This window comes from Spermophilus citellus (genome assembly GCF_964194105.1).
Source record: "Spermophilus citellus genome assembly, chromosome: 1".
NCBI classification, from domain to species: Eukaryota; Metazoa; Chordata; class Mammalia; order Rodentia; family Sciuridae; genus Spermophilus; species Spermophilus citellus.
Genome location: NC_138182.1, coordinates 84,038,360 through 84,110,448, shown reverse-complemented (window position 1 = coordinate 84,110,448; position 72,089 = coordinate 84,038,360). Strand labels below are relative to the sequence as shown.

The 72,089-nt window shown below is 37.6% G+C and overlaps 1 protein-coding gene across 2 annotated transcripts; it reads right to left on the bottom strand.

Annotated features, from left to right (window-relative positions):
- Nucleotides 1-22,358: 22,358 nt before the first annotated feature.
- On the bottom strand, nt 22,359-52,257 carry EDNRB (endothelin receptor type B). Of its 2 annotated transcripts, XM_081283805.1 has the most exons (8): nt 51,989-52,257; nt 50,658-51,190; nt 28,588-28,700; nt 28,254-28,458; nt 26,546-26,695; nt 26,039-26,172; nt 25,391-25,499; nt 22,359-23,585 (listed from the first exon to the last, which is right to left on the bottom strand). In XM_081283805.1, the coding sequence occupies exons 2-8, from the start codon at nt 51,141-51,143 to the stop codon at nt 23,451-23,453; spliced, it is 1,332 nt and encodes a 443-aa protein (XP_081139931.1). In that variant the 5' UTR covers nt 51,144-51,190; nt 51,989-52,257; the 3' UTR covers nt 22,359-23,450. The 2 variants fall into 2 exon arrangements, with proteins under 2 accessions (XP_081139931.1, XP_081139930.1); XM_081283804.1 differs by lacking the exon at nt 51,989-52,257 and having other exon boundaries at nt 50,658-51,922.
- Nucleotides 52,258-72,089: the final 19,832 nt, after the last annotated feature.

Genomic DNA, 72,089 nt, shown 5'->3' with positions numbered 1-72,089 from the left:
TGTCTGGGCATAAAGAAATACCTGAGAAGCAGCAAGGAATTTAACAGACAAATTTATCTAGGCATTATTTAGTTTCTCATGTTCTGTGCCTAAGTAGCTCTGTTGGGAACACTCTGTCAGCCTAGTTACTCTTGGATTTGTATTCGTTTGTGCAAGATATTCCCGAGTTTCTGGGTGCCTAGTCTCATTGAGATTCATGGTAGGAAACTGTTAGACCCTTTTCTAAGGATGAAAAAGAAAAAGAATAAATTCCACCACTGTTAGGGTTCATATTGTGAACCCTCAACTTTCTAGATGAAAGTTTGTAAGTGGCAAGTTACCTAACCCTTTGTGTCTCATTTAGCTCATCTATAAAATGAGGGTAACACTTTTCCTAACTGGAAGATAAGTTTGCTTTAAGAATTCAGTGAGATAATGCTTGCCAAGGTTGCTTTGCATAACTCCTGATATGCAGTAATTTCTCAATAAAAACTAGCTATTGTGGTCTGAATAGTTGCTTTCTTTCCCTTTTTTTTTTTTTTTGTACTGATGGTTAAACTCAAGTGTGCTTTACTACTGGGTCTTGAGACAGGGTCTTGCTAAGTTGCTTAAGGCCTTGCCAAGTTGCCCAAGCATTCAGCTTGCAATCCTCCTGCCTTCCTCCTAAATCACTGGGATTATAGGTTTCCACCACTGTGTCTAGCTAACATAGTCATTTTCTTTATCTTCACCATCACCATCACTCCTTGAGTTGAAATACCATGGTCTCTCAGGTAGGCAAGGGAAGTGAGAGGTGGAATACCTATACAGGGAATGTTAATATTACTAAGATATTGAAGGGTTGGGATATAGAGAAAGAGACATTAAGAAAAACTTAATTGTGTTATGAAATAAATTTCAAAAATCACATGAAGTTTTAGGCTGAAATGCCACATCAAAGCAGTGTGTGCCTGTAGAGTTGCCCATATCTGTGCAACTTTATGCTATAAAGCCTCAAAACTCTGGATGTTACATATCCTTTTTCTTCTGTTATCAGTGGGATTTTTCTGGAAAATTTGGAAAGTTCCATAGTATAGAAAAACTTTAGGGTCAATTGCATCATAGATAAATCCTTTCTCTGGAAGAGTTGTATACTCTTGTAATAATGAACTAAGTAATAATAAACTAAGGCTGTGATGGTGGTGTTGACATGGTAGTTGAGGGATCAACTCAAGAAATAGCTGAAGCACTGGGAAACACATGCAAAACCCTGCATGTTGACAAGAACTGCTGTAGGGAGATGGCTACTGATTCTCTGTCTTCCTAAGAACAGCTGGGAGAAACCACTGAGCCCTGGGGCTCACCTCCAGGACAGCAGCTGCTACCCTGCTGGACCAAGTTGCCATGGGAAGCAGCAGATAGGGATTCTCCACATGTCTCTATTACTTCAGAATGAATCACTTGAAGGAGGAAGTGAGTGTGTATGTGTGTGTGTGTGTGGTATATGTGCAAAGGAGGGGACGGAGGGAAAGTTAAAATTAGATTGGGATTTGTGGGAAGTGATGTTTTCCCTTCATCATTATTGAGGAGAGGGATTAATCCAGTGGGACTGGATGCCTAGGAATTTAGGATGGACCCTTGATCCAAATTAAAGAGACCTAATAGTAACAGGCAACTAAAGTGCTGGTGTCTCAGGGAGGAGGACTCGTTAAAAGCTAGAGTTGCTAAGTGATGCCAGGATTAGTCTCTCTCAACTCTCAGCTATTTGGAACTTCATCAGATGCTGGATAAAATTGCATCCTCTTTCTGGGTTTGGTAGAGCAGATATTTTATGTTGATTTAAAGGTCAGCCATACTGAGAGGATGTCAAATTAATCCCTTATTTGTGACCCAAAGAAGGATTGCTCATTTCTGCTGTGTTTAAGTAGAAGTGGATCTAGAATTTTTATCAGAGGTTTGTACTTCTGAACTACTTGTGCTCATATAGGTATGATATAGTCTTTTAAAACACCAAAGTAGCAGCAGCCTTTCCACAGGGCTTGTGTCCCTCCTGAAGTCCTGTGATTCTGACTCATTTACATTATACTTACTAGGGTCATCATTATATGAATTATATGAGTATCTGTTAAATGAACTTGTATAAATATTCAAGTTGCACTTTTCGACTTATATTTCCAATAAAGACTAGTAACTGAATGGAAAGGAAATTTAAGTCCATAAAATGCCATGGAAAGAAATTCTGATTTGCAGAGAGCTCTTTTGTTTTAGATCAAAAGAATCTGAGTAATATCCTGTTATTTTAACCAAGGATTGCAACGAATGTCTAAAATGAAATAGGTAAATGATTTTTGGCTCAAGTGTGCTTAAGATGACTAGACAAAATATGAATTTCTATACCCTAAGGCTTAACATGTGGGTCTCTCTAGTATGAAATACACAACTCTAATAATTTTATCCCAAATGAAAATTTACTAGACATGACAGGACAAAAGTCATTTTACAGTGACATGGATATTGTAAGAAAACTTCTCCTTACTTCAGTCTCAGCCATGCTACTTACTGGCCCTTCCTCCATGATGTTCTACCCCAGAACATCTTGTGACCCAGAGCAATGGAGTCAGTAGTGAGTAGGCAGGGGACTGAAACCTCTGAAGCTGTATGTGCAAAATAAACTTTTCCAGGACTGCGTGCTTCTTGGCAGGTATTTCAGTCAGCAAAGAAAAGCTGACTAACATAGCAGGCGAGTGAGGACCTAGTGACTTTGTTCCTAACTGTGACGAGTCCAGGTGGGTCCCTGCAGGGCCATAAGAGACCTGAGCTGATTCACTCCCTGTGCCAACCCCACTTTTACTTCTTAGGGTAATTAATGAATTAATTTGATTAGATAAACAAGAAAATACGTATTTCACAGATTTCCTCTAATTGTTTAAAACTGTTAGAAAAGAAAGACGAATGTTCTTGACCTTCCTAGAAAAGACTCTCCACTTTCTTGAATCCTCAGACTGCTTTTTCTCAAAATTAGAACTTTTTATTTGGTAACTATTTCCCTTTTATCATTGTTAGTTCTGGAAAGTGTTGAGAATATAACCATTTTCTTAATCATTTAGCATTTTTAGAGGGTGCATATTAATTATGCAGAATGGTGGATTTCCTTGTGGTATATTATACATGTATAAAAACAATCTGGTCAGGTTCACTCTCCATACCTCCCCCACCCCATCCTTTCCTGTACCCTGACGATTTCTCCTCTACTTTCGTGGAACCCTTTGATTCCTTCTGGCTTCCGCATGTAAGAGAAAACATATGATGCTTTTCTCTCTGAGTTTGACTTACTTTGCCCAACGTTATGATCTCTAGTTCCATGCATTTTCCATATATACCATGTTTTCTTTATCCATTTACCCACCTATTGACTGTCATCTATGCTGAATCACAACTTGGCTATTGTGAATTTGCTGGATCTCTGAGTCTCTCCAAGTCTTTCCACTGACAGCATAATACTGTACTTCAGTGCATTTCCTCTGTCACCCATCTCCCTGAGTAGCTATTGTCTCCCTGTTTGAATTCCAGAAGAGCTGGGATCTGCAATCTGCTTCTACTCAGCATCTTCTCTTCCTTTTACCAAGTTTTTGACAATAGCTGGTTCAGTCGCGGGTAAAGTGCTAATGTTTATGTGAACAAGTGAATACATACAAGAATAAAATCTTTTAATGTTTGCAGCTCTTAAAGAAGTTTTTATCCCCTTTAAAAGTTTTAGAAGCTATGCTGAGCCATATTCTTTCAGGACTTACTGTCTGTCACAAGGAAATTTAATAAACTCCTCTGTGCTACTATGTTATATTCTTCCTGTTGGACAGTGGTGCCCTTTATTAAGGAAATTTTAAACTCTATCCAATAATTATATCTAAAACCTACCCCCACTGCAAAAAAAATCACTTAATACTGCAAGACTAGTGAAGGGGGTATATCAGGACTAGGGTGTTTTACATCATCTCCATAGGCTGTTTTCTCCCAATACATAATTCGATGACTTAATTATATGAACATTCAAAAGTCCATAGAAATACAAATGAATTTTGTCTGGTGGAAAAAATAAATCTCTATAAATCTCATTCTCACGTGAACAGATTTTCCATATTTAACCTCTTTGCTCTTTGAGAGGTCTTACATCTAGTCTCAACCCATATCTTCTGGAGTCACCATGAATGTTGGGAAGCTAGCTCCAGAGTAGTTTAAAAACAATTCCAAATCAATGGTAGAGATTGCAAGGAATAAGATGTGGTGGGTAAGACGCACTTGTGATAGGTATACATCCTGCAAGAGTGAGCAGTCTGAATAGTTGGCCTCTGAGCAGGGAGAATGATACTGTCTTCCAGACAAACTGGAAAGGAGAATAAACAGAGCATTCCTCTTCAGTAAAGTACGTCACTGTGTTGATTTTTTTTTGTGTGTGTAAGAGTTTACCAAAGACAATCTGGAACCACTAAATGCTGCTTGCTCAACCAGTACCCTGTGACTATAACATCTAGCTCTTTGGAAGAAAGAAGGATGAAGAGTATTTTTAATTAACCAAAGTCCCTGTAAATAGCAGGCACACCAGTCAGTCTTGAAGGGAATCAATGAGGTTTAGCAAGTTTTAAGACTATAATTCAATTTTAAATTTTATGAGCATGCACATACTTTGTTTCCAGTTGTATCACAAAAGAGGTTTACTGAACTGTCACAATATTAGTGACTTCTCATTTTGTCAAAAGTCTCATAGGACATAAGTAACATCCTGGGAAAGTAGTAACTGCTTTTTCCTTTTTCTTTTTAAACACATTATTTGGCTCTTTGTCAAAATCAGTTCTGTGACTACTCGCTCTTTTTTTTTTTTTTAATGAGAGTAAACAAATGTTGGATACATAGACCTTGGAGGGAAAATCAAGGACAGATACTTCCAGGCCAATGGAACTGATTTTACAAAGATCTTAACACATGAGAAATTTCTGTAAATTTATTCCAGTGTCCCAGTGTGGGATTTCTCCTTCCTTAGCCATCAAACATCTTTTCTATTGTTAATACTCTTTAAAGATGCTTAATACATTGACCCTTGGCTAAACGAAAGAAGGCACTTTCTTATATATAGCTGTAAAGGAGCCACCAACCAGGGCCTGGATTTCTCTAGGGGCAGGATAACAGGTGGAGCTATGAATACAGCTCTAGATTCTGGGCTCCCTAAGGGTTGGCTAATTTGAATAATTTCAAGCTCCAGGGCATAGGATTTTTCCTAATTGTCTGGTACCTGGCCCTAGGGCAATTAGGGCTATTACATGAGGTGGGGGATGAGAATAAGAGAAGTGGTTGGGAAGTGGATTTAATATGGCCTGAAAACTAGGTCAATACAGATTAAAAAACAAATACCTATGTCCAGCATTGTGCTTGGGCCTGGCAAGGTGTATGTTATAGAGATGTGTGGGAAGACATACTGCTGTGAAAGAAGCTCCAGTATAAATCTGGTTCCTGGCAGGACCAAATTCCCATTTACACACAGATGTTTTGCAAATTGCACAATAAGAGTAACCTTGGACTCTGGTTCAAAAATTCTGCTCAAGTAATCTTTTTCTAATATAACATTTGCTTTTTCCCAGCTTTACTTACCTTAAAGCTTATTTGAGCCTGCTCTAGATTACTGGTGCCATTCTAAAGTTTCTAGAGGCTGTATGTCTCTCTGAAAACTTTACTAATTTCTTGTGAATGTTTATTTCTTTTTTTCTTTAAAAAAACAATTTTACTGTGATACAATGTAAATGTTATAAAATTTATATGATTTAAGTATATAACTTAACAATCTTTTAGTAAATTAAAAGAATTTTGTGTCTATTGCTGTAATCTATTTTTAGAGCATTCCCATCATCTCAAGAAGATACATGTATCCATTGCCATACCTCCCTTTTCCAAGTCCCAACCCTAGGCAACCACCAGTATACTTCTTTATTTTTTTTATTATTCTTTATTTTATTTATTTAGTTTTATGTGGTGCTGCAGATTGCACCCAGTGCCTCATGCATGGTAGGCAAGCGCTCAGCCACTGAGTTACAACCCCAGCCCTAGAGGCATCTTATTCTTTTTTTTTTAAATTTATTTCTTACATACATGGCAATAGTGGAGTGCATTACATTCATAATTATCCATTCACAGCACAATTTTTCATAACTCTGTATAGAAAGTATGTTCACACCAAATTATGCCATTATACATGAGCTCTCTTATTTTTTTTTGCATTACAATTCTTAATATACCTTTACACCACAATTTATCATATCTCTGTTTGTATATAAGGTATGTTGACACCAAATTCACATCTTCATACATGTATTTTGTATAATGATGACGGTCTCCTTCCACCATCCTTGTTATTCCCCTTGTCCCTTCCTTTCCCTCCCACCCCTATTCCCTATCTAGAGGTAATCTTCCTCCCACACTCTCCCTTCCTACCCCACTTTGAGTCACCCCGTTATATCAGAGAAAACATTTGGCATTTTTGGGGGGGCATTGGCTAACTTCACTTATCATAATCTTCTCTAATGCTATCCATTTCCCTGAAAATACCATGATCTTATTATTTTTTAGTGCCTAAGTAATATTCCATTGTGTATAAATGCCACATTTTTTTTTATCCATTCATCCACTGAAGGACATCTAGGTTGGCTCTACAGTTTAGCTATTGTGAATTCTTTTTTTTCTACATATATTTGCCTTTTCTGGACATTTCATATAAATGGAATTTTATAATAAGTGGTCTTCGTATCTGTATTTTGTTTCAGGTTTGATTAAATCTAATGTTGAGATTCATCCATGTTGAAACAATCAGTACTTTGTTCCTTTCCATTGATGAACATGTTTTCACTGCCTGGATATATCACATATTTTTTAATCTTTTGAGCAGTTGATAGACAGTTGGGTTGTTTCCAGTTTGGGGATTTTATGATTGAAGCTGCTATGAATGTTTATGTACAAGTCTGCTTCTGTGTGAGCACTTGAGTAGGTACATAGAAGTAGAATTACTTAGACATATTTTACATGCATGTGCAACTTTTTAAGAAAGTGCTGGACTATTTTTTTTGGAGTAGCTGTGTTATTGGCATCTTAGGCCAGAGGCTTGACTCTGGGAATCACCAGCTATTCAGGTCCAGTGACTTATCTCAAAAAAACATGCAGAAAAGGGCATGGTGAGGAGCAGGAAAGAAAATTATAATCAATATGGCTGTATTGGGATGGCAAAGTGAGATATATCATCTCAGCCCTGTCTCTGTAGAGGCAATAGAGAGATCTACAGTGTTACCTGTGGCACTAGTGCTGGCCAGGAAGAGGGTAGGACACATAGCTCAATGCTCCAGAAATATTTGGAGTCAAATGGATAGGAAAATGGGTTTTATCCAAAGCCACCTCTGAAGGAAAATAGAAGAAACTTATTTTTTTAAAAAAATTCCATCTTTTCCCCAAAAATTCCACCAGAGAACTTCTAGAATAAATGAATTTAGCAAAATAGCAGGATATAAAAACAACACCCATAAATCGAAGACATTTCCATATATTAGTGACAAATCCTCAGAAAGGGAAATAAGGAAAACTACCCCATTTACAATAGCCTCAAAAAAAAAAAAGAAAGAAAGAAAGAAAAAGAAAAAAAAATGACAACTACAGAATACTAAAGAAAGAAATACCTTGCTCCTGGATAGGCAGAATTAACATTGTCAAAATACCATACTACCAAAAGCACTATACAGATTTAATGCAATCCCAATCAAAACCCCAATGGCATTCCTCATAGAAATAGAAAAAACAGTCATGAAATTCATCTTGAAAAATAAGAGACCCAGAATAGCTAAAGCAATCTAGAAGAGTGAAGCAGGAGACATCACAATACCATTCCTTAAACTGTACCACAGAGCAATAGTAACAAAAAAGGCATGGTATTGGCACCCAAATGCACTGTAGACCAGTGGTACAGAATAGAGGACACAGAGACAAACCCACATAATGACAGTTATTTTAGCCAAAGGCACTAAGAACATACATTGGAGAAAAGATAGCCTCTTCAACAAATGGTGCTGGGAAAACTGGAAATCCATATGCAATGAAATGAAAGTAAACCCCTATCTCCCACCATGCACAAAACTCAAAGTGGATCAAAGACCTAGGAATTAAACCAGAGACCCTGCACCTAATAGAAGAAAAAGTAGACCCAAATCTCCATCATGTCAAATTAGGCCCCGACTTCTTTAATAAGACTATAATAGTGCAATAATTAAAATCAAGAATCAATAAATGGGATGGATTCAAACTAAAAAGCTTCTTCTCAGCAAAAGAAACAATCAGTGAGGTGAATAGAGAGCCTACATCTTGGGAGCAAATTTCTACCACATGCTTATCAGAGCACTAATCTCTAGGATATATAAAGAACTAAAAAATCTTAACACTGAAAAAAAAAAACACAAACAACAACAACAACAACAACAACAACAAAAACAAATAACCTAATCAATAAATGGGCAAAGGACTTGAACAGGCACTTCTCAGATGATATACAATCAGTCAACAAATATATGAAAAAATGTTCAACATCTCTAGCAATTAGAGAAATGCAAATCAAAACTACTGTAAGATATTATCTCACTCCAGTCAGAATAGCAGTTATTAAGAATACAGACAACAATAAGTGTTGGTGAGGATGTGGGGAAAAAGACACACTCATATACTGCTGGTGGGACTGCAAATTGGTGCAGCCAATATGGAAAGTAGTATGGAGATTCCTTGGAAAACTTGGAAGGGAACCACCATTTAATCCAGCTATTCCACTCCTTGGTCTATACACAAAAGACTTAAAAACAGCATACTACAGGGACACAGCTACATTAATGTTCATAGCAGCACAGTTTACAATAGCTAAACCTGTGGAACCAACCTAAGTGCCCTTTAGTAGATGAATGCATGAAAAAAATGTGGTGTATATACACAATAGGATATTATTCAGCATTAAAATAGAATAAAATCATGGCATTTGCAGGTAAATGGATGCAGTTGGAGAATATAATGCTAAGTGAAGTAAGCCAATCCCCCCCCCCCAAAAAAAAAACAAATGCCAAATGTTTTCTCTGATATAAGGATGCTGATTCATAAGGATATTGGGTTGGGGAACATGGGAGGAATAGAACTTTAGATAGGGCAAAGGGGACAGAGGGCAAGTATGGGGGCATGGGGGTAGGAAGGAAGAGGAATGAGAGGGACATCATTAAGTACATTTATGAAAACACAAATGGTGTGGCTCAATGTTGTGTACAACCAGAGATATGAAAAATTGTGTTCTATATGTGTAATATGAATTGAAATGCATTCTGCTGTCATATATAACAAATTAGAATAAATTAAAAAAATAAAAAAATTCCATCTTTTGAATCTCTTAGGGTGAGCAAAATTTTTAAAGGGGAAGAGACGGTAAAGTAAGACAAAAGGTAGGAAATATACCTATGCAGATTTAGTTAGCCCTGTACTAGGCAGGTCTGGGGAGGGGATAGTCTCCTCTCTCAGCTTCCATGATTCCTGTAAAGACAGGTGGAATGGGGTGGAGTTTGTACTCTGTCAGCCTTTGAAGTTGCTCTCAATTTTAGGCGGGCAGGCACAAATTCAGTCTGTTTCTGGAACTTAAGTTTCAAATAGAGGAAGAATTGGGTGGTGCAGTATGCATAATTAAGCCATCTTTGCCAAACTGTGGTTTAGTTGATTATTCTCTTCATTCTGGTTCTGTGAGGTGGCTCCAGAGGGGTCCTTATCACTTGAGGGGACAGTTTCCACTTGCTGCTAAGACTTGTCATTCAGACCTTTGATCCTGTAGGGGGCAATACCTGGAAACTTCTATGTACCACTCCAAGGGTCTGAAACAGGATGCTACAAATCTTGCCTCAGAATTCAAGGGGGACAAGATAGGTTAGGTAAATTTAGGGATAATAAGCCTTGCATTACTAGATTTTTTAAATTTTAAATTTAAATTTTTTGGTAGTGAGGATTGAATCCAGGGGTCTTAACCATGGAACCACATCCTCAGCCCTTTTTAATATTTTATTTAGAGATAGGGTCTCACTGAGTTACTTGGGGCCTTGCTAAATTGGTGAGACTTTGAACTCCATGGTCCTCAACCTCCCAAGCTGCTGCGATTATAGGAATGTACCCCTATGCTTTGCTCTTATACTAGATTTTAGATAAACACTCCTTGAATAATTAACATGCCTTAAATGATTAACATACCAAAGTGCAGAGCTGAGCAGTGTCACAAGGTTTAAGATAATGAAGACAGATAAAGGCAGAGTTACCAAGCTTTATCCTGCCTTCAGTGACCTACAGCGCATCTGCAGGTCTAGGTAAAGAGCCAGTGCTGTCATCAAAGGCAGCCTAAGTTTCACTTATGATCCCTGCATCAATCTTATGAGGGTTCTCATGTTTTCATATCTTTACCAATACACATTGTCATCTGTCTTTTTAGCTGTTTTACGGGGATGTGTGAACAAATATTGGTATTGATAGTAAGTTTGCAATGTATCTTTCCTGCAGATAACATCAGAGTAAATCTTCTATATCTTGAGATGAAAATATTTCCCCTTATCATGTTCCCCAGTTTTAAGCAAAGCCATTTGATTCCTTTTATTAGGACTAAGGAATCTGAGAAAGGGGATTGCTTCAGAACAGCTAAGTTCTACTTGTGGGACAACTGAGAAGGATTTCCCTATGAATTCCTTGGTCTAGCAAAAGGTAGACATAGACCATATTATTTGCATTTCAAAATGTATTTTTTTTAATGGGAAGGGAAATTGGTGTAATCAAATGAATTTTGGGTTGGAAGTTAGAATACTTGGGTTATGCCAATGTCTTGGCTGGGCACAGAATCACGAGCCACCACACAGCTTTGTAGATTCAAACAGCAATTCTTTATTCCCGAACTCACACCGGCCTCCACACACGCTCTGGGGCAATCCCAGTTCTGCTGCCGCCTAATTCACCTACTCCATGAGGCTTTTTTCCCAAAAATACTCTCTGAATCTCATGAGAACTCAAAGGGAGCTCAGGTAGCAGGAACGCCCTATTTCCAGCAGCAATAATCCTCAACATCCAACTTCCCTAAAACCCATAGTCTTAAACTGGGAACGCCCTAAACCCAAGGACCAGGATACTTCCTCAAACTGCAGGAGACACCCTAATCCTGGATCCACCCTCGTCCTTGAGTAGGGTCACCTTTCTCAAACACACATGCAATGTCAACAGCGAATTTCCAAGGCAAGTCCATTTAACATGGGGTACGCTGGCAAGGAAATATCGATGCGTCATTCCTACTTGGCAATGGCCCTTAGCAGGGTTATTGTCTACATTCAGGTACTTTAAATACCTTAGGCATAGAATAAAATAGAAATGGTGAAATAATCAGAGAATTTTACCCCACACACACACAATTTTTTTTTTTTTAAGTAGAACTCATTTACTTAGAGCCACAACATATTGAGGATTTGCTATGGTGGAAATGGAATGCAAAGAGGACTCCTAAAATTTGGTTTTCTCTTGATGGCTATTTCCCTTTCTCATGATTTCACAATCAGATTCTTCAGGAATCTGCAGTGAGTAAATCATTGACTATATCCTCATTCCCCATTCAGTAACATGGAATGTATCAGTAAATCAGTTTTTGGTTCTAGGAAAAATTGCAGGATTTCTGCCGGGTTTCTGTTCTTGTGACTAAAAGGCTCAGGGGTCACTCTAGTTAAACTGGGCTAACTGGGCTGCATGAAATAACCACACAAGAGACACAAATACCTTTTTCTTTGGGGTTGCTGTGACGGCTCCTCTGACCTTAAGGGTCCGCAGAAAGAGAGAGAGAGAGAGAGAGAGCAGCGCTGACCCCTTTTATTGAGGAGAAGCTATTCAAATGAGGCAAGGGGTCAGGTTTCAGGGGGCTGAGTCTGTCTTCATGATGTCCACTGTCAGCAGGTTGACTGACACCTGGGTAGGCCACACCCAAGGGCACAATAAGAGGAGGGGACACACACAAGGCACTTCCATGGAAGATTCTATCCTAAACAGGGCAAGGGGTTAGATTACAAAGGAACAAGTGAGCATAGCTTCACCCATGGGGCTGTAGCAAGACACACCCAATTCTGTGACTGAGCGCCTCAGCACCCAGCTGGGGAGTGTAACTCAGTCAGGTGTAAGGTTGGCCTCCCACAGATTTCACCACTGCTAGTAAACCGTTGGTATTCGGGAAGCTCTAGGCAGTTTATTAATAATATTTCACATAGAATTTATAAAGAACTTAAATGCTACTGGGAATCCAGAGTATTTTGTAAGGCAGAAATCATACAATAAAGGGTGAAGAGATTTTAGCCCAACTTAGTTTAGGATAGAAATGTCTAGTTTTTGCAATAAAATCTCTCTGGAGGAGAGTATAGGAGAGACAGGAGAGAGATCTGAGCACTCATTCTGGATCCTGGACAACAGTATGTAATTGACCTGGAACCTAATAAGCACATAATAAGCAGTTGGTGAGTAAATGGGTTAACCCAGTCAATACTTATTGCATATCTTTATATTCTAGGCACTGTTTGTGGTTCTGGGTTTGGAGACGTGAGTTGAAGATTCATAGTTTCTGCCCTTCATGGAATTGAGATTAAATCTAGTGGAAGATAACAACAACAACAACAACAAAGAAGCAGATCCATAGAGGTATAGTTCTGATAAACAGGAAAAAATGAAGCAGAGGAATGGAGATAGGAAATACCAGGCAAGGAGGGATTGCTCTTTTATATAGGGTGGTTTGGGGAAGTTGGTATTTGAGTAGATTCCTCAGAGAAGCAATGGAGAAGAATCAAAGACAACAGGTATAAAGGCCTTGCTGGGAAAGAGTGTTGTGAGCATGTTCAAAGAACAGGAAAGAAGTCAATGTGGACTGAGTGAGGAGTGAGTGAGGAGGGAAATTGAAAACATGGAAATAGCAAGATGCCAGGTATTGCATTGCCTTGTAGAATGGAAAACTGAGCATTGGGTTTAACAATATAGTGGTCATGGGCAACGTTAATAAGAACAGTCTTAGTGAAGGTCAAGGGATGAAAATTGTATTTTGGCTTTTACTTTGAACTAGATAGAAAGCTTTTGAGGTCGGAAGCAAAGGTTTATGCAGAAAAAAGAAAAGAAACGATCTGATTTACTCTTGACAAGGGGTTCTAAAGGAATAATAATTTTTAAAAAAGCAGAGCATTTAGTGTAGAAATTAAGGGGAAGAATGATAGTATTCTAGACCACGGTAGTAGGAGTGGATTTAGAAAGGGGTGGTCATTGGATTATAGATATATTTTGAAGATAAATTCAATACTGATGGAGATTATGTTGGGTGAGAGAGAGAGAGGACACAAACGTGATGGTTTTAAGATTTTTGTCCCAAGCAGCTAAAAGAATGGAGTTGTCATCACTGGAGATGAGGAAACTATGGAAAGAACAGGCTTTGAAGGAGAGCTGGATAGGCAATATCTGGAGTTTGATAAACATCCATGTGCCTTTGTCAGATAAGAAGTTGACAATGTGAATCTGAAATTCTTCCAAGCCATTCAGGCAAACACTAGAGCTTTTGGAGTTACCAGTACCTAGATGGGATTTAAAACCAGAGCAGGAGATTACTTAAGGAGTAGAGAGAAAATAATAAATTGGAGTATTGAGTTCTGGAGTACTCCAGTGTTTAGAATTTAGAAAGATGAAGAATATCCTTCGAAGGAAAATGAGAAAGGGAAGAGAGAACAGTATCTTTAAAAACTAAGGGAAGACTGTGTTTTGAGAAGGAGGGAGTGATTGTTTGTGGCAAGTACTTCTTATACTAACCTATCTAAGAATAATACAGAAAACTGACCAGCCATAGGTGACTTTGGTAAGAGACATAAGGGGGCAAAAAAAAAAAAAATTCTAACTAACTACTAGACACTATACAAATAACATTATCTACAGAGATGTGATGTTTATATTCTTTTAGTGTGACTATAATGAATGTAATTCTGTACTTAAGAAATTGCTGTTTAATTGGGAGACATTACATAAGCATTCATATGATTGAATGCTACCATAGAAATAGTTACAAAGTACAACAAAAAACATTTTTGTTTTTTGTTTATTACTTTGAATTTGTTGATTTAAAAAAATTATAGTTGTAGATGGACAGCATACTTTTTTAAAATTTGCTTATTTTTTAATGCAGTGCTAAGGATCGAACTAAGTATTTCACAGTGCTAAGTATTTCACTCATGCTAGGCAAGCACTCTGCCACTGAACTTGTTGATTTTTAACCTATTTAGAATATTTTGATTCATTGCAGTCATTATTTCCGCATTGTTTAAATGTCATTTTTTCTAGCCAGTAGGACCCCCTTCAAAGTTTTTTTCCTATGTCTTCATATAACCCTAATCATTGTCATTTCCTGGTTCTCAGGTATTAAAACAGGTTCCAGACCTATCTTGTACATTTCTTGTCCCAGAGCTAGAATCCTCCATTCTCCAAGGGGGCCTGATTCTTTCCAATGGCTAATGTTATTTAGAAACCAAACTTTGGGGGAGTTAAGGTATATCTTGCTACCATGTTGGCCATTTGTCTTAGGTCTTTTTAATGGACAAAAGTAGAAAATACATATTTTTCAGAGAAAACACTTTGTGGATTCCTATTGATATTTTCAATTTCAATATAGGATTACAGAGTTTTTACTTCTTTTTTTTTTAAAAAAAATTTTTAGTTTCAGATAGATACCATACCTTTATTTATTTTTAGGTGGTGCTGAGGATCGAACCCAGTGCCTCACACATACTAAGCAAGTGCTCTACCACTAACTGAGCCACAATTCCAGCCCTTACTTAACTTCTTTAATACCTATACTGATGAAGATTCTTGGTTTCTAGTGATATCCACAGTAGGGAATTAAGAATCCAAGTTGTAAAGTAGAGCTAAAAGGGCCTTCTTTCTACAAGTCACTGTGAAGTTTAGGCTTCTGGAGCACTCTAGGGAGCACAGCCCTGTTTGCCATGCAAAAGGAGACAGTGCTCTGAGTGTGGCCAATAGAAACAAGAATTTTAAATGACACAAGTCCAGATCAATATGAGCTTCTTCATGTGATTTAGATGAGAATGCATTCTTATGCAAGTATAATTGTAAAATCTCATGGATTACCTCAAAAGAAAGAGCCTTGATTTGAATTAATGGAAACTAGGGGACATTTACTACTTATCCTGTATTGGGGATTTTATAGGATTTTCAAGAGGTATTTTTATTTCAAAAAACCAGACTGAAAAACATGCTGTAACCTGTTAGATAAAGGAGGCTGCTGCTGGGGGCAAGGTATGGGGGTTTTAGTTTCCAATCCAGTGTTGAGTTTTAAAAATGCTCTCTGGAGTTGGAGATGGGGAGTCTGTTTATATGTGAGTGTTTGTATGTGTTAGGCTAGAAATAGGGTGGAATAGATGGTTAGAAAAACTTCCCTCATTGCTCAACTTACAAGTAATGTGATGTAAGTACATGATTATATGTAGACCCTGGCTAGAGGTTGTATACAGTTAATAGTTGGGTGAGGTCAGTTTATTCATATTTGCACATGACCGAAGGGACTGATTTTTTCATACCCACCACTTATCAGCTCCATTTCTGCACTACATATTTATTAGCAATCTTTCAGTAGGAATGAAAGCATGCTATATTCTGATTTTGTTTTCTCCTTTTGCTAATTCCCCTCACCCCAGCTTTTTCAAACCTTTCCTTTCATATTTTTTAAAATATCTTTTTGGTTGTAGATGGATACAATACTTTTATTTTATTTATTTTTATGTGATACCGAGGATCAAACCCAGTGCCTCATACTTGCTAGGCAATCGCTCTACCACTGAGCTACAACTCTAGCCCTTTCCTTTCATATTTTTAAAGAACATTCTTTTACTGCTATTTCTTATTTTTTCTCTTAGATTTGAGTATTATACTTGTATTTTCTTTACTTTTTAAACTATGAAGTATAGCTTATACAGAGAAGGGCAAAATATATATACTTAAACTATTTTAAAAGTTTAATCATATAAAATGTTATAATATATTAATATAATTATATTTTATACTAATGTATTTGTTAATATGCAAAATAGCTACCTAAATCATTGTGTATGATTTTATTGCTTTTCCTTACTTTGGGCACAGTTTCTTAGGAAACACAATATTTGGAAAGATACACTAGAAATCCTTCTGATTTATAATTCTTTAAGTAATAGAGTTAAAATATCGCATCTGGATTATTTTCTGGAAGCACTTTTTCAGAGATGCTGCATTTTGGAGTGGACATTTAAGAAAAGAATTTTGGGCAATTCCCCTGTATTGTCTGTGTATGGTCATTTGTGTTAGAGGGAGTTTATTGTGACACAGTGGTGAGTTCTTTGGTAGAGACCATCAGGATCTGTTTGATAGCAGTTGCTATTGTGAGCTGAAAGCCTGTGACTTGTCTGGATGTGTTGAGGACATCCTCTTCTCTGGGCTGTGCATATGCTGCCAGGGAGGAACTTCTCTGCTCTTGTCCTCCTCTCTGGCTAATTTATTCATTCTAACTTTAGCTTAAATGTTACTCACCTTGGGAAACCTCTTCTAGGTGGCATAGATTCTAGGTACCACAGTGCTATTCCTGTCAGAGTTCTTACCACACTCCATGTTGTATGATTAATTTTTGCTCTGCTCATGGGAATAAATGAACATTGTCACCTAATCTCAGAAGTTAATGGCTTTCTCCTCAACTTTTTTTTTTTGGGGGGGGGTTGGGGAGGGGTTGTAGTGGGAGTACTAGGCATTGAATCCAAGGGCACTTTAAAACTGAGTTATATCCCCAGGCCTTTTATTTTTTATTTTGAGACAAGGCCTTGCTAAGTTGCTGAGACTAGTATTGAACTTGAAATCCTCTTTGCCTCAGCCTCCTGAATTCCTGGGATTATAGGCATATGCTGCCATGCCTAATTTAAAAAATAATTTTTCAAGTACTAGCTGTAATATCACTAAACAAAACTCACTTTCCACTACCCATAATTGTTTTTTCCTCTGATTTTTGCCAAAAATTTTAAACTTTCAGGAATTAATTTAATAAAGTATTTTTAATTGACTTGGTTATTGTCTTGAACATATCATGGTTTTAAAATCTTCTTTAGGGTTTGCTTGGATAATAAATCTTTAATTAACATTTCTTAATGCCTCTATATTGCTTATTTAGTAAAATAATCTGCTTGTACTTTTCTCAACTCAAAAGAATCAGACACTCAGCATCATTATAATTAATAAACACCATTGTGATTAAAAAGCAGGATAAATAATCTAGCCTGGATGGAAATGTGATCACATGCCCCACTCCACCACTATTCTATTTTCAAAGTTACTTTTTTAATATTTATTAATCAGATATACAAACACACCCCTTGTTCAGTGCAATGAAGCTCATCATGAATAAATAGCATCCTCCTGGCTCACCAGAATTGGCTGTCATGAATTCCACACCCTGAAAATGATAAATTTCTTTTTTTTCTTTGCTTTTTCATGCTTTCCTTTCCATATTTTAAAATAACATGCTTTTACTACTATTTCTTAATTCTTCAATTGTAGGTTAGCTTTTTTACTTTCTATGTTTTGTTTATTTTTTAAATTGTGAAATGCAAATAAAGGGTATGAGATACATATACTCAAATAAAATATATGCAGCACATACATATACATATATACTTGAAATAATTATAAAAGTTCAAGTATGATATAAAATATGTTGTATGATACATTAGCATAATAATGCTTTATACTATTGTGAATATCTATATGTAAAATAATTATATAAATAAATAATGTAATAAGTAATCATTATTACTTACAAGAATACTTCTCCAAGGCCTAAAGATCTTCATGCATCTCTTCCAAGTCCCCACATTCCCTTGTCTCCCAAGAATGGCAATTATCCTTGTTTTCAGGATAATTTCCTTGCTTTCCCTTATTGATTTTTATCAACTATAATTATTCCCATAAAATATAGGTCAATTTTGACACATTTTGAACTTCATATCTGTGGAATCATACTGAAATACAGCAATTCTCAGTGGGAGTGCTTCCTCTCAGGAGGTGTCTGACAATGTCTGGAAACATTTTGATTTCTACAACGTGGGAGGATGCTTTTGGAATCCAGCAGTTAGGGGCCAAAGATGTGGCTAAATATCCTACAATGTACAGGACCTCCCTACAACAAACACTTTTCTGGCCCAAAATGTCAGTAGCTCTGAGGTCTGCTAGTAACCCATAGAAGAACTTGCCACTGTATGAAATACTGTAGAGCATTCCACCAAATTTGGTATCTGTTTTTCTAGCTGAAACAATGTTTCTGTGAACATTTTAGTATCTATGTGCTGGTTGCATCAGCAGTTTGTCTACAAATAGAATTTTTTGGTCTTAGGTGAAGCATACCTTCATCTTCCCTGGATTAGTTCCCAAATATTTTCCAAAATGGGTGTTAGAATATTTACTATGGGAAAAACAGATTTAGTTGTTTTGCCCCATTCCCATACTTCGCCTTCCAATTTATATGCATCATAGTTTTGGTTAAAATAATCTTATTTAGCATAGATATGAAACATATCCAAGTCATATAGCTATGAACATATCCATCTATTTATCTATTTATATATGTGTATGTATGTATATATATTTATATATATATTATACAGCTACATATTCCCACGAATATGATCCAATGTACCAGGCAATGTCTGTTCTGTTTTCTTCTTAGAGATAGACTTCCTCTGCTTTTCTGCTCCTAGCCAGACTGACAGTCTCATAGGCTAAAGAGAACTTTCCCCTGTCATCTTGGGAACTGATTTTGATTCTTTCCTCCACTGGCCTCCCCTGTTTCCTGGATTCCTTAACTTCCTTCCTTGTGTGCTGAAGCACACTTTGGTAGAGTAATTTCACATTCTAATTTCCTCAATTTTGACCTTTGAAAAACTTTTTTATTGTGTTTAAATTTGCTGCCCCAAGCACATTTTAAGGTTTTAAGCAGCTTCTTGATTCTGGAGTGCTTCTTTTGTTCATTCAGCATCTGGTTTTGCTTCTTGTTTCTTATTGCTCTGAGAAAATTAATGAGAGTTTTGTTGATTTTTTTTTCTTTTGCTCCGTCACTTTTTCTGTTTCCTCAATCTCCCCACTTTTTTCACCCCGTTTGTTTCAGCTTCTGTCTTCCATTTCAAAGTTTCCTAAAATGTCTCTTGGCTTTTACCTACTTATTTATCTTTAAAAATATGGCATTAAGGGACAAATTGGAAATTCTATGTATGTGGGTGGAATGGGACAGGGAATAACTCATTTTGGTGAAAATTCCCCTTATCCTCGGTGTTGACATCTGTAGGATTTTTTTCCCCTTGGATTTTTTATGTCCTTGGAACAGAATCTTCATTTTCTTGCCTGGGACATACAAGGCTACTAATCATTGATAGTATGGATCAGAGCTGGAGATCTCACTGTCTATGAGTCAGGTCTTTGCTGATTGCCTGGTTCCAGTAAGGGGCCACATCTCTACCTTCTGCTCTCCTTGCTGTGACCAAGTCCAATCATACATAATGTTATCTGGAAATAAAAAAAAACACCTGTCTTTTTTTTTAGTATATGTTAAACTTTTAATTAAGTCCTTTTATTTTTGACCCCACTTCAGTCTGGTGTGTTCAAAGATGTCTGCTGCATCTGGTTCCTGAGTGCATTCTGGATCATGGAACATGTTAGCCTACCTCACAGGTGGACACCTAGTAGAGGAAAGTGGAAGCCAGAATAGCTGTCCCTTATCTATCTGGTTGTCCTCTTACAGAATTTGGCTAGCATTTCTGCTTGGCTGGTGTCTTCTCTTTCATCCCTGTCCTTGTGAATTTATACCTTTTACTTTTTTCCCTCATTTTAGTGGAGTTATAGCAGGTGAATAAAAAAAATGTTTAATCCACTGTCTTTATAGAAGTTAATTCTTCTCTAGCACTAAGGTGACACACGCATTCATACCACATGTGTACCTCACAATCTGCTCCAGGTAAGGTCCCCATTGTTTGTCTAGTCACCGCCTTCCAACCTCACGTTTCTGTTACCATTGTGCTCAGACTCTCAGCCTACACCTTTGATTTGCTTCTCCTTCCCCCTTGGCTTTAATGACACTGTTCTTCTTTGTTCCTTCTAGTCTCTTCTGAACTCTTCTCTGTCCATTCCTTTTGCATTTGTGATCTATAATATTTTATTCACTATCTCTTCTTTCTTTTTTTCTATTCTGGCTTTTCTTTGAGCCTCTCTCTTGGATTTTGGAATACTTGCATATACATAATACAATATCTTGGGTTTAGGGCCCAAGTTCAAGCAGGAGACCTCATACACATAACTTGAAGATCATTTTATAGTAGCATATATAGTAGTATATTTGGTGGTCTGAGTTTTGACTGCAACCTGTTACATGAGATCAAGTATGGAGTTTTCCATTTGTGGAATGATGTGAGTGCCCCCAAAGTTTTGGATTTTGGAGCATTTTGGATTTCAGATTTTCTAATGAGAGATGCTTAATCTGTAATAATTTCATTCTGCTTTGCATATAGTAAACATTAAAATAAGCTTTGGAAATGAAATGGATAATCCTCAAATATAGTTTCAGTCTTTCCCATTTGTTTATGGTACAATAATGGTTAAAGAGTGAAATGCTCCCAAATTAGCAACCAGAGAAAGACAGACATTAAGAAGCCATGGCAACTACCATCCAGATAATTGACCTTGGGAACTTCAATGTCTATCTGTACATTTGGCTCTTCACACAATGAAACATACCAACAACGTAGTCTAAAGACTAGAAATGTAGCATTTTAATAACTTTCATATTTCTTTGATAATTGTATGTTTAACATAAATAATGTCCACTGTTACATCTCTATTTCCTTTAAATACTTATTCAATATCTAATGAGTTAGTGCCTGCACAGTAAAAGATAAGCTATTTTTTTAAACAAATTTTATTGGTTTTGTTTACATAATAAGGAAACAGCAACTACAATAGTTGCCACTTTAAGTGACCACAGGGGGGGAAAACAAAATATATAATTATTTTACATGGTTATATTACAATTTTATAAAGTTAGCTACAGCATACTCATGTTCTGCTATAAACTGTATTCCTTTGGCCATGTGTAAGCTGTTAATATTAAAAGGTGTCTGAAATTATACCCATGTTAGCAGTGAGTAATAAGGAAGAAAACAGGTTAAAATCACTTGCAAATCTCTTAGCTATAAGATCCATTTTAACACCATTTTTGTTGTTATATTAAATAGCTCTTTGTACTAGGAAATTTGCTTTAAAGTCAGAGTAGCACTTTTCTATCTTAGTTTTCATCATGCAAAGAAATCATGATTGTTTGTAACCACCCTTTATCAGTATGTCAAAATTTTGAACAAATTTTTTTGAAAAGCTACTGAATATCATTTTATTACAAATAGTGCATAAGTCTTCTTAGTTTCAGCTTTAAGACTAGGCAAGATGATACAAATCGGAATTCTGCATAGAGAAGGAACAGCATTGGAGTGTAAACGAGAAGGGTATTAGGATATAAAATCTCAGTAAATGGTAATAAAATGATCTAAAATTGAAACAGGAAAAAAAGTTCTATGCATAAACTGTGAAGACAATTAAATGGCCCAACGTTGATTTAAAGTTGAAAATCTGAAATGTCTTTTATGATGACAGGCGTTTGAAAAAGTGATTGAGAAGAAATTAATAAACAAATTTGCAAAGATAATCCATGTGGCATTGAACTAATTATTTAATTATTGCTCCCTCTTTTTTTTGCCACATTATTGAGTTTCAGCTTATTGTATTGTCACATTGGATTCTGGCAGAAAACCACATTCCTAGCTTATTTCCAACATGTGGCCTGACTTCCTAAAAGAAATAAATTGGAAATTCTGTTATATTTTAAGACAGAAAGCTCTTGGGCCCAATTTGTTCCTGAAGTCGCTCTGAGAACACTGAACTGTGTTCTGCTGGAACAGAATCAGGACCTTTTGCATTGATGTGACGGGGCCATGACAAACTCCAAGCTCAGAATGGGAGAATGGGTCCCCATGGGTTTCCTCCCACCCCATCTCATTTCCTCTCTCTGCCATTTTCTCTTGTACATACTTTCAAACACATCTCATCCCAAATTAATCTAAGGCACTTTGCTGCAGAGATTAAAAAATTAGATCAGAATGCACAAAGTGAAGGTTTTTTTACGCTCCTAAAAAGAAGTTTTGCTTTCTGGTGATAGAAAATCACCACGTCAAGAACACCTTTCTGTTGGTTATTAAAAAAAAAATTTTTTTTTTTAAAGTTAGTAATAAGCCTCACAGGTAGCTGTTAAATTGGTTAATTTGTATGATTTTAGAAAGTAGTATTCTAAGTATACTTAGAGCTAGAGATCATTTTGACTACAGCAAGGAGGGAGGGTGCGCCTTGCTCTTTTTGCTGTGTGGACACTGCGCCAGGCAATTCACATTTTGTCCGTTTTGGGGTCATTGGAATCTCCATCGTAAAGCTATGAATACAGGGGCCTGCCCCTTGTTTAATCATCTACATGTAGTGTGTGTAGTTAAGTATTTACAGATGACAAAAGTAAACAAATAAACTACCATACCAAAGGAAGAATATGCAGTAATCCTGAAAAAAACTGTAGGTGGTATTTTCTTTGTAGATCATGTGATTGGGAGATTTTAAAGTCTTCTGTGATAACAGTTCAAGCCTTCTCTTTCTTTCCTGACATTTGATTTCATTTCAATGCAAAGAATATAATGATTTTTAAAAACTTACCCTTGATCTCTCTCTCTCTGATACTCTCTCCTGATCTCCTAAATGTTTCTATCATGCAAAAAATAAACTAGCTAAACTCTTTTCGTTTTGCATTCACTTACAGTTTGACCAAAGATGCGATGCCATTCATTGAAAAGTTGCTTATTAAAGGATTTTTAAATTTTTCAAATTGAGCAATTGAAACTTTACTTAAAAATATGTCTTACATAATAAGTGGCACATTTTTCCTTTATTCAGAGGAATCTGATTTAAAAATAAACCTCTTTACCAGGAATTATGAGTGAGCTCATTTTCAAATCTAAGGTGTGTATGAATACACTAGAAACGATTAATAAGAACTACCTTGAAGTGCTGACTGTAAAAAATTAAGTGCTTTCACCATGAGGCTTTCCTTAATCCTCACTGGTTTTCTTCTCATATTGTAAACAGCTCATAAAATGTCAGGTGTAACGATGAGTGTTAAAATAACCCCACTTATATTTTTACATAGTTTTGTACCAACATACAGATTTTTGTTTTGGCAAATGTTTCATTTTGTTATAATGACATCTGTCCAAAATAAAGAAAATAAGATTAAGTGAATATTCCTTCTTTCAAGATGAGCTGTATTTATTACTGGAACGGAAGTTGTCATATCCATGATCATTGGCTTTGAACTTTAAGCAGGACTGCTTTTCCTCCAAGGACTGTTTTTCTTCAAATGACTGGCACCAGCAGCACAAGCATGACTACAAAACAAAGCAGCTTGTCATATGTGCACATGACCCTCTGTCCCCACTCTTCCTGCTCTCTAGGGTTGGACTTTCTCTGCAGAACTGGGAGTTCTGGGGCCCTTTATTTCCATGCTCTTTTAATTCCCCCTTAATGAGATATAATTATATTAGTGGACTCTTATAAAATTTTTCACTAAAAAATATAAAGGAAAAAAACTATATAATCAAAATTCCTCATCAAAAGAAAACTACTCTTAATTCTTGATATATACTCTTGATGACTTGATAAACACAGTATTTGATAAATGTAGAATTTAAAACCTTTTTTCCCCTTACAAACAGAAATATTATCACATACACGACTGGATGCCGGCAGGTGTTTATGAGTGTGTATTTTGTTTTAATGAGATTGTACTATATGCGTACTCTATAACCTGCTTTTTCTTACTTGACAGTATCATAAACATCTTCCTAAATCAATGAATTTAATATTACTTTGTTATTTTTTTTCAGTTGCATATCCTCAAACACTGTTTCTTTGTTTTTTAATATTTATTTTTTAGTTGTAGTTGGACACAATACCTTTATTTCATTTATTTATTTTTATGTGGTGCTGAGGATTGAACCCAGGGCCTCATTTGAGCTAGGTGAGTGCTTTACCACTGAGCCACAACCCCAGCCCCCTCAAACACCTTTTCAATGTTGTTACACAATAAAGCTATGAAGTTGCAGGCATCTCAGTTGTATTAATTTAGTTTTGTTTTCCTTGGACTTTTTAAAAATCCAAAACTTTGTTCATTCTCTTTGTTTTCTGAGAAGATATATGAATAAGAAATTGTGTCACTGGGCATGGTGGTGCATGCCAGTAATCCCAGTGGCTTGGGAGGCTAAGGAGGAGGGATTGCAAGTTCAAAGCCAGCTTTAGCAATTTAGTGAGGCCTAAGCAATTTAGCAAGACCTTGTCTCAAAATAAAAAATGAAAAATAAATAAAAAGGGATGAGGATGTGGCTCAGTGGTTACACTGAGGAGAAAGAAAGAAAGGAATTGGGAGATTGGGAGGTTCACTCTTTTCTGTTCTGTATAATAAGGGAGTTGAGAAAAGTTCTTTTTCAGATCTAAAATCTGAGTGGCCAAAGAGTTTTATAGACTGCTTGATTGTTTACAAGGAAGCCAAATTTTTGGCTTTCCAAAATGAAGTACCAGGGACAATGGATCATGCCCATCCAAGAGGAGGGCATTTTTTATTGTTGTTTAAGGAGTGAATGGATGAGTGGATGGATGTTATAGTGCCAGCAGCTACATGAGGAACAATGAGACACCCCAAAGGAGCAGCACATCTCTGTTGTATAAAACTGGGGAAAAGAAGAGTTGGAACCTGATTCAGATTTCTTTGTTTGACTTGCTATTCTCATAGCTCATATAAAAAAGTGACTAACATATCATAATATGAATTATGTCTAAATAGTCTAAAATCTACCAAGAATAGAAGAATGGTACATTTACTCATATTCAGCTTTTATGTATTATGTGACACCTGTCCCACATCAATGAGTGTGACTTTTATTAATTTTCTGAGCAATTCCATGAGAATAACTGGCTTTGGCAACAGGGAGTGTAGCTGGCTAGGATTCAGAGGCAAGAAACTGACTCTAGTGACTTATAAGCCAAATTCATATTTTAAAAATCACCCTTGATGTAATGCAAGGGAAAACTAAAGAACAATTTGCTAGATGTCTCCAGATAGAAATATTGATGGTTTCAAAGGGTTATACTTGATGTCATATTACAAAGAGCCTTTTCTTTTGAAATAGTCTCTTACCTTAAAGCAGTTTTTGAATCTTTTGCTCACCAAGTACAGAGCAATTGGATTAATGCAGGAATTCAAGGAGGCCATGTTGATGCCAATATAATCCAATACCAATAAAAAGCTGCAAACAGACAAAAACCCACAACATGTCTATGAAAGATGCTGCTCTGAGTATGTGTTCACTGCAGACTTTTGTGTTTTTGTGAGGGGAAAAAAAATATTGCCTAGATCCAGTGGTTCTGAATTTGTCACTAATTTGCTAGTAACGATCGCTGTCCCTTGCCTCTGTCACTCGTTGGGTCTCTCATCTCCACTGCCCTTCCCCATGGTCCCCTCCCATGCCCAACTTTCCTTTTTTAAAATACAACTTCATTGGGAAGTGCTGAGGATGGCCGAAAAGAAAGCATTTCCAAGTGTCAGGGAGAATCAGCTCTGACATTGTCAGTCTTGCCACTCGTTCATCCTGCTGTGTCTGTGTGTTCCCAGGGTTGTCCCAGGCCCCCTTAACTCCTCCCCCTCAAACAGCAGTGTAAAATTGGGAGTCTTAATTGCTCCCTACGGACTAAAAAAGTGGTATTTTGTGTGCCTAGGAAAGGGATCCATGAAAACACTCCTGCGTGGCATTTGTTTACAAAATGATTTCCATTCCACCTTTCGTACCTCAAAAGTTCGCATCTGTTGGGATCATTCTGATCGTAAATAGTGAGCTTCAAGATCCTGCTGAGGTGAAGGGGAAGCCAACAGAGGGCAAAAACAAGGACCAGGCAAAACACTGTCTTGGCCACTTCTCGTCTCTGAAATAAAACCAGTCAGACCCTTAAACATGAACCTTTTATATATACAGCATACACTCTTCCCAAACAGCATATTTGATATCCCTCAACTAAAAATTTAGAACATTGATACTTCTTTTGAATAGTTAATATAAATTAGAACTAAAATGATGAAGGATTCATCTTTCAAAAGTAATGGTTTCTCTTCTTTTAGATCATATAGACTACTTCTAAATAGATATCATAAAAATATTCCTTATAATAAAAAATACCTGAAGGAAGAAAATGGTTACGCTCTCTGGCATGTAATTTTAGTTCATTCTCATCAAAATCAGTTTTCATCTCTCTCGTGGTAATGACAGCCACAAGCCATCCAACCTGGGCACCTTCTTACCTGCTTTAGGTGGTCATTCAATGCGATTTGCATGCCGCTCTTCTTTCTCAACATTTCACAGGTCATCAGGGTGTAAAACAGTGCAGTGATGGCCAGTGGCAAGCAGAAGTAGAAACTGAAGAGCCACCAATCTTTAGCTGTCTTGTAAAACTATGGGGAAGTGGGAATTTTCTATGGTTAATATTCCTCTTTAAAATATATATATATATATAAAATATATATAATATATATACCAAAAGTTAAACCTAAAAAGTAATTCATCAAGGGGTGATTATCTCCTAAAGTAGATCCATTTTATAAATGCTATATAGAATCTCTGAGTCCACAAATAATTAAGTGATATATTAAATGAAGCTTTTCTGAACAATATTTCAGTTCTTTGGAAACAGTACTATGTGATTATGCATAAAATTTAAACAGCTGGACCAAATTTGAAATAAATGGTGATTCAGTGTTTCATCTTTACATAGACTATTATAAGAGTATTATTTGTGTGAAATATTATACCTGAATGTGTAATGATATCCTAGAATTTAGGGGAAGTTTTCACTTTTTATTGTGTTTAATGGAAAAAACAGACATGAAAAGGTCTATATTAACCATTTCGGTAATAAAATGTATAAATCAAAGCTCTCAAAAACTCAAAGTGCTTGTGAAATGTTTTTTCTCTTGTTCTTTTTCTGCTCTGTTATCTTTTTTAAAAAATACTATTACTCCACATATATCTGTGTTGGAGAATATCTTGTATAACTGATACAGCACTTTCCCCTCTTTTTACTAATAAATAAGCAATAATCTTATTCTCAATTTCACATTATGTCCTTTTAAAATTATTTTATTTACTATGATATACACAGTTAGATAAATTTTATATAAAAGTATTATTGTATGTAAAATAGAAAATAATCTTTGGCTATGGTTAGATGAGCCCCTTTGCATATTCTCTTAATCCATTCTGTTGAACAGGGTCTTTATATTTAGGATCTGTCTTTTAGAGACTGGTGTCATCAATCTTTTCCTATTTCCCAATCATTCTTTAAACTGGGTGTGGTGGTACATCCCTATAATCCCAGTACTCAGGAGGCTGAGGCAGAAGGATCACAATCCCAGGCCAAGCCTGGGCAACTTAGTGAGACCTTGTCTTAAAATAAAAAATAGAAATGGCAAAAGGGCTCTGAATCTTTAGCTCTATCGAAGAAAGCTTAGGCCCTGAGTTCAATCCCCAGGACTGAAAACTACAACTACAAAGCATTCTTCAAAAGTGGCCAAGATGAAAAATTCTTTGCAAAGGTAGCTTCCCTTTAGCATCAAAGACAGAGAGCAGGTTTGCTGTTCATAACACACCCATATCAGGCATCTTCTTTTGGAACATTTGCAGAATCATCCATTCCTCCAACGCTTATGCAGATATGTAAAGTGGTCTGTCCTTATATGGTTTTAAGTAGAAACACCATAAACTCATATCAATTCTCATGTGAACTTGGTTTATTTGTTACCTCTGAGATTTAGGGTGTTCTGGGAAAGTACTGATCTCAATTCTTGCACTTGGGTCATTAGTCAATGTTAACCCACAGTACTGGGATCTATACTCTTAATTAATGCCCAGGACAGTCATAAATCAATAACTGCTCAAGAGAGGGGAACTGGGGAAAAATATCCATACATTTTATAAGGCCGGAGCAGAAAGTGGGGGTGGAATAAAATTTACCTGCATGAAGGTTGTTTTCTGAATGGGATGAAGCAAGCAGATTCGCAGACGACTCCCTTTGTAGTCCATTGTAATCAGATCAAAACCTATGGCTTCGGGGATAGCCAGAACCACAGAGATCACCCAAATTAAAACAATTTCTACTGCTGTCCATTTTGGAACTCCTATTCCTTTAATTCGGCTCCAAGAAGCAACAGCTCGATATCTGAAGATGAAAATGGAATTGTTTTTCAAGCTGGTTGGTTTTATTGAATTACATAGTTTATTGTCTAAGTAACTTAGCCAACAGTATTATGGTGTTCAGGATAAACCTGACTTAAAAATAAATTCCTACCTGTCAATACTTAGAGCACAGAGACTCAGCACAGTGATTCCCACGGAGGCTTTCTGTATGAAAGGCACCAGCTTACACATCTCAGCTCCAAATGGCCAGTCCTCTGCCAGCAGCTGCATGGGGGAAACATGGAGCTCTGTTAGGGAGGCTTTCACAGGACTCCCTCTGAACTACATTACTTAGTGCAGAGTAATTAACATGCAAGAGGAAGATAAGACATCTCAGCGCTCATTCTTTTTCTCACGGACTATGCCTTTGAAAAGCACTCGTGTTTGATATATGGAAGGGGAGAATGTGTGGGGAATAATAAAATGCAGCCAGCTTATGAGAATTCATCACGCATACACAGTAGCTTGGTCTGAATCCCCTCTGCAAGGCCAACTGGGGGCCCTTACTTAAGTTTCCCTTAGAAAATTGAAACAGCATATTGTCATAGAGTGTCAAAGCTCAGGTTATGGCCAATTAAAATACAGGTTAATTAAGAATAATGATAAATTTTCTTAAGCTGAGGAGGCTAGAATACCCCCATGGAAACGTACTCTGGAGAATAGTGTGTTCATTCATGCACTTGTTCATTCCCAGTGACTACTCACCGAGTATTCACACTGTTCCTTGACACATCGGGCACAATCCTACCTACTTCAGGGTGTTTGCTCTAAATCTTTCCTTATCCTGGAAGGCTTTCCCCCCATAGACCCACTTGGCTAAATCACATGCCACCCTTGCCCTGCTTTTAGGACCTGCCCTTTTCAATGTGACTGACCCTCACTACACTATTATAGTAACCAGCTGGGCCTCCCCACGTCCCTTACCTACTCCACTTTTTTTTCATCCGTAGCACTTCCCAACTCTTACTACATATAACATTTGCCTATATGTTTCTTTAGTTTTTTTCTGATTCCCTAAAGTCTAAGACAGAATATCAGTTTCATAATTGCCTAGAATAGTGCCTGACACACAGCAGACGCGCAGTCAATATCCTTGCCTCTAAAATATGTAGGCACAGCAATACAATGAATGAAAAGACATAGTTTTTGCTTGTGTGTGTTTCTCTTTATTCTAACTGTAGACTATGTAACCTTCTATTATTAAATGTGGTTATTTTCTTTCTTAGGATATGGGTGTGTCCCCCGCTAACAATTGAATCACTTTAGGTAAACATCTGGACGGAATATTCACGAGGTTTTGAAAATAAAGGAAAATATTTCAAATCTATGAGGTTTCTTTTTTTTTAATGTTTTCTAAAATAACCTTCTGAAAGTGAAAACTGTTTTGAAACACAATTGGTTGTTTCTGTCTTTTCAACAGTTAGGAAAACTCAACTGTGTTTGTCAATCGAGGTTGATTGCTCTTTAACTGGAATGGCCAAAGGCTAATATGCATGTCTAATAATGAATATGGCTTGAAGGTGGAATACAGGATTAGTTTCATTTCTAAAAGAGACAGGAAAGATTACACAAATACATGGGACAGATGTTGGAGGACTTACCACATATGTGCTTACTGTAGGCCTGGACAACTTGGAGGGCCAGGCAGGTTAACACAAGGCAATAAAGAGAGCCAGGTGTAAGCATTCCATCAGTGTCAGGAAGGCAACAGGGAGTGGTGGAGTCTGGGGTAATCCAGGTCAGAAAGGAGCGACTCTAATAGACAAGCTCCAATAGGTCCCTCTTTTCTAAGGACCCACCAATACAAAAATCTATTGATTTTTCAAAAGAAGCCAGAAGTTGTTGTAATTTTTATATGAAATTTCACAATTAATAAAAGCTGCCAACTAATTCCTAATTTAAACTAATATGAAACACTGTTACACACTGTTGTATTAAGAAAATAGAACCGTGGGCCAGACTATTTTCCATCTTATGACTTTTAGATTAAGCAGTTGACTCATAACTCTGCTTAATTCACTCAACTAATATTTATTGAGTATTCACTATGAGCCAAAGAGCATTTGGAATAGAGGATACATATCAGTGATTAAGGCAAACCCCCTGCTTAGTCTGGGGAGGGTGGCAGACAAAAAAACAAATACTTGATATGGTGTTACACAGAAGCTGTCATATCAAGAGGGTGGTGGTGGGATTTGAGGTGCTTTATTGATAGACTTCCTAGTAAGGTCTCTTGGAGGAGATACCATCTGAGTAGGGACTTGACCAAATTAAGAGAGCAACACATGCAAAGGGTGTGCTAGACAGCAGACAGAGCATATGCAAAGGCCCTGGGGGTAAAACAAGACTGATGGACTGAAGTGGAAACAAGAAGGTTCTCAAGGCTGAAACAGAGTGACCCAGGCCAAGTATATAAGAAATAAAGTTAGAGAGAGAAAAGGAGTTGTATTTTCTTTTTTTAAACTGAGGATTGAGAACAGGAGTGCTTTACCCTAAGCTACAACCCTAGTCCTTTTTCATTTTGAGACAGGGTCTCTCTAAGTTGCTGAAGCTGGCCTCAATCTTTACAATCCTCCTGCCTTAGCCTCCTGAGTTGCTGGAGGCCTATACCACTACATCCAACCCTGAATGCTTTTTCGAGGAAATTCATGATAATGTTTGGAGTAGGGAAATAGCATTACATTATTTCCCATTTTTAAATGGTCACTGTGACTGCTTAGTATAGAAAAAAATGTAGAGTCAAAAAAGAAGCATTGGTGGCAGGCTGGACCATGTGATGCCTTGATAACTGAGCCCCCCTAGTGAAATTAATAGAAGGTTTTCTTTCTTAAGAGGCTTGGTCCATTCTCCCTCCCTAGTTAATGAATTCCCAAATCATATTCATGTGCCCAATGTACAGCAAACACCAAACATCAAACACCAGGCTGAGCATATTCCTCCTTTCCTCAGCTGATCAGACCTTGAACACATACTCTCTGTTCCCATTCTTATCAATTATCAATTATAATTGACAAGCTTGGTATCTTTACTGCAGAAGAATGAGCTAACAGGGTCATAGAGTGATTTTATAAACTTGATTTGCCAAACTATAGATTGTTTATCAGTTCACCAGACGTCCACTAGAGTGAAGAAAACTACACACCCTGGTTTTATTGAAACTTGTGAAAGTACCAGTTTCTGCCTTGTGTGCTCTTTTCCCTTGTAGAACCCACAATTATACTTGCTGGGGGAAGGTGGATCTGACTTTCCCTCAATCTTTTTGATTGATATCTTCTCAACTAAACTTTCTCTACCCCAAACTCTGGTGTTTGATGTTTGGTGCTTGCTATACATTGTGCACATGAATATGATTTGAGGGTTCACTGACAAGTTTGTTGAACCAGCCAGGAGTGTTGTACCCATGGTGAACTGACCCTAATACTATGGACATCTGGAGAGCCCCTGAAGAGCCAAGGTACTGTTTGTCCAGGGGATTTCTCCAGACTGTCTTCTGTAACAACCAGTCACTTTTGGTGCACAACCACTTGAGGCAGAGAAACTCATGAGTTTCATAACTTTTGTCCCTTTTTCTTTTCTTTAAATTTTTTTTTTTGTGGTGCTGGGGATGGAATATGAGGCCTTATGCATGCTACACCCCCAGCCCTTGGTTTCAATTTGAAACAGTTGAGTGAGTTGCCTTGGGACGTGTGGCTACAAAATTCTTTCTTTCCATTTTTATTCAATTTCTTGGATTTCATGTATAAGGATCCCCTGGGAAAATTTAATAGAGGAACCCTTGCTTAATAGGCTTTAGGCTTAGGAGAAAAATGGCCCATAAATAGGACCCTAAGTCATTATACCGCCTGACAATTAGAAGTATTTTGGAAGAGAGAAGGCAAATGGGAAGGCTTCCTGTTACTTTATCAAAGTGGACCTGCTTGGTGCAGATGTAAAATCATCATTCAGCAGGCAAAAAAAAACTTAAGCTTGTCGTCGCTGATACAGAATGGGAGAAAAATAGAGAAAAATCTTTAAATGTTTTAAGTCCACAAATGGCTCTGCTACCGCAAGCTCCTCAACTGGTGGTTGCAGACACTCCATCCCCTAATGGGAGCATATAGTAGCAGAGAAATTATTCAGAAGGGAGGAAAAGTCTATAACGGTTTTCTCTCCTATACCCATCAGGGCACATAATTTGGCCTAACCCACACCTAATGCTGGGGATGTAACTCAGTGGTAGAGAACTTGCATGTGTGAGGTCCTGGGTTCCATCCCTAGCAACACACACACACACACACACACACACACACACACACACACACACACACACGGATTAAGAAGCCCACGCTCTCCCTCCCTTAGATTTAACATGATTTTTCCTTATATCACTAGAGGAGCCTTAACTACAAATGACAGGGAGGATCATATTAATCTTACAGATAAAAGAAGGAAACTTATTCTGAAATTAACACATGCCTATCTCCTGATTTAAAAAACCATATGATTGTAACTGGCTATCAGGGGAAACCTTTTTCGTAGCCTTTGGAATATCACTTTGGCAACATGAACTTAAAGCACAGCTTTCTATCAATGCCAGAATGCCTAGCAAAACTGAATGTACAGGTAACTTTTCTCAAAAGATGGGCTAGAAATAGCTATTTCATCTAAACATGCCTGATATTGATAACTGGCTGGATAACCAATTTTTGCTACAGAATAACTGAGGACTCCTTGGAGGTACCAGAAGGTATCTTGAACTGGGTATGAAAGAGGAAGTATGGGTGAACAGGAAGTCAGAATGTTCCTGGATCACACACATATCTGGGTGTTCCTAAAGAAAGACCATGAAATAACTAATTTCAAATATATCCCTTACAAAAGAGGAAAATGTAATGAGATTATTTCTGATGGCCTTTTTAAGTTAAGGTCTAATATGATCATGCCATTCGCCATATAATATGCCTAGCCTTCCAGTGAAATGGCCAAATTCTGAAGAATGCCTGTAGAGGCTCTCAGGGCCTAAAATAACATGGTGCAGAATCTATACTCAGTTGTTCCCAACCCTTGCACTCTCTTGGTTCACTGTACTAGGCTGAAAGGATACCTTTTTCTACATCCCACTAGAAGAAAACTCTCAAGAGATATTGGTCTTTGAATGGCAAATCCCAAACCTCATGCCAAACAAAAAATTTGTTAGGCTGTGCTTCCACAAGGGTTTAAGAACTCTCCCACAATCTTTAGGGAAATACTAGCCAGAGACCTAAGGAAACTTCAGCTAAAAGAAAGGATCCTCCCATAATATGTAGCTAACATTTGGTTGTAAGTAAGAACAAGGCAGCTTTAATTGAAAATGTTGTTCAGATCTTAAATTTCCTGGCTGAGAGGGAATATACAATTTCCAAGAAAAAGACCAAAGAGACTGTTAAAACTTAGAATTTGAGCTCCTAAAGAAATTAGCTCCACAATTAAAGCCCCACTACCTATTAACAACTGTGTGGTTTTCTGGGGATGGTCAGATTTTGTCCTATCTGGATTCCTAACTCAATGTTCACTGTCAAATTTCTTTCTGGGCTTTAAAGGGAGGACACCAAGAATCCTTACAATGGTCTGAGGGATGACAATCTGCTTTCTACCAGATAAAGTATAAACTGCTTATTGGTTTAGCTCTGGGTTTCTCCAATTTAAGAAAGACTTTGAACCTTTTTGTACATGAAAAGCAGGGACTGAGACTTGGGGTACTAAATCACAGTCTTGGTCCTTCTCACCACTCTTAGCTTACTTGTCAGAGCAATTGGATCAAAACTGCAAGAGGATGGCCTCCTTGCCTCTTGGCAGTAGCAGCAACTTGTGATGTTCTCCAGGAAGCTGAAATGTACACTCTGGGGCATGCAGCACCATGAACCCTACCCATCTACCCACCCACAGCTCACATGGTGTCCTTCCACTGTTAGAATAAAAAGAGGTCATTGACTGACTTGAGGTTGATTGGGAGGATATCAAGCCATCCTGTTAGACAGCCCTAATAAAAAATTAAAAGTGGTTTCCACCCTAAATCCTGCCACTTTATTGCCCATTGGCTTTGATGATTATGTTCAGTCACTGAATAAATGTTTTCCATTGGACTAGACCTGACCAACAAACCACTGGGAACATCAGACATAGGCTTTTCACTGACAGTACATTTCATGGATCAAGAATAGTGCCAGATCCAATGTGTCACTGTCACCTTTCAAGAGACCACTGAAGCAAAGGCCCTACCCTCTGGCACCTTAGCACAGAAGGTTGAATTCATTGCCCTCAGAAGAGCTCTACACTTGTGTATAAATAAGGTGGTCAATATTTATACCAACTCCAGTTGTGCATTCTCCGTGGTTCATGTTCAAGGGGTGATTTGGAAGGAAGAAGACCTACTCACCTTAAGTAATAAGGATATCAAACACACTTCAGAAATTTTGGCCCTATTATAAGATATTAATGAACCAAATAAAATAGTCATCATAATTCGTTGCCTGGGACACCAGTGGCTGAAGAAAACCCACTAGCTGACCAACTTGCTAAAAAGGCTGCATGAATCTTGAGTTGTGAGGATCTTTTGACCCGACCAGTGTCACAAACTGATTTCAACAATACCAGCTCCATTTTGCCCTTTGAGACTTAAAAAGACATAAGAGTGGGTGTCTGAGATGTCTTTCTCTTGTGCCAGAGGCTATGCTAAAAGACCTCTTAAGATAATTCCACTGGAGTACCCATTCCAGTGGAATAACACCCTGCAGTGGGTCCAGAGATACCAGATAGGCCCCAACAGACAGAGTCCTGTCCAGCAAGATTGCTCAACAATGTTCAGTCTATGCCAAAAGTACCTCAAAGACTCAGCCTCAAACTTGTGAAAGGGAATTCAACACTAAGGGTGAAGTCTTGGTGAACACTGGTAAACAGCATACCCGTGATGCAAGGGCTTCTAGAAATTTTAAATATCAGTTCATTTTCTCCCATACATAAAAGGCTTCTGAAATAACTAAAGCCTTATCAAAAGAAATGATTTCTAGATATGTACCATTTATGTCTATGCAAAGTGATAATGGGGCTTCCTTTGTGGCTAAAATAACTCAAGTATTCAGTCTTGGGCCTCAACTTGGAAAATACACGCTTCATGGACATCACAATCTACCAGAAAGATGGAGAAGATGAATCTCACTTTAAAAAGAGCCACTGTAAAAATGTGCCAAGAGACCAACTTGACTAAGGTGTTGCCTATTGCTTTGCTTTGAGTAAAGGTGGCATCTAGAAGCAGACTTTCGTTCATCCCATATGAATTAATATGTGGGAGACTAGTCCAGGCACCCCACAGAGGGAGACTTGACTCTAGAAAGGGAATCACAATCATTGGTTATTTAGAAACCTTAAATGAGGTCTTGACTTCTATTCATGAGTTTGTTTCCAACAGGTTGTTGTTCCCCACAATTGTACCTCTCTACCAGTTCAAGGCTAGAGACTGAGTCTTTCTCAAATCCTGGAAAGAAGAATGATCTGAGGACCAACTTTCTGTCAAGTGCTACAGACCCTATGATGTTCTGATGGCTACCTGGGATATATCACACCCAACTCAAGCTAGCCATACCCTAGTCTGACTCCAAAGAACCCAAAGACCAGGGGACAAAGAACTTGATCACAGACTTAAACCTTCTCTTTAAAATAACTGCTTTTAAAACTAACTGGACAAGACAAAATGTGATTTCACGTGTATTATTACTGGCATTATTTTCCTTATCTACATTTTTGTCCTTTCCTTGGGAACTAGCCAATATGATTTCTATTTATATTATTGTTTTCCTCACCCTTGTTCATATAGAAAAATAACTCTTATGATCAGGATCTCTCAAACTCTATAAGGCAGGACATTTAACTGATTATTGGATATATTACTGAAATCCCTCTTGGTTTATGACCATAATAACAACCCCTTGGCTTTACTTAACTTTCCATGGTTACTAACTTTACTGTGAGATATCATAAAAGACCCTCCAAAGTGATCTATAGAGCCTAGGTGACAATCCAAGATCACATGTACCACCTCTCCTGGTATTTTCTTAATCTCTCCATGCTAAAACTTGAGTTTTGTCAAATACCCTGAGGTTATGACCTATCCTGAGCCTTTCAGTACTACCAAAATTAACAGGCCACTTAGACATCCTCTTAATCAGTAACAGTTTAGCTAAATTCTGTGTAAGAGAAAACCCTGATTACTAGGCTCCTGTCTCTTGTAACTACCTTGATCAAGTCTGCCAACAAAATAACCACACTCTTCCTCTTTGACCTATGGAGGGCTCAATATTCAGGATGCTCCAAGTCCATACTCCTCCTACAATATATTTTTAAGAGTCTATTCAAAAACTCCAGACTCTTATCTTGATTTTCAATAAATAAAACACCAATCAGAAGTTCAAAACCCAGTGGTTACAGATGCATGGTTTGATCTAGTCTAGGAAGCCTTGCCCTGAGACTCAGAACTCAATTTTTAAAAATTATTGTGGATTTTACACTCTCTGACAGGATACCTATTTGTCTGTGGGGACTCTTTGAAGAAGTAAATACATGATTGGAATTGGGGGGAGGGTTGTCTACTGGGATATCTGGTCACCTGTCTTTTTATCCACTGGTTCCAAGAAATTAAGCACTTGACTAACTCTATAAAATTATTCTCAAGATCTAAGAGAGAGTGTTATTACTATTTACTGGATACTAGGAAGATGGATTTTGATACACATTTGGCAGAACCTTCTTGCCCTGATGGGGATTAGAAGCCCATGAATACATAATTAGAAAGCTGTCTATCACCCTGAAGATTATAGCTAATGAAACTGCTTAGGTCATTTCCCTTCAGCAAAAAGGAATAGATTCCGTAGCTAGAGTAGTGCTTGATGACCACATTGCTCTAGAATATACCCTAACCAAGTAAGGTGGGGTTTGTGCTATGGAGAATACTTCCTATTGTGTTGCATTAATGCCTTTGGTGAAGTTGAAACTCATGTTGAGAAGTTCATAAACAGGCATCCTGGCTTCAAAAAATATCCCCAGAAGCACCAGAAATTAAAAGTCAGGTACCAGGATTGTTTCCCTGGACCCCCTACAGCTATGAATCTGTATTTTCTCAGATGCTTAAATTCTCAGTGTCCATTTTACTGATCTTATTTGTGATTTATGCTATAATTAAATGTGCTTCAAAATGTCACAATAAAACATTTGTAAAAAGAGCACAGTCTTTGGTTTTTACAGTCTTGAATTTACCCTTGGAACTTGTAAATATTTTGAATTTTAGGTGCAACAATTTCATTCCTGCATCCCCTATCCTCCACTCCTTCTCAGCAATAAGTACCAGATGGGTCATCATCTGTAGTCCTTCAAGATTGAGGAATAATAAAATGGACAGAAGGGATTTGTAACAGTTTCTATAAGGGAATTAATAAAATACTTTCTCTTATAAAAGGCTTGGATCATTTTTCCTCCCTAAAGTTAAAAAACAACAACAAAAAACCCCAGATCATATTCTTTCTTCCCACTAATTAAGCTGACCAGACTTGCACACATACTTCCTGTTCCCATTCCTAAAAGTATCAATTATCATTGATAACCTTGTTATCTTTATTGTAGGAAAATGAGCTAACAGCAACACATGGTGATTTACAAGCTTGATTTGCAGAACCATAGCTTGCTTGGTGGTCCACCAGATGTCCACTATTATCAAGAAGTCTGGGAACCTTGATTTTATTGAAACTTGTGAAACTACCAATTTCACCCCTGCATTCCCTGTTCTGCAAGCTTTTCCCTTATATAACCCATTACTAATGCTTGCTGGGAGAAGGTGGATTTGAGGCCTTGTCCCCTGCCATCTTGGGAGATACCTTCTCAATTAAACTTCTATACTCTGAGCATCAGTGTTCAGTGTTTGCTGTGTATCAGGCATAAAAGATATGACTAAGGTTCAATAGTGTGCTGGCCTGGGGGAACAGGTGATGAACCATGTATATTTTGAAGGCAGAGCTAGCTAGCAGAACTTGCTGATGGGTTCAGCATAGAGATGCCAATCATCAGTACACTCACAGAGCTATATCATGTAAATAGGAAAGCCATTTACAGAAATGGAGTAAACTCTGGGACCTACAAGTCTGAATAATCTTGGAACTTGCTTTAAAAGAATAGCCAGTTGCCCTTGGAACATAAAAATAAAAAGATTCCAACTGGTTGCAGGGATACTGGGAGACCTGGTTTGGTATAAAAATTATTCAAACAATATTCTGTCCAGTTATTCTTATTGTCTTTAGATGAATCAAAAAAAAAAACCAAACCTATACTTACATGCCACCAATGTTGGTCCAGGCACCATACAAAGCACTTTATATATACTGTATTATCAAATTCTTAAGGCAATCCTGTGAAGCAGTGCTACTGTGTAAGTGTAATCCCCATCTTATAAAAAGGAAAGCTGAGGCACTTAGAAGTTTATTCGTTTGCTGTGCCCACTTTTATATATTTATATATTTCTTCCTTCCAATGACAAAGCCTAATTTCTCTTTCTTGACTATGGATTGGACTTAAGTGATTTGCTTTTAACAAATAAGATGTGGCAGAAGTGATGATGTGCAATGTCTGCGAGTAATTCGTGAAAAGCATCATGGCATCCTCCTTGCTCTCTCTGGATCACTCAGTGTGGGCGAGGCCAGCTGCTATGTCATGAGGATACTCAAGCACTACTTGGGAGAGGCCAACATGCAAAGAGCTAAGGACTCCTGAAAATGAGCAAGAATTTGCCCTTTGTGTGAATGAGAGGATCCTCCAGTCCCAGTCAAGCCTTCAGATGACTCTAGCCTCAGCCAGTAGCTTGAGTGCACCCTCAGAAAGACCCAAAGTCAGGACATCCAACTAGGCCACTCCTGAATTCCTGACCTACAGGCACAGTGGGAGATAGTGAATGTTTATACTGTTTTAAGCCACAAAACTGTAGGGTGATTGTTCCTCACTGGATAACAATATATCTGTCTTGGGTCACTCACTTAAGTATTAGATCCACATGTGTACCCAGCTGGTTCGACTCCAGAATCTATGCTTATAACCACTATGACACCTGCAAGATAGTGTTTTTAAGAACTGATCTTACAAAAATAATACTTGGAATTAAATAAAATATTTTAAAACCCTTAGCTATGTGTTAAAAACAGTGGTACAATGTCTAAACTCAGAGTAATTTTTTCTTCTAATAACCTAGTATGATGGTCAACTTTATGTGTTTATTTGACCAGCCTCTGGAGGCCCAGATTATATATTTTTGGGTATGTCTGTGAGATTAGCATTTGATCTGGGGACTCAGTAATGGGACTCCCCAGTGTGGGTGGGCATCATCCAATCTGTTGAAGAATAGAACAAAGAAGCGGGCAGGAGGAATTGACACCTTTGGCTTTCCACCTCATCTCATTTTCTCTGCTCCTCAGAACTGGGATTTAGACCATCAACTCCCCTGGTTCTCAGATGTTTGGAGGTGGACTAAATTATACTGGCTTTTCCTGGATTCCCAGGTTGTAGATGGCAGATAGTGGGACTCCTTGAACTCCATAATCTCTTGAATCAAATCCTCATTATCTCTATCCACTCTTGCATTTATCTATTTATTGTACTGATTCTATTATTTCTCTGGAGAAATATCTAGCTACTTTACTTATATAATATCCAAACATTTGGTTATTTTTAAAAATTATATTCCTTCTCAAATTATTTCCAAATATGTTAATGTTGATATCATGTAGGTACAGCCATCAGAAGAATCAAAACGCATGAGTGTCCAGGCCTTTGTAGGGGAAGCAGGCCAGCTAATGAAAATGAGTTCTGCACTGAATCCCAGCTCTGTTTTGAGCTTGCTATTGTTTTTGGCTCAGCCTAGAAATTGGATTACAGCTCTTCATACCACTGGGAGGCCTGCAGCCCAACCTCTGACCCAAGCTATCACAGAAGATAGGGAAACATAAACTGAAAATTGTAACAATGCTCTTCAAATTCAACACAGAGATAGTAAGAAACCTACTCATAACTGAGAGATTACAATTTTCCACTCTTAAATATTGAAGGGAAAAGGTCCATCCAGAAGGCACCATTATACTTCGTCAATTTTCAGTGTTTCATGTTTTTGATTCAAAACTGGATGCTACTGGTTCTGAGAAACCAGGAAGACAGGGTAAGAGTTTGCACTGCTGCTTCCATTATTCTGTAGTGAGAAGGACATTTTGTAGTGGCAGGACTTTATGTGCTCCTCCTACTAAAAGCTCAGCCTTTGCCTCTCTCTGATCAGAAGGCTCTGTGGAGACACAGCACAGCCTGATACCCTATGACAGAAAACATGCCCACTATGATGATGCTCATCTTTGTCACTGAAATGCCACTAGCAAGGCAGTCTCTGTGCATGGCTTTGGAATTTATTTAAATGCAAAGACATCAACTTCCTATTTAATGCAAAATGAAGTCCTGGGTATGGGAAAGCTGTGAAGTTTGGTAAGAAAATCATTCTCACCCAAGATGCCATCTTGTAATATTTGGTGAGAGAATGTTCTTACAGATTTTTTATGATTCCTGGACATTCACTCTTTCACCATTCACTAGAAAAAAATAACAGTAGTCAACATCTATAATTTCAAATCGAATAAGACAACTTCCCCCTCTGCAGAGGAAACTGATTTGCTTTATTGCAAGAGGAAGCAACTTCAAACCCAGCGTTAACACATTTCTTAGTCCCTATTTTTAGTTTTTTCTTTGGACTTTATCCCATTAACTAGATAACTTAAGGGCAAGTTCTGAATGCCAAACACAAATCAAACATGTAAACAAAAAAGTCAGTTCAAGCTGAGGGACAGCTCTGTGGTGAGTGCATGCTTAGCATGCATTAGGCCCTGGGTTCAATCCCCAGCACCAAAAAAGAAAAAAGTCAGTATGACCACTAAAAGGAAATTGGAGTTCAGTATCCTTTCCCATGAGTTAAATTTTTAGGTTCTGATTAAAATTAAGTTTGAAAAATCTGTTGCCCAATATTTACCAAATGTGAACCAGTTAGCAGATTCTGCGGCAACTGACACTGATTTTCACATCATGCTGTCTGATCTAACTCAATAGATTTGTTAGGGTTAGGTCCTCCTTGGCAGTGCGGTGTTCCCATGACAAAGTGGTAGCTTACCTTAGTCCTGCTCCCTTTTCCCCTCAGGCTTATATTGTTCCCCAGCACATTTCTTTTGGATGATAAAAACAAACAAATAAATAAACATAGTGGTTCTAAGGTTCCTATTTGAGGCTGGCCCCCATTTCATAATTTTATGTTGGGATGACCAAGAAAGAAAAAAGGAGAATTTAAATAAATTACTTTTATATTACATCATAAAATTATTCTTATGTGACATAGTTTTAAATTTTTTTCTAAAAGGATAAGAACATGAATAGGAAATATCCTCCCTTTAAAGATATTGTAAAAATATGAAATCTCTCCAACTGAAAGATTTACATTCTCATTTCTCCTTTAATTAAAAATTCCATTTCTAACAATTTAAAAAAAATCTGTTAATACATACCCTGTTCATGCCAAAAGGAATTAAGCCCCCACAGGAAACTCTAATCATCTTATACTAGTAAATGTTCACTTGCCTCATTAACCAAACATACCACTTGCTTTTTCTAATCTTTAAATTTGAGAGTATATACTGAGCTTTAACTGTTTCAGAATATTCTACAGATTTATAATGCCTAGCACAGTATCTGGCACACAGAGGCACACTGAGTGCTTTTGTTGGAAAAATGAATGAATGAGTGAATGAATCAATGCATTTGAGCACAAGGCAAAACCAATGATAAACATTTGTCAGAAGCCTTTTAATCTCATTTTCTAAATATATTCTTTGGAGAAATGCGGTGAGTGTGCATTAGCTTTTTGTATTTTCTGGTCCAGGTGGATGATCAGGTCTTCCTGACATGCAGAGACAGGAATCTGGGATCAGGGCTTGAGGGCAGGCTGTACTCTTGTTGGACTTCTGTCCTTCCCAGCAGGCAGGAAAAGGTGAAAGACAGAAATTCATCCCCCACTCTCTTTCCTACTCGAACTTGTCAAGGAAATGACTGATACTAAACAGATCCTACTGTTTCTCACCATCTAATGTGACTTGGTGAGGAACTTCTGTCCCTGGGGAACTGTAAGTGTGATGAAGGTGGCTGCTATAAACATGGACATTGTAAGAGATGACAATTTAGAGGGTGGGTGAGCGGCTCATCAAGGAGGACACTGGTCTGTTCCATCTTGTGATGAGTTATTAGCAGCATTTGTTTCAATAGACCGGTTACAGAAGTGTTTTTACAAAGAGTCGGAAGAGGAAAATAATGGAGTGCTTGCACATCACAGCCCGGGAAAGGGTGTATTCTCTTTATCTAGGTTTCCTATAGCAGATAAGTTTTTCAGTGTTTGAATAAGATAGGACATCCCCATTCAAGGATTTCCATGTCAGAACTCCTTTTTTTTTTTTTTTTTAATTCATACATAGAATTCAAAGTAAGCTACGGTCAAGTGTATAGAAAATTTTTTTGACATTCATTGTATTCATGTCCTCGGGGAAAAATATAAATTACAAGTTCTACTCTTCGAACATCAAAATTCACTTAATCACTCAAAGATTGTGATACGTGGGTTAGAAATATGTGAGTCAGAAATAATGTCGACCTATTCCCCAGGGGCTCCATTTAAATAGGTCATGATGCATTCAGTACCCCCTGGAGTTGTGCCAGGCAGAGTTCCTGGGGAGTTTCTTTCATACACACCCATAAAACATAGGGTGCTCCATTGCTCTGGAAAGATTCCCATGACTTACTGACATAGAACAATGGTTTTATGTTGGTGAATTAAAGTTCTTCTAACAAAACCTCGCAGAGAAGCAGAGACAGAAAAGATATTTGAATATATTTCTTAGGAGAAATTGAAGTTTACCTCAAATATATTTCTCTATAAGTATCACAGTAAAATTTATTTCTAAGTCTGTAATAGACCAGTAAGAAACTGGATTGCCACTCCCCTATTATCTGAACTTAAAAGTATACCCACAGTTTATGTTTAAAAACTGTCATTGAGCCAGGTGTGGTAGCTCACAACTGTAATCCCAGAGGCTCAGGAGGCTGAGGCAGGAGGATCATGAGTTCAAAGCTAGCCTCAGCAATTTAGCAAGGCCCTTAGCAACCTAGAAAGACCTGATGTCAATCAAATGTAAAAAGTGGGTGGGGATGTGGCTCAGAGGGTTCTGTTTTCAGTACCCAAAATAAACAAACAAAAAACCCAACAACTTTCATTGACACATTGTATATCTTGAAAAGATCCAACAAAGCCATTAGATTCATTTATCTGAGGTAGATCTTCCAAGATCAGGGGACACCTGAAGAAACTAGAGAATGAGAAACCTATGGCCTTGGAATAAGATTCTCCAACTGAATGAATTGAAAAATCCTCATTAAGTAATCTCATGCCGCACTTAGACCTATTTCTGTCTGTGGGATATATTAATGAACATTGATCAGCTTACTGTCAGAAGATGTCTATTTACTATGGAATTTTAAAACTCTTAAAATAGTTTGTAAACACCAAGTGATGTGTACAATGTAAACAACCCAAGAATAGTTTTCCTCCTTTCATGAAACTGAGAGAAAAGCAGAGACGGGAAACAGATCCAAAAGCATGAGTACGGTTTGGAGCCTCAAAGAGAATTGCTAGGAAAATGCTTCAGTCAGCTTTGATAATAAATTTCTGAAAGAATGACCTTTATATCCTCTTCTTCTGTTCTCTCTCTCTTCCTCTCCCCACTCCTCTACCCGCTTCCTGCCTTTTACTACCACATCTGGTCCATTTTCTTATTCTTTTATATTTTCATTAGAGGGTCTATAGATAAAGAGAAATAACTCTAATACAAAATCCTTGGGAACAAAATTAGACAAGTTGTTGGCCAAGGTATACCCATGACCACACTGAGCTTTCTCCCAAACATAACCAACCTCTTCTTTGAAAACTTCGAAAAGAAACTGTTTCACATCATAAATTACATCTCATATCTTATTTCAGCTCAGGCTTTATCTGTCAACACCCTTAAAAGCACTTAATCACTTATTAACATTTGACATGTTTCTCTAAAAATAATCAACTATAGCATATGAGCCACACAGAGAACCTTAGATGGTTTTCTTTGTGAGACTAAGAACATGGCTGCCTGGTCTTGAGACAACAGAGTCTTGGCCATGTTGTCTGTTTGTGCAACTATGGAAATATCTACAATCTTGAACAACTCACTTTAAGTGAGCAAAGAAAAAAATGTAAATGCTTTGATAGGTAAGTCTTGCACTATTGAAAGAAAACGTTACCTTGACATTTTTAGAGACTTGGATTTATGGAGTGGCCAAGTGTCAGATCAAAGGCAAACACAACAAATTCCATAGAGTCAACCTAGGGAAACTTTCATTGCCCAGGATCCGATGTTTGCTAACCCTTTGTCACAGGAATGTATGGCTAACATACAAAACAGTGCATTGGAAGCATGAAGTCTGGAGTTTTCGTGTTATTTGAATTCTGCTATTGATCTGTTATTTGGTCATGACTAACATACCCTCATACAGACGGGACCAAGCTTTCCCCCTGTTTTCTTTTGAATGTTTGTGAAAGTATGAGTAGAAAAAGTCCATAGAGTTATATGTTGTATATAACATAATTTTTTTTCACAAGCATTAATCTGTTATTGACTACTCTAGGTACTATATTGGATGGGTGTTGGGAGTATTTATTTGTTATTCCAGGTCATCCAGAGCTAATAGTCTTATTCTTAACACATTTTAACAAACAGATAATAATTTGTGTTTACTTGGTGCCTCTTAATTTTTTTTTTTTTTTTTGCTATCAATAAGTAAATCTCAAAGATATATAGTTTCCATTTTTGGCATAAAATGCTTCTGCCATTAAGATATCTTTAAATGTCACTAAAATATCTTAGTTATTTGACTAATTATAATATTATTAAATTAGAAGAAATTAGACTCCCTCCCTAATGATACCTGTGTGTCTTTTATTTCTGCATATGCATATACTGCAGTTTATTGATGAGAAAATTATAACTTCAACAGTTAAATTTGATGGTGTTTCATCAACTTCTCCTTCTAACTATGAAACTGTTTAAATATGAACAAACTTGTTAAGTACTAGAAGTATTCTAAGACAGGATGAGAAAGATTAATTTGATGAAAAATTCTGGCACAAAATATCTGATTACCTGCCAGGTTCACTTCATTGAAAACTCATTTGTGGGCTCAGTGAAGCAATTCCACTTTTGACATGCCAGCATTTTAATGTTATGTATATTCCATCGTAACTAGTTAAACGTTAAAGATCAGCAACTTGGCCTTTCAGAACTAAGAAGGCGACCTCCTTACCTCTTCAGGCAGCCTGCAAAGTCTTAACAGCAAAACCATCTAAGAGTAATCCAATGAGTCACGAGGCTGTTTAGCTTTTCACTGGCATCGCATACCTGATTACATTTGGATTCTTATCAAGCTAGTTAATGCAATACTGATAGCTGCCTTATTAGTTTACAGATTATTTTTCAAATTCAATTTGCTTACACATAAAAGAAACTACATTTGAGAATTTTATTGACTCAATTATCCATATAAATATAGTATAAGGAGAGTTATATTGTTAAATAAAATCCAAAAATAATTTAAGAACTCATTATTTGCTCAAGAATTTTAAATTTCTTTCCAACCTGCAACCAAGTCATTTTAAATATCGCTGCTAAAGCAAACTAAGCAACAACATAAAAATTGTCCCAAATACACTCAGTACACAAGTATACTCAGCTCTTTTGCTTTCTTCATAGCTTCTTGACCTCTGAGTGACCACAGTTTAGTAGTCAGATAACAGGTTTTAAGTGGAACAAACATCTAGATGACCCTACTCATTTTAGCACATGTAAGAAGAACACAGTGAGAAGCTTGTGAACAAGGAGAGAGTCACCCCTGCATTAGATAGTTAAACACTAGCCACTGGTTCAGGTGTATAAAGACCTCATAAATACTGGAAATCAATGAAGATTCATAGACATTTTAGAAACAGATATCAATATACATACATTTATGTGGAGAGGTTATATAAAATAGTGACTAGTACTAAGAGTATAATAACTTTGAAATGCAATGTGTCAGTATCCATCAAAATCACAACTGCCTACAACCTCTGAAATGGTAACTCCACTTTTAGAAATTTACCCTCTAGAAGTAGTCATCTATGTGTGCAAAGCTATATGTACAAACATGTTATTTGTAGTCATATTTGTAATAACAACAGCTAAAAATAATTTAAAAATCAGTTTCCATTCTTATTCAGACACACACACACACACACACACACACACACACACACATTCTAATAACATTTATCATTTGATATCTATATGCCAGGCCCCATGCCAAGTGATATTCATCTATCTACTTATGTATCTGTACATTCATATAACATTGAATATTTCATGTATGTATGGGTGTATACACACATATCTATATTTATTTTGAAATATCTACTTTGGATGTGTGAATTTTCCATTTTCATCTGGATTGTGTTGTGCAATATAGGCACAGCCTTATGTGTACTCATGTGATGGGTAAATGAGGCTTATGATTTTCAGCATGTTCACTAGAGTATTTGAAGTGCTTCAATAGCCACAATTTGTTCAGTGTTCTTAGACTCTCCCTGATCTTCAATACAGGATTTCCTGGCACCGGAGGCTGGAGAGTGGGCTGACTCTACCTGAACATTTCTAGGGACCCAGCTCCTGTAGGGAGGCCAGGCAGGGCAGGGCAGTCATGTCTCCCCAGGTTGTCAGCTCCTCATAGCAGCACCCCTGTGAGAAGTCCTGCTCCATTTTATAGCTGCATCAAGGATTGTGGCTTCCAGCAAAAGGTGACATTCTCTGGTTTGTAAATTTATTGAACACAATAATTACTGACCTTCAGATTAGTGTTAAATAATCATGCAATCCAATAAATTAAATTAATCAACACTAAATAAATTAAATCAGCAGACATTTTTGCACCCACAGAATGTATCAACAAAAGCTATGGGGGACTCTATGAACTTCCAGAAACTGTGTAAGTTGGATTCTCAAAGAGAACTATAGCACTGCCCTACCCCCTCCCACTAAATTAGAAATTACTTGCTCAGAGATTCAAGTTGCCCACTTTGAGATACATTTAAATGACATTCATAATTCACTTAAATTAGAAATGATTCTCTTTAGAAATCATTATACCTGACTACTCTGAAATTCTAAATGCATTTTAAAAGAACTTACTATAGTGCCACAATTATTTACAGGAATAGATGACTTTTAACCAGTCCTGGGTTAAGCATTTCGTGGAATAAAGTCTTTAGAGTAACATCCACTGATATTATTGTCATTATACACTACAGACTATCTGAAAGGGATTTCAAGAGATAGAAATCCTCAAACAAATTAAATTAATCCTGGTACTTGTTTACCAAGTATTCTACTTGTCACGTGTCACATAATTCCACTAATATACTCAGATGAAGTCCTAACAATGCTCATTGGAAGCCATGCTCTGCCTGATTACACTTGGTGCAGTGGGATGGGGAGGACCACAGGTTCTAGGGCCAGATGGCCTGGATTCATGCCCAGTTTAATCACTTTTTAGTGCTGTGACATCAGGCAAGTTACTTCACCTCTCTGATATGTAGTTTCCATTGTTCTGAAACAGGGATGATAATAATAATACCTTTTCCATAAAGTTGTTGCAGTGATTTAATGAAAAAAAAAACACACTCATCTAGTACATAATGAGTGTTGGATTAAGACTTAAGTTAAACCAAAGGCAACAATGTAGGTTGATTCCATGTTATTCAAACTTAGCAATGGGACCTAATTTATGTAATGGATTTGTTTCTGCCCAATGTAGAGAGCTAGATGGTTAGATATGTAATGACTCATTAGTTTATTTAAAAAGTGAAATTTTGACAGACTGGATGGCTTCAGGGAAAAGGATGTACCTGCCTAGGGAAGGAGTAAAGGAATTTGAAATGAAAGGAAACCTAGGTGCTTAGTCAGATAATAATTTCCCCACTTACGGAAAACACTCATTTGATCAGACAGAAAGTAAGATGGTCCTGGAAGAGCTGATTTACATCTGATCTGGAGGTAACACAACAGACAAAAATATTCTCAATCCCACCTTTCACACTGTACTTCAGCTGGTGGCTTTTTTAGGGAGGTTTCTAATGGGACTAGATGTGTGAGTTTTTAAACTAAGATCTTCCTAAACAGAACTTCCATAAAATTCTGAGCAAACCTAACAAAACTAGATTATAATCTCCCCTTTGTGAGGGATCTTGTTTCACTTTTTAATTTCTCACAATACCTTGTATTGAAAGTTTCTCTGTTCCAGTTTGATGAATTGAATTGAAATGCCTCTGCCAAATGGTGTGGTATGACTTAGACTGTGGGACTCCTTAAAGAACAAATGGGTCACTTCTTGTCCTACTAGAGTTGTGACTACATATTAACAACTATTTTCATTGCACACTTCTCCAAAAAAAACCTGTAGAGTTCATCAGAACCAGTTGCCATCCAGGATTTTGGGATTTCTTCAATTTATACCCTATTTCCTAAAGCATTTCCCTCCAGATCCTGAATCATAACCTGAGTCTCATCTCTAAATCTCAGAAATGTGTGGAATTCCTTTAAAATATGGCTATTAGGGTTAGGATTTCCATTCATGAAGGGAAATGTATAAGTCTGCCTTATGGTAACCATTTCTGCCACAGAGGTCAGAGTATCCCTTACAGCAAGTCCCAGCCCTATAGTCCATTTTTCTGTCTTGTACTGAGGCTAGGGGTGACCTTTGGCAATTTCAGAAAGTGCATTCTCATTTCCTTACACTTTGGTTGTGCTTTTATATAGAACTTCTATTGCTGCTGGTAATGAGAAGGTTGAGTTTTAGATATCTGCATAGCTCTTTAAAATTTTCCATCTTTTTTTACTTAGACTGGTTCTCTTATCACCACAAATCCATAGAAGGGGGCACTAGCAGCCTTATCATAGAGTTGTGGAAACTGAGACCAGAGGTGTTGGGATGCATCTAGAGTTCCAAAACACCCTGGAGTCAAACAGTATGAGTGCATATGTTCTGCCTGGTTCTTTAAGCCTGTTTCCTTTGATATGTGTGTGGTAATCACACAGCAATATTAACTACTGAAACCATTGTAGACTTTAAGTGCTTCTTGGTCCCTGAAATAATCAATGGGGTACAGTCATATGTCATGTACTTTGGAACCTCACAAATTTTTGTGATCTTCTGGCTTATTGTGAGACTTTCAACATCCTATCATTCATCTGTAAAAGGTGGAAATATCTACTTGAGGATTGCAGGAAGGAGTCTGGGAAGTAATATATCTAACCCAGATATGTTGTGACCATTCAACTAAGAGCCACTTGCAACAGATGAAGTTTTTCCAACTCACCTGCCTGGGCTTCTTTCTTCTTGGCCATCTGTTTCCTAAAAACCTACTTCAGCTCCCCCACTTTCAGGGTCCTTAGAAACAATGGTTCCCAAAGTTAATATGCATATGAATCACCAGAGCACACTATGATGCAGAATCTGATGAAGTCTGGGGTAGATTTGCATTTCTAACAAACTGTCAGGTAATGTCAACTGCCAGTTTGTGTACTACACTTTTGAGCAGAGAGGATATACCCAGATAACTGGAGTTCTGAATTAGTGGTTTTCAAACTTTACAGTTTAACATAATCACATAGACAGCTTTAAAAAATACAGATTATTCTGCTCCACCCCAGAGTTTCTGATTGGGTAGGTTTGGGGTGAGTAGAAAAAAAAATCTTCTTTTCTAATAAGTTTCCAATGATAGTAATGCTGATGGTCATGGGACTACACTTGTCTTAATAAGTTTAGCAGAAGTTTACTAGACCAGAGTGAATTTTAGACCAGAAGATAATTTGGGTCCAAAGCTACTGTTAGGTGGGGAAGAATATTCTTGAGGAATCTTTTTCTAAAGACTGTTTCATGTCCCTCTTTCCAGATGGGACCCTCCCAGAAGCCCGCCAGGATATTAACAAGGAGCCCGTTCTTTACCTTGTAGACATTGATAGGAATGTCAATGACGATGTGCAGCAGGTCTCCCAGGGCCAGGCTGGCAATCAAGATATTGGGACCGTTTCGCATGCACTTGTTCTTGTAGATGATTCTCAACAGTGTGGAGTTCCCGATGATGCCTAGCACGAACACTAGGCAGGATACAACCGTGTTGATATATTTGAATGTCTCCTTGATTTCAATGTTTCCTTGGCATGGGGGAAGGGAAGGAGTGCGTGGCGGGGGTCCTGCCACTCTCCCTCTTTTAGGCTTCTGTGCAGGTGCTAAGGACTGTGGCAGGCTGGAGTTGGAACTTCCCGACCAGGAGGTCTTAGTAGGCGGCGTCATTATCTCTCGGGTCCCCAGAAGCCACGAAGTGGCGCGGGCTGGCGGGAATCCTCTCTCCTCTCCCCTGACCCCCGCTACGCCGCAGGCAAGAACCAGCGCCATCAGGGCGCATCCGCACAGGCTTGGCGGCGTCAGCATGCCGCTTGCTTCAGTGGGCGTCCGGTGACCGCTGTGCTGCTTTTAGTCTGGATTCCGAGAGGAGAATTCAGACAGGACGCTAGGATCAGCTACCACAAGCCCAACTCTGCGAAAGCTAGCGCAGAGCTCAGAAGCGTCTCCACTACCCGCGCGCAAAAGTAACTTAAGTTTGCGCGCCAGTGGGGAACTTTGGCTAGCGTCACCCGCCCGCGCGAGTTGAATCTCCTTCCCGACTCCTCTTCCAGTGTTATTTCCTAAGTCCGGCCAAGGGGTAAATCACTGGCAGTGGGGCGGGGCATTCTGGAAGGGGTGTGACGGGGAGGGAAGGATGTGTGTCCCAAGCAAAGCTTGCAGCTCTTCGATGTACGGGGAGAAAGACAAGTATGTTTTAGTTAAACATGGGGAACAGGGCATCAAAGCAGCACGAGGCCAAGGGCATATGCTATTTGCCACATTTTGCTTTGTAAGGGACCTTCAACCACCCAGCGTCTGAATTTAAAGACACCTCCGGGCGTGCGAAAAGCCGCTACTCTCTGGTGGACTGCAAAAAGGTTACCCCTGGCACCGCCCTGGAATGCTCCTGTGGACTAAGAAAAATCTGAGACTTCTCAACTCAGTCCAATTTAGGGGAATATCCGCTTTGAATTGGAAGGTTCTGCCTCTTCCAAGTGGCTTCCAGCACCTCACTTACTCGCCTTTACCCTAACCTCATTTTAATTTGCTGTATCTATAAGTTATGTGGATCTAGTTACTTAACCGCCCCCCCCCAACCAGTAAACCAAGCTGAAGCCCCAGAATAAGATCCAGTCACTGATATTAATTAGATGCTAAGCCAGAACGTTTACCTTGAAGAACCGACGCACCAGGTTCATCCCAGACCTAGTTGCCCAGACGCAAAAGGGCCGCGCTCAGCTCGCAGCTAGGTTCCAGCCGGTTCCCGGAGGAGACCACGCCTCCCTGTACTGCAGGCGGGCCTGGTTCTGACGAAACATGGAGAGAATGCCAGACTCTGTCGCTTCCACAGCTCGCTAAGGGTCTCTATTGTCCCCAGACAAGTACTTTAATTCATTCGTCTCTTCCCCATCCATCACCGCAGACTCCTCCCGCGCCTTCCGACCGCGCGGCAACCTTTCCCCTTGGGCGATGCCTGGACAGCATCAGCGGGGAGCTGCTGGCTGGAGAGGGCAGTCCTCGGCCAGAGACGCATCCTAAAAGGCTGTTTACTTGTCATAGTACTAAGTTCTTCCAAAGAAGAACTAAATCTCGAGCAAGTAATCACGTACGCGTGATTCTCTGGGACTCCAGACTAGAAGGAGCTTCTGCATTAAACGTGTTAACCTGGACTTTAAATGCCGAGTTGAGTTTTCTTTCAGATAAATGTCCCGCGGTCATATTGAGTTGGTTTAGGGGTACTACTTTTCGCGGTGTTTTTGTTTTATCCTTAAGTTTCAAGTCCACAGACGCCACAGCACGGAAGAGGGCGATCCTTTCTTCCCAGGCCCTCATTACACCAGAAAAGGCTCTCTCTTTTTGTTTAGCACAATTCTTTCTTTCTGAAGTCCTGAAGTGTCACTGCCAGGCCGTTTCAGGGATTTTAATATTGCACCTGTGAGGGATCTGATACATACAGGAGATATGAAGATAATCAGAAAGCTATCATGTAAATTCAACATAGTATTTATTTACCAGGCAGAGCAATAAAGTGGATTCTGCCTGCCATCCTTACGCTCCATTTTTATGGCACAGAGGGAAATAATAGTGACTTGACAGATCTGCCCAATCCTGTCTAAAATTCAGGCTTTGAGGTGCAGTGGATGATACTCCTTTGTTCTCAACAAAGTCCTTGCAGAATCTGTGAAATTTCAGGCCCCAAAGGAACCCTTCCATGTAGCAGTTTGGCCCAGAGACTATAAGTGGCTTGTTCTTGGCTTCCTAGCTAAGTAATGGAATGAGTGGAAGGAGAATCTTGGATTTGGGGCTCTTATGTGAAACTAGAAGTAGAAAATCAATTTCTACTTTAAAAGGTGAACTTTCAGTGTGAAATATGGTTAAGAACATGATTAGAGTAAGGTGGAAGGAATGAGAAATATGGTCTGGGGTTGTGAGTAGTAATTCCAAATCTGGCTGCTTTGAGCACAGCCCTTATCCTCCCTGTCTCAGTTAAAACAAGGTCAACATTCAGTTGTTTCATACCAGAGCCCAGCAGCAATATACAGCCTTGTGTGGATAAGGGATTGTATGGGTGCATTTGGTGTATGAATATTTTGCTCAGTTGGCTCCACCAAGGGCAGTTTTGTACCTGCCCTTTTTAGGCAGCCTTGTAGGGTGGCTTTCTCCTCCCCATTCCCCCCTCATCTTTATCACCACCTCTATTCACATGTCCTCTACTGTTTCCAGGATGGTCTTTCCATTCCTCACTGAGGTTTACCTCTTTCCTTTTCTCATTGCGCTTTTTGACTGTTAACCACTGCTTAGCACTCAATCATAGGGACTTCTGTGAATTATTATTCATTTAATGTGAATTAATTTCTTTTTTGTTGACCTCAAGAAATGTGTTCTACAAAAAAAGAAAGAAATGTGTTCACAGATTGACAATCCCATTTACAATATTTAATTGTACTTTTAGCAGTTCTAGTTGTCATACTCAAGAACAAAGACAAATAATTTTAAGGTAAACATATATTTCTAATGTGGAATTGAAAACACAGTATGGGAACTACCATCTATATTAGGCACTTCATCCATAGAAGCTCATTTACTTCCTTAGAGTAATCGTTGAACTGGATATTATTTTTCATGATTTGATAAATGGTGAAATTGGGTCTCAAAAATTCACTTAAGATCACAAGACTAGTTGTGAGACCAGGACTTGGAGCTAGGATTTGAATCTACATTATCTGATTATGGAAAATGTACTTTGGATTAACTTAATTACAGAGACTAAATCTTTTTTTTTCTTATTTTTGAGAAAGCAGTGTTTTATAAATTAATAATAGTTCATTGCAGTTTAACCTTAAAAATTTTACTTTAAAGTGTAAAGTTGATCATATAAAATTAACACTTTCATCCTCATTATCAAGTCATAAGAAATTGGGTATCACTTTTCCCTTTTATAAGAAAAGGGAAAGGATTAACTTGTTTCCTGCTCTAATTAATCAGTCAGATTGACAAACTGACCTTGAAAGACTGATCTTGAAAGAGTGCAGAACAGTGGGAACAGAAGAATCTTTGGCCAACTTCCTTTTTCTTTTTACATTCTATTCTCATGCCTTGGATAATACTGGTATAACACAGGTATTTTTCACCCTATGATTAAAAGTTTCTTACTGATCAACTTTATTTATAAATTCAATAGAAGTTAAATACTTTGCAAATTTCATTTGTATATATAAGCCAAATATTGTATCAAAGTTTAAGAAGTCTTTCCTGAAAACTTGTGGATTGTAGACTAATTTTGCATTTCTGAAAATTTTACTTTGGGGGTGCTACATAAATGTGGAGTCGTTTACAAAGTTGCTTTTCTGAAGACCCTTTTTCAAAGTATTCTAGGAAATCTGTCAAAATTCCAAATTGACTCAGACTACCTTCCAAAGTCAGAAAGGTGGTGATGGACAACATCTCAGTATCTCCCTCAAATACTTTCACCAGGAAGTCCTAAGACAGGTTTGAATGCACTTCAGAATTCATTCCTCACAGAGGCTTGCCGTGGGGAGCTCACCAAAGCAAGCCTTTTCCCCTGGTAAGAGAAAAAAGAAAAGCCCTTTTAGCCACAAAAAGGCTAATACTTTCATGTAATCCTCTTGATACGAATGTGCTTTTCTAAACCTACCTTGAACTTGCTAATTCATGAATGCTGAGGGACAAGGTGTGTGAAAAATGCAGAGAGAGTTGATTCAATTGCTTTTCCACACTTTCCCTGAGGATCAGATCCAATGATCAAACAGTGGTGGAAGTGAGAGCATAAAAAAGATTTAAAGTGACTGCACAAATCAATAGCAAACAGCAGGAACTTTTCTATTTCTTGGATTTTTCTCTTATATTAGGTGACTATAGCTATGTGGGCCTTATGTCTAAGGAATTTTTTTAAAAATTAAAGTACAATTTATGTACAGCTATATGAACAAGACTTAAGTACACAGTTTGAAGAGCTTTGGCAATTGTATACAACCCCATGACCCATAGCTAAAGGGCTTTTTGAAAATGTATTTATTTTTGCCAAGTAACAAAATCTGAATATTTTGGATTTGGCTACTATTTCTACTAAACCTTTCACTAAGACATTATTTCTGCTTTACCAATTTATTTTATGTACATTATCAACTTCTGTAATTAAAATCTGACTCATAAATTAGAAGTATGCCTAAAATGAGAAAATATAAGATTTGAATTTTATCCGTGATTAATTGATAGTACATAGTACCTATAATCCACATCCCTAATGTAATGATAGACCTAAAAGTAATTAGAAATGATGCATAATTGCTTTTTTTTTTCTGTTTGTAGAGAATATGAGGATCAGGAAGGCCACACTTCCTTTTTTTGTCTGTGGAAAAGAAAAACAACATAGTTCAGCTCTTGAACAACATAGTTCAGCTTCTTTATGGTCTACTTTAATTAAAGGATAATGATTTTCTCCCCTTCTATGTAAGTAATTTTTTATTTATTTTCTGACGAATTTTTCTATATAAATCTCAGTAAAAGAAAATAAGTATAACTGGGTCTACAAACTTAAAATTTTTCACAGAAGTGTTTGGCACAATTAAAAATATATTAGAAATTCCAATATAAGCAGGAAGTCTGACCGATACTTTCATAGATGGTCAATGCATATGATAGTTGCATAATTTATTTTTAGACCATTCAGTCATGGAGTAAACACTGTCGTAACTTTGTTAGCACAATCCTATCTGTGTAAGGCATTCTTCATATAGGGTATAATTTATGATGAGTGTATGCCTTTCTTCTGCAATTGTTTTCTTTAATTTTCCCTTTTCCCTGTTTCTATTCTCTTGATATGCAAATGGAGTGTCCAAAGAGATGTGAAAAATTAAAGGAAGTTAGAAAGAAGAAAAGAGAAACTTAGGACCTTAACTGTCCAGTGGGGAGTAAAGGAGAGTTGCTGTCTTTTAACCAAAGAAGAATCCTTTGCAGTATTCCATAGAGTATCCAAAAAGACACCAAAAAGGAGAATTCCCACTGTAGTCTTTTTCTTTTTAACAATTAAATTTTATCAATGAGATCGTTCTATGTCATTTTTGCTAATTATTAAATTTTAGTAATGAAAATCTTTTCACATAAAAGTTTCCAATCATGCCAGGTGGCTAGGCAGGAAGATCATTAATTCAAAGCCAGCCTCAGCAATTTATCGAGGCACTAAGAACTCAGTGACTCAGTGAGACCCTTCCCTAATAAAATACAAATTAGGGCTGGAGATGTGTCAAGTGCTCTTGAGTTCAATCCCCAGTACTTCCCCACCCACCAAAACAAAACAAAACAAAACAAAAAGAAACTTTCCAATCATGTTTTGAGATTTTGTTGTAGGGGAAGAGAACTACTTAAACCAAAATTTAAAGGAAACAGGATTTTTATGAGAGTTTATTTGCTGTACAATGGATGATCCCTGTGTTCTCCAGACCAATCTAAAATGATTAGTCCAGAGTGACAACACACCTTTGTCAAGAGGAGGAATTATGGGACTTTCAAAGCATGCCCAAAGTCATAAGGTGGTTTTTGATCTCCCTCTTAGTGATGTATGCACAGGAAATTGCCTCTTCTCTTTAGTTTAGCCTTGATAGGAAAAAACAGCTATCACTACCTGCAGAGAAAGCAATTCTGAAATGGTTGTATCAGCAGCTGGGTATCCAAATGAAAGTACTCCAATAATCTCACAGGAAATTCACAGTAGACTTACTTCCTCGAGAGCAGTCAAGCGATGCAAGGCAGGCTTTTGAGAGAGAAACTGCCCAAGTAGCAGGTACCAAGAAGCCTGCAGAGAAGGAAGCAGGATATAGCAATAGAGAATTCAAAAGGTGGTTAATCCTTTGAACAATGGCATAGTGTAGACACTGTTTTTTATTGTGGTTAAAGAAAGAAAAATGGAGAATTTACCATGTTAAGCATTTTTAAGTATGCTATCCAGTAGTGTTAAGTACACCAATGCTGTTGTGCACCAGACCATAAATATTTCATCTTGCAAATATGAAACTGCCTACTGAGGGACAATTCCCTATTTCTCCCTGCACCTAGTCCCTTGCATTCATGGTTTTAAATTTTGTTTCTGAGAATCTTATTATTTTAGATACCTCATATAAGTGGAATATATATAGTCTACATTCTGTACGGAAGGCATTCTGTACATTCTCTAGAAGGCATTCAGGCAAGGTGAAAATGGTGTTGGAGCCGAATTTTCCAGAAATGGTCAGGCAGGAAAGAGAGAGTTGAGAGGAATATGGTGATGGTCAGTACCGGGCAGAAAGAATTTAACAATTTTAAGCAACAAACTTTGGCAATGTCATAATTTCCATGAATCAGGAATCCAGGTGTTCCTTAGCTGAATGGTATGCAAGACTATATAACATCTTGGTCTTTTGGTGATTGTCTTATTTCTTTTAGTATAGTGCTGTTAAGGTTCCTCCATACATGGTACCATTTCATGGGATTTCCTCCTCTTTATGACCAAATAATCTTCCATTGTTTGTATATACTACATTCATTTAGTTTATCCATTCATCCATCAATAGAAAGTTTGGGTTTCTTCTGCCTCTTAGCTGTTATGAATACTGCTGCTTTAAACATGGGTATGTCCCTCCAAAATAAAGACAAACAGTATAGTATTCATTATACATAAACCATTAACATTATCATTATCAAGTGTTATGTACTGTACATAACTATTTGGGTTATACTTTTATACAATTGTCAGAACAGTGGGTTTCTTTATACCAGTGTTATCACCAACAGGTGATGCTCTGATGTTACAATGAATAGCATGTCACTAGATGATAAGAATTTTACTGCTCCATTATAATCTCATGAGACCATTTTTATCTCTGCAGCCCATCATTACTGAACTGTCATTATGTAGCACATGCCTCTGCTAATGACAGAAGGCCAGGTACATTGCTTTCCATCTTTCTTTTTTTCATTTAATGATGTAACTCAAAGATCATTTCACATCAATACATACAGACATTCCTTATTCATCTTTTTCATTGAATGAGTGTATTTTCATATTAGTTTAAGCCTGTCCTCTGTTAATGGACATTTAAATTGTTTTCAATTTTACTGGTATTAAAGATAATAAAAATCTTAAAAAAATAAATAAATAAACATGGGTATGTAAATATCTCTTTGAGACCATGCATTTGATTCTTCTGCATATATACACAGAAATGGAAGTGCTGGATTATATGAGAATCTACCATACTATTTTCCATAGCAGTTACACCATTTTTCAATTCCACATTTTTTTTAAAAAATGACAATTTTTCAATTAAATCGTTTATACTTAAAACCAACCATCTTTCAGAATTTAAGTAGCTTTTAATGTCAAGAATAGAAAAATATGAATAGTTAAATGATAATATGTCATGACACACCTCTTTCTCTATATATTTGGATTTAAATAACTATTTTAGTGCCCTTCCCTCATTCTTAGTCTGATATAGTGGAGAGTACTCATAGCAAGTGAACAAGCAGAGAAACAAATAATTTCTAATGTAAATTGCAATATTACAAATCCTAAATTGCAATACTACAGTTCCTCTGGAGTTTACATAAAGAAAAGAAAATTTTCTGTTTGTTGCAGAGGGAAGGGATTCCTGTGGGGTGGGGTGGAGTATGCTCAGCTATATGATATAGTAAGGCATGGGGACTTCTTATTCTTTTTTTTTTAATTTTTTTTTATTGGTTGTTCACAACATTACAAAGCTCTTGGCATATCATATTTTATACAATAGATTGAAGTGGGTTATGAACTCCCATTTTTACCCCAAATACAGATTGCAGAATCACATCGGTTACACACTCACATTTTTACATAATGGCATATTAGTGACTGTTGTATTCTGCTACCTTTCCTATCCCCTACTATCCCCCCTCCCCTCCCCTCCCATCTTCTCTCTCTACCCCATCGACTATAATTCAAGGCATGGGGACTTCTGAGAAGCCTTCTTATAATCACTACCCAAATGCATACCTTCCCTTTGGCTACCTGGTATCTGAAATCCTACAACCATTAACAAGTGTGCTCGTGCTCCTTCCTTAAGAGCAGTCTTTTCCTATTTGGAAAGCAGAGAGAATCATCAGGATGAAACAGGCCCAGAAAATATGTATTCCACTGTGGCCACCGTCTCCAGAAGGCTGTCAGGCGAGGTGAAAATGGTGTTGGAGAGGGAATTCCCAGACATGGTTGGACAGGAAAGAGATAGTAGAGTGGAAAATGGTAATGATCAGTACTAGACAGAAAGAATTTAGCAATTTTGAGCAACAAACTTTGGCTATTTCACAATTTCCATGGGTCAGGAATCCAGGTGTTGCTTAGCTGAATGGTGCTAGCTATATAAATGCCGAGGCTGCAATCAGGGTTCAACTGGAACTACAGTCTTCTTGAGGCTTGAATAAGGGAGCATCTGCTCAGATTTCTCATGTGGCTTCAGAAGATCCATTTCTCAGCCTGCTCACATGGATGGTGGCAGGCTCTTGAAACTTACTGGCCAGACATTATTTTCTTTCTAATTGGGTTTCTCTGTAGTATAGCTCACAACCAACAACTAGATTCCCCCTGAGCAAGCTGGAGAATGAGAGGGCAGCAACCTATCACTTTTCCCATATTCTATTAATTAAAATTAAGTCATGGTGCTAGCCACTTGCAAAGAGGGGATTACAAAAAAGGTATGATATCCAGGAGGTGGGGATGACTTGAGGCCACCTTAGAATCTACCTACTAGAAATCCTGAAAGAAGATTAAAAAAAAAAAAAAAAGGAACTCTAAAGGCTATTACTGTAGAACTGAAGGACAGTACCCAAGGAAGGTGAGTGACCTTGCCCCAGTCAGCAGACCATGGCTGGTGAGCAGAAACCTCCTGTTGGGGTGATGGGCTGAGGCTGGTATGTAGAAACCACAGGTTGGGTCTGGAAAGCAGAGAGCCTTGGCCCAAAACTGGTATAGAGGTACCTTTTGTTGAAGTGGGAGCCATTGGTATCCTTCATACATGCTGCTTCTGGCAGATGTCTTAAAGCAGGGTTGCAGTAGATATGAGAACTCATTGCCTCTTGGTTAATATGGTAAATTTCATGTTATGTCTTAAGAGACAACACTTTTCAGTCTCAACCCCAAATGGGGGAAATTTACATGGGTTCTCACCTGTGTGTCTGGCTTTTGTCCTCCTAGGTATTCAAGACTGGAAAAATAAGTTGCCTATGCCTAGAACTAGATTGTGAATGGCTGAGAGCAGTAAAGGGGGTTTCAAGATGACAATGTCATTTCTCTGGACTTTTATTCTTCTGGCAGCTTGGCAATAACTTTTTTTTTTAATCAACAGATAAATCTGTATTTTTTTAACAATATAAGTGTTCTGACGTATACATATGCTGTGGAATGATTAAATCCAACTGATTAACATATGTATTACTTCATATGGCTTCATACAGATTAAAATACATATGTATTCATGTAGGTGTATGTGTATATGGATATAAGACAAAATGTGTATTTGTTTATCTATCTATCTACCTATTTTTCTATCAGTAGAGTAGTTATTCATAATTACCAGGTTCTTCACTACTGGTAGTAGAAATCTGAGGTTCAAGGATCACTCTGGGAGCATGGAGCCATTAGGTACTAGATCTGGGAGCTGGAGTAAGTTCAGAAATCTTCAAGTTGAGGCAGTTTGAGGGCTGGCTTGAACTTTATCCTGCCTTGTTCTAGATTGATGAAGGTCTTGGGCAGTCCATCGATTGCACAAGAAGAATGTGAGCAGACCCACTGGGAATGTGAAGACTGAGGAAGTCTGTGTCTAAGAACTAGGGCAGGGGCAAACAAGGGGAGCACTCAAGACAAATCTAAGACATTTCCTCTTTTTGACAATTTGTCAAGAAAGTACACCTGGCATTTAGGTGAATTTGACAATCAGGAACTTTGTACATATGTTTTCCTGATATTTTTCCCATTTTTTTAAAATTAAAAAAGTATGTGAATAACTATCATCACTGGGATGCTTGGAACAAAAATTATCTTCAGCATGACATGTAACATATTTAGATTGTCACAATCTTCTAGCACTTTGAGCCACCCTCTTGTGTAGGCCTTAAGTAAACTTAATAACTATACAAATAAATGTATAATTGGGGACAGGAGGATGGATTGGGTATTATTAAATTAAGCATTAGAAATATTTTAGGAAATGCTAAAATGTTATGATTAACCTAAATAATTTGGTGAAAATGTTACTAAGATATTCATAAGGAATAATCCTTATCTTGTTGTTGAATATTTGTTGGAAAAGCATTTATTGTTATTCAGGTATATTTAGTCATTTATATGCAAACAGATAAGCAATTAAATCAATCTTTCATAAAAAATTAAACAGGATAAATACTTAATGTTACATTTTACTCTATATTTTTGAAGCTCTAATGTCAATCATTGTCTTGTTTCAAAAGCTATCTGACTTTTAGTTGTCTTGATTTATACAAAGAAATATTCTGAGGAAACATTTCGTCCCTTTTGTTTACCACAAGGTGGTTTCAGTGTTGTTACGAAATGTTTTATATATTTTTTTTTCACAATAGAGTTTTTGGTATAAAATTAGCTAGAGCACATGGTGTTTTTAAGGAGCTGTGTTTTTGAGAGGAATGCCTTTCCTGAAAATGTTTACCACTGGAGGCATCGACAGTGTGTTTGGTTTAAAATTAGCTCTAAAAACAACATATTTAAGTTATTTATTCTGAAATATATAAATGCAAAAGGATTTGCCTGGAAAACAAAAGTGGCCTTTTCCTTTGGAATTTCAGACACAACACAGCTTCTGGAAGTAAAGACAAGGTTGAGTCTGAGCACAATGCTATTCTTACCTCAGCCCTAGGGAAACATTGAATTTGTTCTGGGGCAAAGAAGCAAAGGCAAAATGTCATTGTCTTTGTAACATTTTACCAAATTATCTAAGAACTTCCTAAGTATTTCCTAAAATATTTTTAATGCTTAACTTCACAATAAGGAAAACACATCTTTGGACCCCCAATTTTTATATTAATTTTTAAAGTTACAAAAATTAACTTACGGCCTAGGTCATGAGTGAAAGATGAAGTAGGGCTGGGCATTTGGCTCACTCCTATAATCCCAGTGGCTTGGGAGGCTGAGGCAAGAGGATGGTGAGTTCAAACCAGTCTCAGCAATTTAGCAAGGCCCTAAGCAACTTAGCATGACCGGTCTCTAAATAAAATACAGAAAGGGCTGTGGATATAGCTCAGTGGTTAACACTCCTGGATTCAATCCCAGGAATTAAAAAAAAAGGAATTAAAACCAAGAATCAATAAATGGGATGGAATCAAACTAAAAAACTTTCTTCTCAGCAAAAGAAACAATCTGTGAGGTGAACAGAGAGCCTACATCCTGAGAGCAAATTTTTACCCCTCACACATCAGATACAGCACTAATCTCTAGGGTATATAAAGAACTCAAAGAGCTAAACACCAAAAAAACAAATAACCCAATCAACAAATGGGCCCTGAACAGACACTTCTCAGAAGAGGATATACAATTAATCAACAAATATATGAAAAAATGTTCATCATCTCTAGCAATTAGAGAAATGCAAATCAAAACTACTGCTAAGATTTCATCTCACTCCAGGCAGAATGGCAGCTATTATGAAGACAAACAACAATAAGTGTTGGCGAGGATATGGGGGAAAAAGGTACACTCATACACTGCTAGTGGGACTGCAAATTGGTGCAGCCAATATGGAAAGCAGTATGGAGATTCCTTGGTGCCGCAGTCTGGCTGGGCACAAATAACCGGGAGGTTGAGCCACTTGTAGATTCAAGCAGGGACAAACTTTATTTTCAAACTCACTCAAATGCCACCCACGCGACCCTCTAGGAACTCAACCAATCCGTGCAAATTCTCTAGGAACTCCGAGGGAGCTCGAAAATAGCGGGCACCCAAGGCAGCAGGAACCGCCCCTTCTGGCAAAATGCCAGGCACCATCTTGACCTGGCCGTGGCTCTCAACACTTAGAAATCTGGAAATGGAACCACCATTTGTCCCAGCTATCCCTTTATACTCAAAAGACTTAAAAAGAGCATACTACAGGGACACAGCCACATCAGTGTTTACAGCAGCACAATTCACAATAGCTAAACTGTGGACCCAACCTAGGTGCCCTTCAGTACATGAATGGATAAAGAAAATGTGACATATATATACAATGGAATTTTACTCAACAATAAAAGAGAATCAAATCATGGCATTTGCAGGTAAATGGATGGAGTTAGAGAAGATAATGCTAAGTGAAGTTAGCCAATCCCAAAAAACAAATGCCGAATGTTTTCTCTGATGTAAGGAAGCTGACTCATAATGGGGTAGGGAGGGGGAGCATGGAAGGAATAGGTGAACTCTAGATAGGGAAGAGGGGTAGGGAGGGAAAGGGAGGAGGCAGGGGATTAGCATGGATGGTGGAATGTGATGATCATTATTATCCAAAGTACATGTATGAAGACACAAATTGGTGTGAATATAGTTTGTATACAACCAAAGACATGAAAAATTGTGCTGTATACGTGTAATAAGAATTGCAATGGGGGTGCTGGGGATGTGGCTCAAGCGGTAGCGCGCTCGCCTGGCATGCGTGCGGCCCGGGTTCAATCCTCAGCACCACATACCAACAAAGATGTTGTGTCCGCCGAGAACTAAAAAATAAAAATATTAAAAATTCTCTCTCTCTCTCTCTCACTCTCTCTCTCTAAAAAAAAAAAAAGAATTGCAATGCATTCCACTGTCATTTATTTTTTGAAAAAATTAATAAAAAAGAAGACAAAGTAGGGTCCAAAGCAATACTGGTGGTTCAGGTGTAGGCATTTTCAGTTGAAGAACTTTCTTTTTAAAACATGTGTGAGCTTTAAGTCTTAAGTGCAGACATTGATGAAAGTCAAAAGGTTAGTGATTCACTTCCTGTCCTTGCCACTGCTGCTTGTTACAACAGATTTCTGGAAGTGACTGACAATAGGAATAGTCATGTGAAGGTCTAACTTGTGGAGTGTGAGCTAATGTATTTCAGACTGAAAATCAAGAGTTGTTTTGATTCTCAGAAATCCTCATAGCATTTGAGTAAGAGGACCAAAATGCACAGGACTTACTTATTTAGTTATTTTAGCTATGTACAACACCAGGATACATCCTGACATTATCACAAAGGTATGGAACTCAACCAACTCCAATTCAATCCCAGCACGGTCCCCGCTCCAACTCCCCAGACACCCCCTCCACTCTACTGATCTCTCTTCAGCAGGACCCAGTCTTACCAGTCACAGATTTTATGTGGAAGGAAGAGGGCAAGGTAAATATATAAAATCTGGTGATGGTAGATGCACACTTTTGGTCCATATATACAAGAATATTCTTTGATATTTAGCAATATTATACGGGATTCAGCTTACTCTAATAATGAACTTCTGTCCTCTTTAGGTGGCCTCTTTTCCCTCTATGATTTTAATAGATATTCTCTTCTATGGCTAATAGTTGCAATTAATTTTTTAGACTAAGGTGTTAGAGGAATGAAATTGCAACTTTTTTAGTTCTCATGAGGTCATTGGTCAAGGCCCTGAACACTGATGTGTACAAGGCAGGCATATATTCCCACACTTTTCTGATAACAACCTACCATTTAAAACCTCTGGATTAGAAATAAGAGAGAATATAACCTTTTTGCCAGGGGTCTGGAAATGAGAGGAGCATGGACTTAAGAAATTCTGAATCTTGGCCTCTTACTTAAGAGTCCTTATGTAAATATGACCTCAATATATCTCCTAAGTAAATGGAAGACTAAGAATTGTGTCTGGGCTGGGGATTGGGCTCAAGCGGTAGCGCGCTCGCCTGGCATGCGTACGGCCCGGGTTCGATCCTCAGCACCACATACAAACAAAGATGTTGTGTCCGCCGAAAACTAAAATAAATAAATAAATATTAAAAAAAAAAGAATTGTGTCTGCATTGTGAGATTTAAACTCTGCATTTGGAAAATATTAAGTATAGTGCTTGGAATGTAATGATTATCTAGGAAATATCACTTTTATTAATATACTTTCTGGTTCCTGAAAGGTAAATATTAAGATGAGGACACTGTGAAATTGTATGATGGAGTCTCTTTAGCAAGAGCATTAAGAGAGGCTCACTGTATTCATGAGTTAACCCATAGCTAAGTCTATTCGATCACTGGCATTGCCAATCGTGCTGCATTGCCTTCTTTTGATGATCAACTATATTGATGACCAGGAAATGGGTGGGACTGACTGCCTCAGTGATTGGCATACTTCTCATCAAAAAGACACAGTCAAGGTCTTCATGAAAATTCCACAACAACCATTTGAAAATGCACCAAGAAAACTGAAACCAGTAAAAAAATAGGTTAGTAAACAGCAGGCTTTACATCAGGTACAGAACCATAATGATTCAGATGATTTGTTTATTTCATGCATAAAGTGTGTTCCCAATAAGGTACTCTCAGGAGGGATCTATTAATAACTGACTCATGATGGTATCAGTATCCATTTTTACTTTAGAATACCCCTTTTTAAATTTGTACTTCATATTATTCAGCATCTGTAATTGGTAACACAAATTAGCATGATTGATTTCTTATTTTCATGTTTGCTTTCAGGAAGGCACTAGTGTTGGGATTGAGAAGTGGTTTCAGATAGAAATTGCCACAAGATGGACATAAACCAATCACATAGTGCAGATCCAAGACCAACATCATGTCAGAAATTTTGATAGTTTGTAACATACTAATTTTTCAAAAGTACATTCAAAAAGCTATTTTTAGAAACTCAACATTTATTGACACATCTGTTATGTGCTAAAATAGAACTGTTAACAATTCTGAGATGCTCTCAGAAATAGGGAGACTTGGCTAAATACTTGCATGCCCTAAAATTTGTTTTTTTTTTTTTTTTTGGAAGTATAACAGGCACAGCTGGGTCTTGTTATTGGTGCCAGTGGAATTTGTAGCACTATCTATTTTATGACAGTTCCACACCTACTTTTTTTTTTAACCTTATAAGGTAAAGACACAAACTCTAAATGTGCATTATACATAGAACTATATTTAGCAGCTAAATATGATTTTTGCAAGCCAAAGAGAAACAGGAATTCAGTCTCCAGATGCTGTTTTTGACAAGCAGCATCTAAATAGTTGCTGCCCAATGTCATGATAATGTTGTTGGCTAAGACAATTTCAGCCTGTTTTTCTAAAGTCATCACATAAAGCCAGATCTTTTTTTTCATATGACATATAAAATACTTAAATGCATAATTGTGACAAAAATAAAATGGAACTTCAAATATTATAAGAAATTGATGAAGTGGCTCAGTTTTACTTTATTAGAATTTATATTTAAAGTTATGCCCTCAAATCTGCCTTTCCTTGCATTGTAGAGGAGTTTCTCAAGTTTTATATAGCAAGTCTTTTAAAGGGGTGGGCAAGAGACTTCTAATCAACCTGCTTATTATTGATTATTGATACTCTTGGGAAAGCTGCTCCATCCTTGGGTATTTTCTCTTTCTCTGGGAATTGTCTTGACCACACAAGGTTGGATCCTATACCCTACCAGGTGGAAGGCAAAGCGTGCTGGACTGAGAGGCAGAATACCTGGGCTCCTATATTTGCTTTAACCATTAATCTTTTCTCAACACTGGAGCAGATGACTCACTGCCACCTGCATAATGAATGGTTTTGGGCTGTGTCATCAAGCTTGGCACTCTCCATGATTAGCACTACCCTTTGGTGAGGTGTTTTAAGAGAACTTAATCTGTGATACACACTGCCATGTGAAAAATGAACTTTCCTATGAGGCACTATGAAAATGGAGCCTTCCTAGAAATGCCCTAGTTCAAAGCCAACAGGAGTGTGCTGAAGTCCAGGGCATCTCACCCAACTAGTTCCTGCCACCTCAGGGGAGTCACTTTGTGCTTCTGAATCTCAGAGGGCCTTCCTCATGTAAGTCTCAGAGACAAGGATACCTTGATCACCCCATTTTCCAGAAAACTCTGCTCTCTTAACACTTCACAAAAACCCTAAATCTTGTTTCACTTAGATATTCCTGGGCTGCCATTCTTCGGGTACTGAGACCCCATTTTTGTTCGTATGACCCAGTATTACTGGCTTTAGTTGATGTGGGGGTACCTGCCGCAAGTCATTTTGTCAAAGCCTTTCTTTCAGGTTATCATTTTTGTTGTTGTTGTCTTTGATGATTTGTTTTAATGTAGACCAGGAAAGCAAATTTTCATGAGAGATATTGGTGGCTTGCATCAAATGGTAGGGGTCAGCGCACAATCAGAATAATGTAGCCATCTAGTAAAGAGGGCTAAGAAGAGCTCTGTTGACTTTGAATTTCCTTATCTCTTTTTTGAGGGTTGAAATAGTGGAATATTTGAAGAAACTCTCTCTTATTTTCAGTGGGAATCTTTCAATAGGCATTGCAATCAAAGTAGTTATGACTGACCCCAAAACCGTGAATAAGATCTACACTAATTATCTACCTACCAAAAATAAACCCTATTCCATCCCTCTCCCTCTCTCTGTTACAGTCCCTCTAGTGCACGATTCTGTTTGTCTTTCTCACTTCACTAGAACATAAGTCTACGAAGAATATGGCAGAATTCATGGTATGTGATCCCAAGGTTAGCTCATGAAAGATTATAAGATTAGATCATCATCTTTCTTCTTTCTTCCCTTGCCCTTCCTTTCCCCCTGCCCTGTGCTATCTAAGGAATGTCCGCTGTCACTTCATGAGCTTACCTGTAGAGAGTATTCACATGAAGTAGCTGAGGCCTCTGGCCAATAGTCAATAATGAACTGAAGCTTATTAAATCCATTTTGTCTCAGAGTCCCGGATGTTACACTTGCCCAATGTCCTTAAATAGGACATGTAAAGGATATACTACATTGTCCTCGTGTCCTATTTATAGGACAATCTTTTTAATTAATAAAGGATATATAAGTTCTATTTTAATTCACCTGTGTCAGTTTCATTGAAATATTTGCAGAATTGAAAACTTGGGACTTAATGAGCTGACGTTCATGAGCATGAACTGGGGAGTAGTGGATCTTCAAGACTGAGGCAAACTTCACATAACTAAATCCACATTCAATAGCTTGAATACAGCCTGTTGAGAAACTCTGAGTCAGAACTACTCAGGTACATCACTCCAGTCTTGAACTCAGATATAAAAGTTGTGATAAAAATTGAATGTTTTAGGGTGCTAAATTTTGCACAGATAAATAATACTTAGTAAATATTTATTAAATATCTGAATTAAATTATATACTTACAAAGAATGAGAAAGCCATTTTAAAAGTTACTGAATTCATGGGAGCTTTATGTCATTATGTGTGGTCCCAATTTATGGATATGAAAAGAAAACTACTGTCACATAAAAGGTTTAAGAAACATATTATCTATGAACATCATAGGTATTAATAGCATACTTGAAAGAATTAGAAAATTGGCATAGAATATAGTTTATAAAATTGAAGTGACTCTGACTTAGGTTAAAAGAAAAACCATTCCTTTTTGTAAGGTGGTTTATTTTTTACATAGCCATGTATAAATATTTATAACTTATATACTCACACATATGTGGTGTATGTATATATTCATAGGTTCCCAAATATTTGATTTACTAGTAGAAATCACATTGTTGAAGATAAAATGTAAACTAAAGTCTGAATGACATTAGATGAAAAAATATTACATATTAATGTTTGTTTTCTCATTAGGAAGCTATGTGGTTTCATTAAATCCACCTATTTACAGCTAAGTGATTTTTCTTTTTTCTTTTTTTCTTTTTTTTATTACATTAGATTCAAGTGGGTTATGAACTCCCATTTTTACCCCAAATACAGATTGCAGAATCACATCGGTTACACATCCACATTTTTACATAATGCCCTATTAGTAACTGTTGTATTCTGCTACCTTTCCTATCCTTTACTATCCTCCCTCCCTTCCCCTCCCATCTTCTCTCTCTACCCCATCTACTGTAATTCATTTCTCTCCTTGTTTATTTTTCCATTCCCCTCACAACCTCTTATATGTAATTTTGTATAACAATGAGGGTCTCCCTCCATTTCCATGCAATTTCCTTTTTCTCTCCCTTTCCCTCCCACCTCATGTCTAAGTGCTTTTTAAATACATGAAAAAAAATCAAGGTGCTTTAGACAAACTTCTCCAACTCGATCACATGATTAATTAATGAGTCAATGATCCTGATGAGGGTGAGGGGGAGAGAGATTTAGTAAATAGCAATACATCAATCACCAGAGAAAATTAGCAGAAAAATTATTGCTTTTCAGTAATTTAGGGAAGCTTTCATTATGACACCTGGGTTTGCTCTGCAGGGATGAATGCTCAGATTAGTTTGTGGTTTTGTGAGGGTATCTTTAGTTTCGGCTCAGGTGCTGGGCTGCCCACCTTGGGGGGTGGGCGGTGTCAGGAGATGCAGCAGTGATGGCATATGGATGCTTGGTTACTCATTTTAACACACATGGAGAAACAGCCTGCCACACTTTTGTTTGTGGTGTTTCCTCTGTGTAATAAATAATTCTTCTTGATACTTAGATTCCTAATAAAATTGTTGTTGAATCCCATATGATTCTACATTCATTTTACTCATTCATTCATTCATCAAAAAAATTTGAGTTTTAGCCAGACTGTACTTGTGAAGCTGTCCCTAATGAGATAATGCTTCTATATGGTTTCCTTTCACATTGTTCTTTCTATGTGCTCTAGGTTAGAGTACACACAGTGTCATTTGGAGAAGTCATTTTTTTTAATCTGAGAAAACTCAGCTTGTAAGAAGATTCTACCTGGTTCTAAGTATTTTACACAACAGCATGATAAGAAAAAACCTTACAAACAAAACTAAATGCCAGATGATTCCACGATGTAGAACTGGTAATTATTTAAAATTATTTAAAAATCACTCTTGTTTTCTGAACTTTGGCAATGTTCATAGCCAGTGACTGGATGCAGTCATCTCAGACTACTTCTCCCCCACCTTTTTTTTTTTAATGGGTTCAGTAAATACATATTAACTAACCATGAGCACAGTGGTAACCACAAGCAATGCTGCAGGCCAGTCCAGGCTCTCTAGGAGTACATAGTGCAGTTCTATTCATCATTCTTGGGCTGTGTCCTCACAGTTCTTTGGCATTGTGTGTTGGACCACTTCCTTCTTGGTTGTGAGTTTGGAGACTTCCAGGGCACATAGCTTTTGTTCATTTCATAGGCATCACTGGATTTTGAAGTCTTTTACTGCTGGTTATAGGATTTTGGTACATGTTAGGATAGAGGATAGGTTCTTCTGGGTCCGAATTCTGTGTGTTCTTGACAGCTTCCTACAGCATGCTGATGAAAAAAGTTTTTCCATCTGCAAGAGAATCAGTTTACATGATTCCAATTATTCTCATTTGGGATCATCATTGTTTTCCCCTATAGTTAAAATTTTTCCTTGATATTTTCAGATTTTAAAGGTTTTATCTGTATTTTTCTGCTCTGCTTGTGATGGAAAACCATGTCCATTCCTAATTTAGTGCCTTTCATCAGAGTCCACCCAGAGGAGTGGGTGGCTATGTGCAGGGTGAAATGAGGGGACAGAGACTTGACCTGCTACATTTTTAGGATCTAAAGTACCTGTAGATGATCTGGCCTGCAAGAACTCTAGAAAATTTTACTGTCAGGAACTCATGGCAATGGCTTGCATTATATAATTTTTAGATGGATTTTTTTTCTTATTTTAAAATTCAATTTTGAACTCTCAACATGTACTTCACAGGTTCTATGACACACAACATGGGGAACTTGACTCTTTTCAGATATAAAATGCAACAATAAACTTTCTTCTGCTTATAAAAACTGAAAAATTATTTAAACATCCAAATGAAGAAACACAAAATAGCATAGAAAATCATCTTAGTAAACAAATAGTTTTAAGAAATAAATATCTAAGCCATGTGTGGAACCTGGTCACTAATTCCTAGCTTTTAAACAATGGCTTAGTCATGACTTTATCCTTGATTTTCAATCAGTATGTTTATTAATTCACTGTGAAATATGTTTGAATCCTATCTTTGCCATAATTAAGAATAGGTTCCATGCCTTTAGAACAATTTAGCATCAAACACTCTTCAAACTGTTTCCCTCAGCTAATATAATATGTTTGTTATCCTTCTTGGACGGTCTATTATTTGAATGGATGATTTCTTTTTGCACTTATAAATATCTACTTTTAGGAAAACTGCACTGGAAACTCAATATCTTTGGTATCTTTTCTCTTCTGGGAACTAAGAGAAAAAATGAGAAAAAGGGACCATGTAGGATTTCTTTATCCTAAAAATATAGGATTATTATCTGTGGTTGCTTAATGTGAAATTAATTTCCATGCTCTTATTAAATATACTGCTCCTATTACCAGTTATCTCCAGCTAAATGTGATGATTCCTGTAGCTCGGATCATACAGTAACAGTTCTCTTCAATGAGAAGTATTCATCAACAAATTAATTTTTGGGAGGCAGTACCAGGGATTGAACTCAGGAGCACTCAGCCACTGAGCCACATCCCCAGCCCTAATTTTTTATTTTATTTATAGACAGGGTCTCACTGAGTTGCTTAGAACATTGCCATTGCTGAGGCTGGCTTTGAACTCAGGATCCTCCTGCCTCAGCCTCC

What these genes read in the sequence shown, in the direction of transcription:
- EDNRB (XM_081283805.1), bottom strand. Translation starts at nt 51,143, where the DNA reads ATGCTGACGCCGCCAAGCCTGTGCGGATGCGCCCTGATGGCGCTGGTT. An exon ending in TTCCTATCAATGTCTACAAG is followed by an intron (nt 28,701 to 50,657) that starts GTAAAGAACGGG and finishes TCCCCCATGCAG; the next exon opens with CTGCTGGCAGAGGACTGGCC. An exon ending in AGAAAACAACCTTCATGCAG is followed by an intron (nt 26,696 to 28,253) that starts GTAAATTTTATT and finishes ACTTCCCCATAG; the next exon opens with TTTTACAAGACAGCTAAAGA.